At 41.9% G+C, this 72,089-nt stretch overlaps 2 protein-coding genes across 3 annotated transcripts; one reads left to right on the forward strand and one right to left on the reverse strand.

Moving 5' to 3' along the window:
- Positions 1-3,917: 3,917 nt before the first annotated feature.
- LOC137373036 (protein FAM78B) lies at positions 3,918-14,766 on the reverse strand. 2 transcript variants are annotated; one of them, XR_010975564.1, is made up of 3 exons: positions 13,944-14,766; positions 4,183-4,796; positions 3,918-4,018 (listed from the first exon to the last, which is right to left on the reverse strand). XR_010975564.1 is itself a non-coding variant. In XM_068037778.1 (2 exons), exons 1-2 carry the CDS (start codon positions 14,204-14,206, stop codon positions 4,274-4,276), a joined length of 786 nt encoding a protein of 261 aa, XP_067893879.1. In that variant the 5' UTR covers positions 14,207-14,766; the 3' UTR covers positions 4,104-4,273. The 2 variants fall into 2 exon arrangements, 1 of the variants encoding a protein (XP_067893879.1); XM_068037778.1 differs by lacking the exon at positions 3,918-4,018 and having other exon boundaries at positions 4,104-4,796.
- A 5,059-nt stretch (positions 14,767-19,825) lies between these two features.
- plpp6 (phospholipid phosphatase 6) lies at positions 19,826-53,633 on the forward strand. Its single transcript, XM_068037775.1, has 2 exons — positions 19,826-20,388; positions 47,917-53,633. Exons 1-2 carry the CDS (start codon positions 19,914-19,916, stop codon positions 48,288-48,290), a joined length of 849 nt encoding a protein of 282 aa, XP_067893876.1. The 5' UTR covers positions 19,826-19,913; the 3' UTR covers positions 48,291-53,633.
- Positions 53,634-72,089: the final 18,456 nt, after the last annotated feature.

The following is a 72,089-nucleotide window of genomic DNA, read 5'->3' on the forward strand; positions in this document are numbered from 1 at the left end:
GTTGACAACAACAACTCACATATATGTAGCCCCTTTAACATAGTAAAACTTGCCAAGGTGCTTCACATAAGCATAACTAGTTGAAAGTTGACACCAAGCCAAAGAAGGAGATATTCGAAGAGGTGATCAATGGCTTGGTCAGAGTTGGGTTTTAAGGAGCATCTTAAAGGAGAGAGAGATGGAGAGGCATAAGGAAGGAATTCCAGAGTTTACCACCAAGAGGGCTCAAGGCATGGCCAACAATGATAAGGCAAAAGAAGTGGGGGATGCACAAGAGGCCAGAGTTGGAGAAATGCAGAGTTTTCAGAAGGTTGTAGAGCTGGAGGAGGTCAAAGACACAGAGGGCTGAGACCATAGAGGGATTTGAACATGAAAATAAGAATTTTCAAATTCCTCTGTTAAAATGTGAACAAAGTATTCTCATGTCAATGCATTTAATGCTCCTAAGGTAATACCACACAGTGTGATTTCTAGGCTATAGAGTTCATGCAAATGATAGCCACACAAGCAGGTCTCCTTATAGACTGGCACTAATACTGTTATATCTTTCAATCCTGTGCATTTTCACTGTGCATTTTCAAACACTCAATGTACCCCTTTTTTAAAATGTAGGTTCAAACGCACCATTTGCACTTCTGTTGCATATCACATCTAATTGGGACGTGAGGGCAAAAACAGGTTTTTTTTACTGCAGTCCAAATACAGTACAGCAATAACCAACTGAGCAATAAATCTGAACTACTCCCACCAGTCTCCAAAAATTGTGCATTTAGTTTAGACAGTATATGGGGAGCTCTAAACTGCAGCTATTGTAAAACCAAAATGAAACACTGTGGATTCTGGAAATCTGAAATAAAAACAGAAAATGCTAAAAGTTTCAGATTGGTGACCTTTCATCAGAATTCCTGGGGAAAGGTTGTTGACCTGAAATATTAACTCAGTTTCTCCCTCCACAGATACTGTCTGACCTGTTGAATGTCTCCAGCATGTTATTTTCTGTTTCAGCTACTGTAATCTGCATTGTATCTTGTTCTGGAACTGAATGTAAACAAAAAAAATGTCATACCCCAACACTGTTAATCATCATAAAATTAAAAAAAATAGAAAATGCTGGAAATACTCAGCAGGTCTGGCAGGATCTGTGGAGAGAGAAACACAGTTAACCTTTCAGGTTCAAGATTTTTCATCAGAACTCTACCGTTTCACAAAATCATGCTGTCCCCTACCCAAATGATTAAACAAAATATGACCCACACAATACTTTAATTAGGATTTATTTGAGGAGGCCAATATGCCTTTTGTCTGTGTACTTTTTTAATTCTTTTATGGGGTGTGAACATTGCTGGCAAGGCCAACATTTATTGGTCATCCCTAATTGCCCTTGAGAAGGGGTGGTGAGCTGCCTTCTTGAACCGCTGCAGTCCCTCTGGTGTAGGTACACCCACAGTGCTGTTAGGTAGGGAGTTCCAAGATTTTGACCCAGTGACAGTGAAGGAGCAGTGATATAGTTCCAAGTCAGGATGGTGTGTGGCCTGGGGAGGAACTTACAAGTGATGATATTCCCATGTGTCTGCTGCCCTTGTCCTTCTCAGTAGTAGAGTTTGTTGGTATGAAAGGTTTATCGAAGGAGGCTTGGCGAGTTGCTACAGTACATCTTGTAGATAGTACACACTGCTGCCACTGTGCATTGGTGGGGGAGGGAGTGAATGTTTAAGCTGGTGGATGGGGTGCTGATCAAGTAGGCTGCTTTGTCCTGGATGATGTCAAGCTTCTTGAGTGTTGTTGGTGCTGCACTCATCCAGACAAGTGGAGAGTATTCCATCACACTCCTGACTTGTGCCTTGCAGATGTTGGAAAGGATTTGAAGAGTCAGGAGGTGAGTTACTCACCACAGAATTCCCAGCCTTTGACCAGCTCTTGTAGCCACAGTATTTATATGGTTAGCCCAGTTAAGTTTCTGGTAAATGGTAAACCCCAGGATGTTGATGGTGGGGATTTCTGCAGTTGTAATGCCATTGAATGTCAAAAGGAGATGGGTAAATTCTCTCTTGTTGGAGATAGCCATTGCCTGGCACTTGTGTTGCATGAATGTTACTTGCCACTTATCAGCCCAAGCCTGAATGTTGCCCTGGGCTTGTTATATGTGGACATGGACCATGCAAACCTGTCCTACATTTAGATTCACAACACAGACATATGCAGTAGCATTTCTGATCACACAAAACCAGGCCTCTCCAAATGAATAGAGGTGTAAATTAATATATTTCATTGCACTTAGAAAAAAAAATTGCATTTTATTCCATTGTTTTCCAGCAATGAAAGTGACATGTCATATTCCAGTATAAATGAACAAAATCAAAGTGCAAATCTCTCAGTTACAGAAAATGCATGCAATCTACCAACCAACAGCTTGTCACCTTTCAACCCTCAATTCACAGATTAGTGAGCCAAACATCTGCCAAACATCTGTGCACCAGGGAGAGCCAGGTATGCTGCAGATCTCACTAGTTTATAAGGCACGCTGCAAAGCCAAGCTTCTTAGCAACACAACAAATCAATTCCTATTTTTCCAGGTGAATAACTATTATTCAGCCTCCACCCATTTGACTTACAACATCATGGACTCAATTTGCAGTTTAAAAAAAAAAGTGTTTTAAAAATGGTGTGACTTATAAATAACGAAGCACAATTGGCATAATATTTAGATGGTAAATACAATGTTTACAGTGATCGGATGGAAAACTAAAAATGAGTTTTTTTTAATACAATGGTTTTGATTTCTGGATTTCTGCTGTACCAATCACACAGATAGAAGCATAGAATCATATAACACAGAGGAGGCCATTCAGCCCATCATGCCTGTGCCAGCTCCCCGAAAGAGCTACCAATTCGTCCCACTCTTCTGCTCTTACTCCATAGCCCTGCAATTTTTTTTTCTTTTTAATTATATATCCAATTCCCTTGACATCTAACTAAAGCCAGGGCTCACATCGAGGTGACAGATGTTGATTATGTCACATTGCCACTGAGCTCATCTAGGCCCTAACTTTGGGGATGACCGTTTACACATAGGAAATGTCCATTTTTACGCAGGCTCACCAAAACGTCTCATTGCCCAGTCCGAATATAAGCCCTAGCACCTCTTTTTAATACTTTTCCGCATCCACCAATAAACTACATATACTGCAACTGACCTAGCATTGCGATTTAATCAAAGTGCCAAAAGTACAACGTGGAACCATATCAAATAACATTCAAATACAAATATCTAATGGTCAAAGAGCTTATGGCTTTGCCCACTCATGAGCCCAGCAGAGATGCCGAAAATTCTTATTCTGCCCCAAATTAAGTTGGAAAACATCAGAACCATTGTATTACCTGGCAGAAATCCAACCAAACGTCTATCATCTGTATTGTGACAACGTGTACTAACAAAAAATGTTAAATTAATATGAAATTGTTTTTTTTTCTCAAAGAGCATTGTTGTTTGTGCCGAGATAAAAGGCATGGGTATTCTAAAGAAATCTTCGGTTGGTATCTCTGAAACCTATGGCACAATGCGTTCAAGTCCCAGCCACTTTGGCATCTAAAATTTGTAAAACGATCACAGCAAAATAAATGCAGGGCGTCAAAATGGGAGTTTTTCTCCCTCATTCCTTTAAGGTTTCAATGCAGATCCATGAAAAACATTCCAGATAAATGCTGCGATTTTAATATAAAAAGTCATTCAATTGACTGCGACACTTGTGATATAGGTTCGAAATTACTCACAACACACAAAAACTGAATGCACATGGATATTCCGAACCATAAATTTTCTTAATACGAGGTGCATGCAAAAAAAGGTTATCCAACAATCCGTCGCATACTTAGACAAGTTAACAAGAGTAGGAAGCATCGCCTGACTAAAGCCTGCACTGTGGAGCAACACACGCCCCCAGGCAATTAGAAAATAGTGGTACCTTATTCCCGTCACATTTCAGCACCACGGCCAGTTCATCTGGACTGAGAACTTTGCCTTATCAAAAAAAAAACAAAAAGATCAAGTGTTACCAGAGCGGTTATACAGTCGAATGACTTTTGTAAACAGCCACGCGAGATCCCGTGATGTACATTTGAACCAAGGCTTCATTCACCTCCTTCATACAAGTGCATAACCTACATGCCAAAAAAAAATCCAACCTTGTTCGTTCCTTGCTGCTGAATGAAATAAGAGGTGTGTCAAAATTCACGTCCCGTTAAGATTTCCTTAAACGGCTGCAAGCCTCTATTACTATTTGGGAGGTATGACAACTAAAGGTAGACCGCGTTTGGGTCTCCACATTAAAACCTGGGCGTCGTTTGCGTTGGGCTTCACCAAGGCATTTGGAGGTATGGGCTCCATCCTGGTTAATATCCGAGGCTGCTCCTGCTGTGTCCTTCCAACAAGTTTAGCGCGATAGCCCAATGGGTTCAATGGGTCAACTTCTATGTCAACGCGCATTCTCCATTTGATTGTCTGAAGTAAAATCTTCTCTTTGCTGATAGTGTTCATGGCTACGAGCCAGGTGGTGAAACTTTGGTCTCTTTTAATCCTGGTTAGTTGAGGCACGTTGCTCTCACTCACGGGTACCGCCCATGTCACACTTGGGTAAAAATTGTCATTCATGCTGACTGAGAACCGAGATGCCTTGTTTATGGGACCGACTAGGGTCACTGTTTCGGTGGTATTGCCATACCATGGATAGCTCACTCCATCAGAATCACTAATAGCTTTAACCCTGCCTTCTCGCAAATCAGGAAGTTCCCAGCTAGACCTGGATAAAGATAAATATGTGTAAGCATTATCTGTAGGCAACTGTAATCAACACAACGTATTCGTTCAGTGGAAATTTCCCAACCACATAAATAAAGTGTTTACGTTTTAAATAATAGGAGCATTCAAAACGCAGCTCGACACTACACTGGGAGAGTTAGAATGTTGGAGGGATGAGCTGAATGGTCTTTGCTGACCCTTGACATTTTATGTTATTAAATTAATTTTGTTTGCATTAATGAAAAATATTGAGGTGGAATTGAATCGAAGTTTTTCGAGCTATTAAGGAGAACAGGGATACGATATATGTGAAGGAAGTATTTCTGCTAGTTGGGGAGACTAGGACTGGAAGGCTTAGTCTAAAAATTAGAGCCCGACTTTTCAAAAGTGAAATTGGAAAAAACTTGGTCAGAAGAGGTGGTAAAAGTTTGGAACCCTCTTCTACAAATGGTAATGGATTCTAGATCAATTGTTAATTTTAAAACTGAGATTAATAGATTTTTGATAGCCAAAGTTATTCAGGGATATGGGCAAATGCAGCTATCTATATGGAGCTACGTCGCAAATTAGCCATGATCTCATTGAATGGCAGAACAGGCTCCAGGAGATAAATGGTGTGTTCTTATGTTGCTAATGGATAGGTCAATATTCATAGTTAGGAACAGAGGTTTTGTGGAAAGGCGCTTTATCTCAATGAGTGATCAAATTTTGAAATTTTGAATTGAAATGTTAATAGGCATTGTGGCGACGGTAGTTTTGATGTTGCTGCTTGTATAATCCAGATTTATAATTGTTAGCAGGTGATAAGAAGGATCTCCTCTAACGTCGCAGATTTTATCAACACCATCCCTTCTCCGCATTACTTGTTGGTTGCATTTGAGTTCAGAGGAAGTGGGTGGAATGACGTCATCAGCAATATATCTTATGACTGATTTCTGGCAGCGCTGTAGATAAGTTCTTTGATGTTGAGAAAAGGCAGTTGATGAATCAAGCTGATTGTGTTCATCCAAATTCTCTCTACTTTTAAACTTGGTGAGAAGTAAGGGAAAAGATTTACTATAAAATACAATACCGCTTACGGTTGTATGTGTCCACTACTTCTGAGAAATGTATAATTCATTACTAAATCTGTCTGTCAATAGATACAAGCTACTGCACTGTTTGCTCTGCTGCTGGTGAAAGGTAGTTTGAAAGCAGAGATAAATTAATTCTACCGTCACCTGTCTACATAGTAGCTCCTCAAGTTGCCTTCCAAAGGAAAATTCTCACGATTTGCACTATCCCTGTAACCTCCTCCAGCTCTACAACCTTCCTAGAAGTCTTGTGTTCCTCGAACTCTTGTCTCTTGTGCATGCCCCTGTTTCTTTGTTCCACCATTGGCAGCTCTGCGCTCTAAGTCTTCAGCTCTGCAATTTCTTCGCTAAACCTCTTCATCTCTCTCCTTTAAGGTGCTCCTTAAAACCTACCTCTTTGACTAAGTCACCTGTCATAATGTCTCCTTTGGCTCTTTTCAATCCTTATCTGATTGGGCGGCACAGTAGTTAGCACTGCAGCCTCACAGATCCAGCTACCTGGGTTCGATTCTGGGTATTGCCTGTGCGGAGTTTGCAAGTTCTCTCTATGACTGTGTGGGTTTTCGCCGGGTGTTCTGGTTTCCTCCCACAGCCAAAGACTTGCAGGTTGATAGGTAAATTGGCTATTACAAATTGCCCCTAGTATAGGTGGGGATGTGGTAGGAATATGGGATTAATGTAGGATTAGTATAAATGGGTGGTTGATGGTCGGCACAGACTCGGTGGGCTGAAGGGCCTGTTTCAGGGCTACATCTCTAAATAAATATATTGTGAAGTGCCTTGGGAAGTTTTACTACCTTAAAGGCACTTTATAAGTGCAAGTTGTTGTACTGCCGAAGTAACTCCTCCAGGATAGGCTATAGTTTTAAAAGAGCCATGTACTAATCTCTGGAGTGCCACTCATACCTGGAACTCTATAATTACTTGTGCTAGAACAAATGAGTCTGTCATATTGCCACTTCATTAGGATGAACAATCCAATCTAACGTTTTAGAGAAAGGAGGAGGAAACAATGTAAAATGTCGTCAGTGTGTGCAGCGCTTTTCTTCAGATTACAGGAGATAAGTTTTCCCCAATTAATAAAAAGTTTACCCAATGTACCTATGATGGAATGAAACTGCTGTCGTTATGGAAACCAAGCAATATCCCTTGCCTGCTTCTGACAAGAACGTTGTTGTAGCCTGTTGTCCCAGAGATGTCAATTGAAAACTTAAACCATAACAAGGTTTACACAAAGGCGATTTGAAAAGTCAAAATGAAAACCCATTTTAGAATAGTTAAGATTCTAAAGAAGACTTTCTTTCGGAAAATAATTTGAGAAGGAGTCGCTAATTTTAAAAACTAATTTTGGATGGGTTATTTTGTCCAGTAAACTTGCCCTCTGGAGCTTGAGTTTCAAACTTTCTATTGGTTGTAACGATTTTAAGTAAAATAAATCTAGGCAGTTTGAACCGTGCTAAATTTGGATCCACAAAATTGCTCCTGATTAGCACCAGTTGCATTACATTGACAATGGAGACAGCAAGCAGAGCAAACGTGGGAAATGGAATGATCTTCACTGGTGCACGTGGGCTTCTTTTTTGCCGTGGGAGTGTCCTAAAAGTACATTGCTGGGTAGTGTTTGTGTGCTTCTACTTGTACTATATGTGGTGAGTGCGTCTGATACTAATAAAAGATAGTAAAAGTGGAAAGTGTGTTATTCCCCAGCATTAATATCTTTCAAAACACAAATTGCCGAGAAATCTAAAGTTTAAATCTGAACTTGTTGCAAAATGTATAGCGCTATTGTAACCTCTACAAAACTGACGAGCCCTAAAGAGACTAAAGATTTCAAGATAATTTTGCAAGAAGAGTATATAGAGTATCTACGAGTATAGTGTCTCTGTAGTATAAAGGTAAAATGTATGATTTTGCTATCCTGGTGTAGCGTTTCCTGTTAACTGCAGTGCATATGGGAAATCTGATCGCTAAGGTAGGTGTGCTTTATTTGCAACCAGCACCATTTTCCAGTTATGAACTTTAATGGATAGAAAATCATGTGAGCCACGAGAAGGGTCGCTGACCTCTGCGCCCAAATTTCCGCTGCCCTCTCTCATTGCGCGTCCAAGTCATAACAGTGACCCTCTAACCTCATCAAAGAAAGGGCAGCACAGTGGCGCAGTGGTTAGCACCGCAGCCTCACAGCTCCAGCGACCCGGGTTCAATTCTGCGTACTGCCTGTGTCGAGTTTGCAAGTTCTCCCTGTGTCTGCGTGGGATTCCTCTGATGCTCCGGTTTCCTCCCACAGCCAAAAGACTTGCAGGTTGATAGGTGAATTGGCCATTATAAATTGCCACTTGTGTAGGTGGGAGGGGAATATAGGGACAGGTGAGGATGTGGTAGGAATATGGGATTAGTATAAATGGGTGGTTAATGGTCGGCACAGACTCGGTGGGCCGAAGGGCCTGTTTCAGTGCTGTATATCTAAATCTTAAAAAAAAAACTTTACCCGGCATATTAGTTAAATGTTTTAAAAGAGATTATGGAAGACTGAGCCGCAAGTTAGACTTTAGGCCTGCTGTGCCTCGGGGTAGTAGGACGGAAGTTGATGCCTGCTAACTCTTCTCCACCACAGTGAGTTCTAAAATCAGCTGTGTCAGAGCACTGCACAGAGCAGAAGCCAGTTGCCTGCCCACCAAAACGGAGGAATGTTTATTCTGGACGGGAGGTGCGGCATTGGTGGAGATAGGCGAGCAGGTCACCTGCTCATCCCATCAGGCAGGCTAGTAGAAGGCACAGTGATAGATATTAAAAACGAGAGAAATCAAATTAATTCTGAGAAAAGGGTGAGGCTTATAAAATGTGCATTGTAAAGTTCAAAAGCTAGGCTGATATACTGCTTTGCTGGTCTTGAAGCATGAAGAAATGACAAAGTTAGCAACATAGGAACAGGAGGAGGCCATTTAGCCCCACCCGGAGCCTGTTCCATCACTCAATGAGATCATGGGTTGATCTGCCACCTACCTTTGCCCCATATCCCTTAATACCTTTGGTTAACAAAAATCTATCAATCTCAGATTTAACATTGCCAATTGATCTAGCTTCAATTGCCATTTGCAGAAGAGTTCCAAACTTCTACCATCCTTTGCGTGTAGATGTGTTTCCTAATTTTATTCCGACTCTAATATTTAGACTCACCAACGACTGGAAATAGTTTCATTCTATCTATCCTATCTCTTCCCCTTCCTTTTGCCTTTTAGACCTGCGGCGAGAGTCTTTGGCAATACAAAGTGAACATCAATTTTTTGGATACATTAATTGGCTGTGGTCCCTTCATATTTCCTTTTGTTTTTATATAAAGGTTTGATTTTACAGGGGAAATGGCTTAAGTGAAATTGATTCGTGGTATAACTCTGACTGTACTGTCCCATAATGTGAAACAACAGCATCATTACTAAACCATTGTTTAATAACATGATTGAGCCAAAAGCCGGGAATCTAAAGCAGCTGAATACTGTTTTAACTTCTAAGAAGAACATCAAAAAATATGAAAAGTTAGATTACAACAGGGATGCTTCTCTCACTGCATCTACCATGTTAAACATTCACTCCCTCCACCACCTGTGTATTGTGGCTGCCATTTATCCCATCAAAAAGGTGCACTGCAGCAAATCTCTAAGGGGTTCTTCAACAGCCCTTTCCAAACCTGCAACCTCTACTACCTAGAAGTACTAGGGCAGCAGGTGCATGAGACACCATCACATTAAGTTCCCTTCCAAGTCACATACCATTCTGACTTGGAAGAATATCGCTGCTCCTTCATTGCCACTGGTCAAAATACTGGAACTCCCTATGTAACAGCACTGTGGGTATACCTGTACCAGAAAGACTGCAGCGATTCAAGAATGCAGCTCACCATCACCTTCTCAAGGGCAATTAGGGAGGGCAACAAATGCTGGCCTTGCCAGTGATGCTCTCATCCCATGAATGAATAAAAAAAAAACGTAGATGTTTGGGGTTTTTTCAATCTTTTTTCATTCGTGACTTAGATCAATACAAGTAAATGAACAGTTTACAGTGAACGGGGTTACTTTCAAAGTAATTATTATTCTCTGGTATCTGTGCCTTCAATGTGATACTTTTTATTTGATTAAAGCTACCCTTTATTGGCGCTGCTACATTGGGAACCTTTTTTTATAAAGCCTTTCAACTTGCCAACTGTATTCTCCTAGAAAATAACCAAAAGCTCAGCAAAAACAGTAGCAAGGCTTTACTCCAATAAAATGTGCTGTTCTTCATAGAAGTGATTCAAATAAATCATCCTGCAATAAAAACACCATTGTGATATAGTGAGGTTGCTCCTCTGAGCAACTGGCAATAGTCTTGCAGAGATTGTGATTACATTGTCAGTTGAAGGAGTTGCATCTGACTGAAAGCAATGATAATGGTATGGCTGTGTATAAAGATCTAGTGTGAATATGTGAAAAGTGTGATTTTAAAACCTTCCATTGCAGGATAAAACGGATTAGCAATGTATTGAACTGGGGCTTCACTGGTGGTGGTGGAGGGATGGGGGTTGAGGGTTGCAGGAGCGGGTTGAGGATGAGTAGCATGTTGCAAGCCTCCACAATATATTGAAGTAAGATTCATGTTGTAATAGAATGGAGTTAAAGTCTTCATTCAATCATCTGGCAATATTCTCATAATGAGAAAACCATAGTCACCAGCAAAATATTGTAGGTCCCTCAGCATCCCCACACCTATCCAACTCCCAATGGATGCCATTTAAAAAATATAGGAATTGACAGGTGCCCAGTCAACTGTTTAATTTAAGTAAACGATTGCTGGCATTAATTGGGTGTTGTGACATTCTACTAAGGAAAGGATAAATATAATGTGGCTCTGGAAGGTTTTTGATGTACTTAATATCATGGATGTATATTCAGTACAAGACTGCTAACAGTTATCTTTTGTGACTGTAAGTGGACTGATAGGATATAAATAATGAGAGGGGAGTCCTGTCTGAGCAGGCAGGACTGTTCCTTCCTAGATTACAAACAGTATACTAGCTGTACAGGGTTGTAAAAACAGTATGTATTCAACACTTCAAATGCACCTGTCTCTCTGTAAGAAGCATAGTGGTTCAGGAAGGACAACTAGATCTTTAGGACAGATGAGCTCAGCATAATTCCAATTTAAGGATCAAAGTATTTATTACTCTTGCTACCTACTCCCTGTATATGGAATTCTTGAGTCAGCCACCACCCTTAAGGGCATAATCCCCAACTACCAATCCTGAATTAGTCAGATTTCCAATGCTCATAATAATTTTATGAATCTATTATTTAATATTTCCTATGTTTGCATGCTGGAAAGCTTGGTGAATTATTTTATGCTACTATATATGGACAGAGGCAAAGTATTCAGTTCTTTTAAACTGGAAAATACTGTAGAACAAATTAATTAGGCAAATTGAGTCATTTTAATATACAGTACACTGTGTGGAAACATTAACCTAAGTCTAATCCTGGGCAAATATAATTAGGCAAACTTTGTACTTTTAGCTGCAATGACATTGAAAATTATATCCTTCCCCTCAAATAAGTTTTGTATAAAAAAGGAATAATCAGACAAATAAGTTGCCACATAAATTGACGAAAATGCACAGCAGAATTGCACGAAGTTTAAAAAAAAAATCTTACACTGGAAGAGTTTTTAAAAAGTAGAGTTTTAGGGTGGGGGATAGAGCAGACAAAAAAAAGGGGGAGAGGGTCGGCTACAATAGACTTATCTATGAAGAACAAAGTTCAGGCTACACAGGAAGAGGTTACAATTTAGTTCTTAAAATTAACTAAATATATACAGCAAATTAATTGCTACTTGTTCTGATGTTCAAATCCCACCATGGCCTTGCCCCTCCCTATCTGTGTAACTTCCCCCAGGCCTACAACCCTCCCAGATCTCTGCTTTTTGGCCTTTTGGGCGTTTATGGTTTGCCCCATCCATCTCCGTCCAAAGCTCTGGAATTCCCTCCCTAAACCTATCTAATGCCTCTTTCCGCCTCTAAATCGATCCTTCAAACCTACCTCTGACTAAGCTTTTGGTTATCTGTCCAAATTACCATTTAAGTGACTCAGTCTCATTTTTTTTTGACAATGGTTCTTGTGAAGCACCTCGGGACGTTTTTACTAACTTAAAGACGCTATATCAATACAAGTTGTGGTTGACAGATAATCGTTATTTATTAACTTTTGTGTTGTTGAAGTAGTTTGATATAATTGGATCTCGGCAACAATACAACGAAGCACTTTCCTTTTGATGCTTTAAAGATTTGTCAAAATGATTCAGTTTGTTGGTGAGGAATGTGACAAGATATCTGCATGGTGAGCATGAAGATCTAGTATGGTGATGTGAAGGACAACATTTTAAGGCATCTTCGTCGCAAGGACAATGAGATGACATGTAAGGCAACAACAATCTATCCATATCACATTACTGGTCTCAGCTATGTAAAGAACTTGGAGATGTTCTATATTTGGCGCCTGCCAGAGCTCTTGCTTGTCCATTATTGATTGAGAATTTCAACACAAAGGAAAAGATTCAGCCTACAGTGGCCCTTTTCTACAGTTTATTGCAGGTGTCCATCTCAGGTCAATTTCACATTCTGAAATTAACATTTCAGTGAGTTGTGCTCAGTAGCAAGTCTGTCAATAAGGCAGAGACGGTTTTGAATTGGCTATCGCTACATTTTAAACATAGGTTCATGGAAAGTGACAGAACTTTCAATTTAACGGGGGAAAGAGAAACCAGAACAAAATGATGGAAAAGTGTTTTACTGGTTTCAAATTACGTAAATGTTTCTTTAGGCTTTCTGCTGCGCGATTTTGACATTAAACATAAATCGATCGTTTGTAAGCTTGAAAGAGCAATGTGAGAGGTTCCCTGGAGTTGTTTTTGTGCTGTTTGGAAAAGAGTTTTAAAAAAAATTCCCAGACTCTTTCAGAAAGATGTAATTGTCCCCGCAAAGTTTCAAGACAGTATTTTGGAACTTGCAATGTTACTGTCAGCCGTGAACCGTTCACTGTGAGCCGTTACACCCCGTGTTTCCAGCGTCTAACAAGCGAGCTCCAGTCAAAGTCCAGCAGATTTCACTTTACTTTCTGTTGCAGAATAAATTCTGGCTTCTCGTGATCGAAAAGTGAAAGCGGAAGTTTGAGTTGCAAACTCTCACTTTGTCTGCAGTTTTAATACAAAAATGCATTTCGCTGTTAACATTATTGAAAGTTCGGTAGCAGCAGCCAATGATTAAGCAACTTCAGATATTAGCCCCACTGCATGTTGAGCACGGCTGGCTTGTTAAGTTTCATTTTCATTCGTGGAATATGATATGAATCATAGATAAGCCTGACATTGTATCTTTAAATACGCACCTTAAAACTATTTCTAATAGTTTGCGTGGTAGACAGTCTGTCACAAGACACCGCAGTTGCATTAATATTTAGCCATCTTTAACCATCTCACTGAGGCATGATTCCCATTCCATAGAAAGAAACGTGGGCGGGTGAGCATGTTTAGTCTGAAAGTGTTGGCCTACACAGAAATTAACTGTTTAACTAATAAATAAGCACACGATTAATGACGCTCCCATCAGGAAATTTAAACATAAATGTTTTGGGTATATACCGTGCCGCAAAGACAGAAGAGGGACGCGGCGTTGAGTGATAAATTAATGAAAATCCCGCATATAAAAACCAAATATCCGCTTTATTTGCACTTTATGCTATTGAATGAATTACACACAATCCTCACTAATGCACAGTAATACTAATCAAGGTCCTTGCAGCTACAACACCAATTCACCACAGCGAAATTGTACAATTAGTATTATTATTACCACCGAGACGCAAGCATATTTAAATAATATGAGATGTTATGTAAGTTTATTGGATTGCAATCCATTTAACCAGTGATGAAACTGTTTTTGGGGATTGGTCATGTTGCAATACCCACTGTTGTCTGTTAATTATCATAGCAAGGTGATTACAGAATTAAATGTCAGTGCATTTCATATACTATACCGTGTTAAATTCCCTTACATTCCGAGGTCGCTGTAAGTGTTGAAAAATTCCATTTGGTTGCAAGCTTGAATCCATCCAACTACCCACGTTTCGTTTCTGGGGACGGGAGGCATCACGACCCGGGCGGATGCCTTGAAGTATGGTGTCTTATACCGTAAAACAATAGGAGAATTTTCTTCTATTAGAGTTGGGCATTGATCAATCGTAGCAGAAACGTCATACACCACTATATTCTCTCGCCGTATCCTTGATTTACAAGTTATACTCTGAATGCAACCCATCCTTCCAGGGTTAAAATATATATAATTTAAAAATGCAAAAAGATTGAAAATAGAGGCTGTGCAAAATTCAGCACTCGCATTCGTCGATCTTGCTAAGCGCGTCAATTTTGATACAGTCTTTCGTCTTCAGGGTTGATTTTCTATTCGGGTCCAGGCTAGTCCCTTCTTTTCTGTGTGTTTTTTTCCTCCTTATTGTCATGTCACAAACGGCAGGAAGCAGGAGGAAGACGAGGCAGCATATTGGCAAAATGATAAGAGGAGCAAGAGGATATGCGGGTTTCCCGTTGTAATATAGTGGCAGTGGAAGCAGAGGAAGCGCACTGTAACCACTGATTCCAGCATAGTCTGCATTTGTTTTGGAGCCACATAGAACAACACAGCCTTTCTTCCGTCTTCATAGGCAATGGTTACTGAACTCCTGGGTCCATTCCCTCGTTGGAACAGGAATGAATCGACCGTGAGACGTTAAAAATAAATCCACTCCTTTAAAAAAAAATTACCGTTACACGGTGAGTAGAGAGTGCCTTCATTGTCTGTTGTACAGCACGCTGTCCATTTCTGTGATGCTGAAGATGAATGCAGTCGGTTGCGAGAGAGAGAAAAAATCGTTTTTTGTGCCTCCCGGGACCCCATAGGCTGGAGGTCCCCAGTAAAACAGGATCAAGAGAATGCTCTCCCACTGCTTTAGGATTCCCAGCGATAAGGCTATCGAGCGGCGCCCCCTTATGCACGAGTAATTCCTCGTTCGTCTGAGATAAGTGGCTTGAAGAATCGCATCGTTCCTGTATTAAATCATATGTTGGCCAGAAATACATAGACTACCCTAAACAGTTCAAACCATTGGAATGAAGTAAGAATGGTTAATACTTTCGAACACGGAATCTAATGTATAGGCATAAGTTGTGTGCGCGAACCGCAGGACTTTATTGAAATGCAATCCCACACATCTGTGCGCTAGAAATAACTATAAATCCCAAATTTAAAAAAAACATAACACACAGTATGTGAAAAGTGAATAGATAAAGTTAAACCTTTCTCTGATGTTCAGATCTGATGAAAGATGTGCCTGAACCGTTACCCTTTCCTCTGTGGATGTTTCTCCTATGTATCTCCGGCATTAATTTTTCAGCCGCACAACACACAATTTGCCGAATTGAATTGAAAATTATTCTTATGAACTCAGTCATAAACTAACAATGAATCAATATTGATATGTTAAACGTGATTGCGTGTAAATTCAAACAGGTACTGCGCTTATTAAAAAGTGTTCTGCAAACTACTAGGGGAGAAAGAAAATTAAAAGTGCTACCGATTAGTTTGGCAATCGTGACGTTCTGCTTAAGTGTTTTCAAATCACCGTGTACTTATAAACAGGGTTAATAGCTACTCGTTCTACAGAGTGAGAGGATTTGCCAACCAAATAAAGGCTTTCTATAATAAAAGCAAAATACTGCGGATGCTGGAAATCTGAAATAAAAACAAGAAATGCTTTCTAGAGCTGTTAGCTGTGGCTCAGTGGTAGTAGTCGTGTCTCTGAGTCAGACAGTTGTGTGTTCAAATCCTTCTCTGGAGATTTAAGTATAAAATCTGGGCTGATGATGCAGTACTGAGAGAGGTGAGAACATTAAACAGAGGCCCTCAAAGATCCCATTACGCTATTTGAAGAAGAGCAGCATGTCCCTGGGTAATGTTTATCACTCAACCAACATCCCTAAAATAGATTGTATCATTGCTGTGAGCGAATTCTATATGCTGTGTTTCCTATGTTATAACAGTGACACTTCAAAACTGCTTGTTAGGAACAGAAGATCATGACTGATCTGTATCCTCGCTCCATATCTCTCTATACCTTTGGCTAGTAAAAATCTATTCATCTCAGATTTCAAGTTGTTGATTAACCAACATCCACTACTTTTTATGGGAGATTTTTCCACAATTCTGCCACCCTTTGTGTGAAGAAATATTTGCTAACTGTTCTCCTAATGGCCTGGCTCTGATTTTCAAGTTATGTCCCCTTGTCCTAGATTTCCCCAACCAGCAGAAAAAGTTTCTCTCTACCTACCCTATCAATTCCTTTCAAAAGTAAAAAAAAAACGTATAACACACCTTAACCTATATTCTAGTGAATACACGTCTAGTTTATGTAATCTCTCATCATAATCTAACCCCTGGAGCCCTGATAACATTCTGCTGAATCTGCACTGCACTTCCAAAGCCAATATATAATTTTTACAGTGTGGTATCCAGAATGGTACACAAGATATGGTCTAACCAGGGCCTTGTATAGCTTTAACTAAACTTTCTCCCTTTTATATTCTAGTTATAAAGGCTAACATTCCGTTAACCTTTCTGATTACTTTTTGTACCTAGCTACTACATTTTAGTGGTCTGTGCACATGGACCCCTAAATATGTTTGGACCGACACTGTTGCTAACTTTTCACCATTTAAAAAATACTCAGATCTACCCTTTTTCATCCAAATTGAATGACATCACACTTGCCTGCACTGAAATCCACCTGCCACAGTTCTGCCCACTCACTTAATCTGTCAACATATCTTTGTAGTTTTAAATTCCCGCCTACACCACTTACAATGCCTTTGGGTCTCAGAAAACTTAGATATATGCTCAATATTTCATTATCTAAGTCATTAATAAATATAGAGAAAAGCTGAGGCCCCAGCACATATCTTTGTATGACACCACTAGCCACTTCCTTCCAATCTGAGTACTTGACCATTACCCTGACTCTGTCTGCTACTGTCTAACCAATCTCCTAACCAGGTCAATAATTTTCCTTCAATTCAATGAGCTTTAATTTTAGCTCAAAGTCTTTTATGCAGAACCTTATCAAATGCCTTTTGGAAGTCTGTGTAAACTACATCCATACACATACATTTCCTTGTCTACAACTTTACCTACTTCCTCAAAAATGTTCAATTACGTTTGTTAGACATGACCTCTCCTTTACCCATCCATGATGGCTGTCTCTAATCGGTTCACATTTCTCTAAGTACAGTCACTCTGTCTTGAGTATAGATTCCAATAAATTCCCCACAACAGTGGACAAATCTCCAGGTCTGGACGATTTGTGTCCCAGGATGCTGTGGGAGGCGAGGGTGGAGATTGCAGGGGCTCTGACCCAAATTTGTAATTCCTCTCTGGCCACCGGGGAGGTGCCAGAGGACTGGAGAACAGCTAATGTGGTCCCACTGTTTAAGAAAGGTTGTAGAGATAAGCCAGGGAACTACAGACCAGTGAGTCTCACGTCAGTGGTAGGGAAACTATTGGAGAACATTCTGAAGGAGAGAATCTATCTCCACTTGGAGAGGCAAAATTTGATTAGGAATAGCATGGCTTTATCAGAGGGAGGTCATGCCTAACAAATTTGATTGAATTTTTTGAGCATGTGACCAGGTGTGTAGATGAGGGTAGTGCAGTTGATGTAGTTTACATGGATTTCAGCAAAGCCTTTGACAAGGTCCCACATGGGAGACTTATCGAGAAAGCAAATGCACATGGGATACAGGATAACTTGATAAGGTGGATTCAAAATTGGCTTAGCTGTAGGAGACAGACAGTGATGACAGACGGCTGTTTTAGTGACTGGAAGCCAGTGTCCAGTGGTTCACTGTTGCTGCGTCCCCTATTGTTTGTCATTTATATGAACGGCATAGATGACTATGTGGGGTGTAGGATCAGTAAGTTCGCGGATGACACAAAGATTGGCTGAGTGGCTAACAGTGAGGTTGAGTGTCTTGGTTACAGGAAGATATAGACGGGATGGTCAAATGGGCAGAAAAGTGGCAGATGGAATTTAACGCTGAAAAGTGTGAGGTGATACACTTTGGAAGGAGTAATGTGACACGGAAGTATTCAATGAATGGCCTGACACTGGGAAGTTCCGAGGAACAAAGGGACCTTGGCGTGTTTGTCCCTAGATCTCTGAAAGCAGAAGGGCAGGTTAATAGGGTGGTGAAAAAGGCATATGGGACACTTGCCTTTATCAATCGAGGCATAGATTACAAAAGCAGGGAGGTCATGTTGGAGTTGTATAGAACTTTGGTAAGGCCACAGCTGGAGTACTGTGTGCAATTCTGGTCGCCACATTATAGGAAGGATGTGATTGCACTGGAGGGGGTGCAGAGGCGATTGACCAGGATGTTGCCTGGGATGGAACATTTAAGCTATGAAGAGAGGTTGGATAGGCTTAGGTTGTTTTCACTGGAGCAGAGAAGACTGAGGGGTGACCTGATCGAGGTGTACAAGATTATGAGGGGCATGGACAGGGTGGATAGGGAGCAGCTGTTCCCCTTAGTTGAAAGGTCAGTTACGAAGGGCCACAAGTTTAAGGTGAGGGGCGGGAGGTTTAAGGGGGATTTGAGGAAGAACTTTTTTACCCAGAGGGTGGTGACGGTCTGGAATGCACTGCCTGGGAGGATGGTAGAGGCGGGTTGCCTCACTTCCTTTAAAAAGTACCTGGATGAGCACTTGGCACATCATAATGGCACAGTGGCACAGTGGTTAGCAACGCAGCCTCACAGCTCCAGTGACCCGGGTTCAATTCTGGGTACTGCCTGTGCGGAGTTTGCAAGTTCTCCCTGTGTCTGTGTGGGTTTTCGTTGGGTGCTCTGGTTTCCTCCCACAGCCAAAGACTTGCAGGTTGATAGGTAAATTGGCCATTATAAATTGTCCCTAGTATAGGTAGGGAAACATAGGGACAGGTGGGGATGTGGTAGGAATATGGGATTAGTATAAATGGGTGGTTGATGGTCGGCAAAGACTCGGTGGGCCAAAGGGCCTGTTTCAGTGCTGTATCTCTAAATAAAATAAAACATTCAAGGCTATGGGCCAAGTGCTGGCAAATGCGATTAGGTGGACAAGTCACGTGTCTTTAATGCATCGGTACAGACTCGAAGGGCCTCTTTTGTGTGAACAGATGTTAGACAAATAGATCTATAATTTCCTGGTTTCTCTCTCTAATCGTTCTTAAATAGTGGAGTTCCATTTGCAATTTTTCAATCCAAAGGGACAATTCTTGAATGGAGAGTTTTGGAAGATTATGGCGAAGCATCGACAATTTGCTCACCTACTTCCGTTAAAACCCTATAACTTAAATGACTAACGCATTTTGAATGTCCTCAGATCGTGAAAGGCGCTACTGAAATGCAAGCTCTTTTTTTCTTTTCCTCAATGTAGGGTATTGTGGCAGTAACGCATGCATCGTCCATACAGTGTTGCAAGAAAAGTTGGAGAGTGCAAGCTTGATGCAGCAGTGCAATGAAACCCAAACTCATGCAGCAGTGTAATCAATGCAATACATGCCGGTTTGTTTAAAGTGGTACAATTATCTACAAGTCTGGTGCTTTGTGCATTCATTGCGAATACTTATTGTGGTGTTTTCAATATTAATATATGCATGTCTGCTGCTGCTGCAGTTCATTCAATGCTAATTGATGCACGTCTGCTGCTGCAGTTCATTCAATATTAATCCATGCACATCCGATGCTGCAGTTCATTCAATGTTACCTCACTGTATCGGTGCGGCTTTGCTGTGCAGAGTGGCTGGGTGCTTTGATTGACAGGCGCCTGCTCGGCGCCGCCCCGCCCCCCCCCCCCCCCCGGAGCTGGAAGATGGCGCCGTGGTGATGGTGCCAGCTACTGTCAAGGAGGCTCCACTTCTCCCGCTGAATCCAGCTGGGGAAAGATGCCGGCTCATTCCCCCAAATCCCGGAACCGAGAGCGGGAGCCGAAAAGCGGTGGCGGGGGGAGGCTGGAGTTCCTGGTGCTGAGCAGGCCGCCTGCCCTCCTGCAGAGAGCGGCCTCCGAGCCACCCTCACCCCGGCACCGGGCGGCGCAGCAGCTGGAGGGCCCGGGCCTGGGCCTGGGCCTCCGCCGGGACTCCGGCTCCGCCACCTGCCCGCAGCCCGAGGACGACTGCATGAAGCTGAACCCGTCGCTGCTCGGCATCGCCCTGCGCTCGCTGCTGGCCATCGATTTGTGGCTGTCCAAGCGGCTGGGGGTGTGCGCCACTGAGGACTCGGCCTGGGGCAGTGCCCGGCCCATCATGAAGCTGATCGAGGTGTCGGGCCACGGCATCCCCTGGATAGGAGGCACCGTATACTGTCTTTGTAAGAGCGACAGCACCGCCGGCCAGGAGGTACTGCTCAACCTGCTGCTGGGTGAGTCCGGGAGACGTGGAATCTTTAACCTCCAGACCCCATTCTACCCTTTTTACTCCCTCCCCCGCAGCCCCCGAACCCCTCTGTTCCCCCCCCCCACCCGAAACCCTCTGTTCTCCCCCCCCCCCACCCGAACCCCTCTGTTCTCCACCCCCCCACCCGAACCCCTCTGTTCTCCCCCCCCCACCCGAACCCCTCTGTTCTCCACCCCCCCCCACCCGAACCCCTCTGTTCTCCACCCCCCCCCACCCGAACCCCTCTGTTCTCCACCCCCCCCCACCCGAACCCCTCTGTTCTCCACCCCCCCCCACCCGAACCCCTCTGTTCTCCACCCCCCCCCACCCGAACCCCTCTGTTCTCCACCCCCCCCCACCCGAACCCCTCTGTTCTCCACCCCCCCCCACCCGAACCCCTCTGTTCTCCACCCCCCCCCACCCGAACCCCTCTGTTCTCCACCCCCCCCCACCCGAACCCCTCTGTTCTCCACCCCCCCCCACCCGAACCCCTCTGTTCTCCACCCCCCCCCACCCGAACCCCTCTGTTCTCCACCCCCCCCCACCCGAACCCCTCTGTTCTCCACCCCCCCCCACCCGAACCCCTCTGTTCTCCACCCCCCCCCACCCGAACCCCTCTGTTCTCCACCCCCCCCCACCCGAACCCCTCTGTTCTCCACCCCCCCCCACCCGAACCCCTCTGTTCTCCACCCCCCCCACCCGAACCCCTCTGTTCTCCACCCCCCCCACCCGAACCCCTCTGTTCTCCACCCCCCCCACCCGAACCCCTCTGTTCTCCACCCCCCCCACCCGAACCCCTCTGTTCTCCCCCCCCCTCCCCCACCCGAACCCCTCTGTTCTCCCCCCCCTCCCCCACCCGAACCCCTCTGTTCTCCCCCCCCTCCCCCACCCGAACCCCTCTGTTCTCCCCCCCCTCCCCCACCCGAACCCCTCTGTTCTCCCCCCCTCCCCCACCCGAACCCCTCTGTTCTCCCCCCCCCCTCCCCCACCCGAACCCCTCTGTTCTCCCCCCCCCTCCCCCACCCGAGCCCCTCCGCCCCCCACCCGAGCCCCTCCGCCCCCCACCCGAGCCCCCCCGAACCCACAAATCCTCTGTTTCCTCTTCCCCCCCCCCCCCCCCCCACCCCACCCCACCAACCCCCTACTCCTGGCCTTCCAGGGTCGGTAACCAGAGGGCACACACTTAATAGCATTGCCGGGGAGGTGAGATTTTTTTATACAGCAAGTTTTTAGATGTGGAATGTAGTGCCTGAAACAATGCGAGAGGCATGTTCAATAGTAACTTTCAAAAGGGATTGGATCACTACTTGAAAAGGAAAAATGACAGGGCTGTGGGGAAAGTGTGGGGTCTGGGGCTAATTGGATACCTTTTATGAAGACCTAGCATGAGCACAATGGGCCGAATGGCCTTTTTCATTGTTGCATGTTTCTACAGCGGACTCACCACTTTCCCTTAACCTCTCTTCCACCTGACTTGTTAAATCTTAACCTCTTCATTGTCAAACTTTACCTTGATTCAGTGCCTTCAAGTATCTTGTTTCATTGTCTGCAGGTGATTTTTGTTCCAGCGTACACAGTGCATTTCACTATGCAGTGTCTCAATAGATTCCTGTTCCTTATAGTAAAATAACTTTTAATTTCATGTCATTAGTGTGTATTTTAAAGTCATCATTCTCCAAGTTGCAGAGCTCACGCATTTGGAACCTGATGCTTGTGGTCCCTGCTTTGTAGAGTTTAACTTGGTGCTGATGATTCTGGACAAGTGTCGATTTAGTTATTACAAGCTTTTACATTTTAAAAGTATATGTTATTTCATTCTGGTTTCCAATAAAGTGAATTTGAGACCGAGACAGTGTGATAATCTTATGACAGCGCTACTATTCTTTGTCTCCCAACCAGAATAAATTACGGAAATCTAATGATGTCTATGCTGATCTTTGACCTGTCCCATGGAACGTTGCCAAACTCCTCAACTTCAGAACTAGCTTCTGTGACTTATTTAAGCCTCAAGGATGAGTACTAAACTCCCCTACTGCAGGTGGAAAGACATCTCTGTGTCTTTTTGAAAAGATCACTCAGATACAGGGTACCTGTTAGCAAAACCCATAACCTGGGAAAAGGAAATGTAGACATTATTCTCATTCTGTTAAAATTTCTTGTTCTGGCAGCTGATCCTGCAGCAAAACCCATTACCTTGACTGCCCCATTGGATTACTAGTCCAGTGACATAACCACTATGCTACCATGCAGTAGATGAGTAGAAATAATAGCCCTCAAGGCATTTGAGAACTACCTGTAAGTTTACTGGTTCAATGTCAGCACCCACCGTAATAAAATGACTCAAAATAAATTCTTCAATGTGACTGAACTCTTAAACTGATCTTTGTAGTATTCTCCAAAATCTATCTCTGCATTTGTACTCAATATCTCTATGCAGCCCAAGATCTCATATGCTTTGCTAACTTCTCTCTCAATATGTCCTGCTACCTTCAAAGATCTATGCACATGAATCCCCAGATTCTTCTGTCCCTGTACACTCTTCAGAACTGTGCCATTAAGTATATACTGCCTCTCCCTATCCCATCTGCCAAAATGCTTGTCTGTATTAAATTCCATCTGCCACTTGTCTGCCCATTCTGTTAGCCTATCTGTGACCTGTTGCAGTCATCCTCACTGCCTGTCACACCTCCAACTTCGGTATCACCAGCAAATTTTGAAATTTTACTCTGTATTCCAATATCCAAGTCACATATATATCAAAAAAAGCAGTGGTCCTAGCACTGAGCCTTGGGGAAACACCACTGTCTACCATCCACCAGTCTGAAAAACCACTATCTACTACAACTCGTTTCTTAAGCTAATTTCTTATCCAAACTGACACTGGCCCTCCTATTCCATGAGCCTCAATTTTGTTCACCAGTCTTTTATGTGGTACTTTGTCAAACGCTTTCTTTAAAATTCATATGGACAACATTGCTTTCCCTTCATCAGCCTCCTCTTTTTTTATTTGTTTGTTGGATGTGGGCATCGCTGCCCATCCCTAAATGCCCTTGAACTGAATGGCTTGCTAGGCCATTTCAGAGGGTATTTAAGACTCCAGAAGCAGCAGCAGCGAGAGGAGCCGGGGTATAAAAGGAGCGGAGAGTGAGGCCTGACATCAGAAGCAGCGGTGGAGAGAGGAGCCGGGGTATAAAAGGAGCGGAGAGTGAGGCCTGACATCAGAAGCAGCGGCAGCGAGAGGAGCCGGGGTATAAAAGGAGCGGAGGGTGAGGCCTGACATCAGAAGCAGCGGTAGAGAGAGGAGCCGGGGTATAAAAGGAGTGGAGAGCGAGGCCTGAGACCAGAAGTGGCGGTGCAAAGAGCGCTTTGCTCTGTTCTGTTCAGTGGAACTACTTAACCAGCAAAACATCGAAGTGTGATGTCACAGGAGGGCTGGTAAGTGGTTGGTGGGTATTTCTTTCCTTCCGTGTCTCGTGTTGTTTTTTCTTGGTTTTTTTTCGACTTTGGCCAAGTAATTTAAATCAGGCGACGCCATTACAGGTTAAGAGTACACTTAAATAGTTTTTTTTCTTAAATACTGTGATCCAAATTAATTAATTAAATTGAATAGAGATGGCTGGGCAGGTGATGTGTTGCAGCTGTAGTATGTGGGAGCTGGTGGACGCCGGTGCGATCCACGGTGACCACATCTGCAGCAAGTGTCGGCTGCTCGAGGAACTTCGGCTCAGAGTTGATGAGCTGGAGTCTGAGCTGCAGACACTGCGACACATCAGGGAGATGGGGGGGGAAGAGTTACCTGGACACTGTTTCGGGGGACAGTCACACCCCTTATATTAATTACATCCAATCTGGACCGTAGTCAGGGACAAGAGGGTGTGACTGCGAGTGAGGCAGGTATGGGGATCCAGAATTTAGCTTTGGAGGAGCCTCAGCCAGTGCCCTTATCCAATTGGTATGAGGTTCTTGCTCCCAGTGTGGACGAGGGCTCAGGCTGCAGGGAGGATGAGCAAACTGACCACAGCACCCTGGTTCAGAGTGCCATTCAAGCGGGGGGAAGAAAGAGAAATGTAGTTCTAATAGGGGAGAGCATAGTTAGGGGAATAGATACTGTTCTCTGCAGCAAAGATAGAGAGTCTCGACGGCTGTGTTGCCTACCTGGTGCCAAGGTTAAGGACTTCTCTTCTGGGCTGGAGAGGAACTTGGAGTGGGAGGAAAAAGATCCAGTTGTCGTGGTCCAAGTAGTTACCAAAGACATAGGTAGGACTAGGAAAGAGGTTCTGCCGGGGAGGTGAGATTTTTTTATACAGCAAGTTTTTAGATGTGGAATGTAGTGCCTGAAACAATGCGAGAGGCATGTTCAATAGTAACTTTCAAAAGGGATTGGATCACTACTTGAAAAGGAAAAATGACAGGGCTGTGGGGAAAGTGTGGGGTCTGGGGCTAATTGGATACCTTTTATGAAGACCTAGCATGAGCACAATGGGCCGAATGGCCTTTTTCATTGTTGCATGTTTCTACAGCGGACTCACCACTTTCCCTTAACCTCTCTTCCACCTGACTTGTTAAATCTTAACCTCTTCATTGTCAAACTTTACCTTGATTCAGTGCCTTCAAGTATCTTGTTTCATTGTCTGCAGGTGATTTTTGTTCCAGCGTACACAGTGCATTTCACTATGCAGTGTCTCAATAGATTCCTGTTCCTTATAGTAAAATAACTTTTAATTTCATGTCATTAGTGTGTATTTTAAAGTCATCATTCTCCAAGTTGCAGAGCTCACGCATTTGGAACCTGATGCTTGTGGTCCCTGCTTTGTAGAGTTTAACTTGGTGCTGATGATTCTGGACAAGTGTCGATTTAGTTATTACAAGCTTTTACATTTTAAAAGTATATGTTATTTCATTCTGGTTTCCAATAAAGTGAATTTGAGACCGAGACAGTGTGATAATCTTATGACAGCGCTACTATTCTTTGTCTCCCAACCAGAATAAATTACGGAAATCTAATGATGTCTATGCTGATCTTTGACCTGTCCCATGGAACGTTGCCAAACTCCTCAACTTCAGAACTAGCTTCTGTGACTTATTTAAGCCTCAAGGATGAGTACTAAACTCCCCTACTGCAGGTGGAAAGACATCTCTGTGTCTTTTTGAAAAGATCACTCAGATACAGGGTACCTGTTAGCAAAACCCATAACCTGGGAAAAGGAAATGTAGACATTATTCTCATTCTGTTAAAATTTCTTGTTCTGGCAGCTGATCCTGCAGCAAAACCCATTACCTTGACTGCCCCATTGGATTACTAGTCCAGTGACATAACCACTATGCTACCATGCAGTAGATGAGTAGAAATAATAGCCCTCAAGGCATTTGAGAACTACCTGTAAGTTTACTGGTTCAATGTCAGCACCCACCGTAATAAAATGACTCAAAATAAATTCTTCAATGTGACTGAACTCTTAAACTGATCTTTGTAGTATTCTCCAAAATCTATCTCTGCATTTGTACTCAATATCTCTATGCAGCCCAAGATCTCATATGCTTTGCTAACTTCTCTCTCAATATGTCCTGCTACCTTCAAAGATCTATGCACATGAATCCCCAGATTCTTCTGTCCCTGTACACTCTTCAGAACTGTGCCATTAAGTATATACTGCCTCTCCCTATCCCATCTGCCAAAATGCTTGTCTGTATTAAATTCCATCTGCCACTTGTCTGCCCATTCTGTTAGCCTATCTGTGACCTGTTGCAGTCATCCTCACTGCCTGTCACACCTCCAACTTCGGTATCACCAGCAAATTTTGAAATTTTACTCTGTATTCCAATATCCAAGTCACATATATATCAAAAAAAGCAGTGGTCCTAGCACTGAGCCTTGGGGAAACACCACTGTCTACCATCCACCAGTCTGAAAAACCACTATCTACTACAACTCGTTTCTTAAGCTAATTTCTTATCCAAACTGACACTGGCCCTCCTATTCCATGAGCCTCAATTTTGTTCACCAGTCTTTTATGTGGTACTTTGTCAAACGCTTTCTTTAAAATTCATATGGACAACATTGCTTTCCCTTCATCAGCCTCCTCTTTTTTTATTTGTTTGTTGGATGTGGGCATCGCTGCCCATCCCTAAATGCCCTTGAACTGAATGGCTTGCTAGGCCATTTCAGAGGGTATTTAAGACTCCAGAAGCAGCAGCAGCGAGAGGAGCCGGGGTATAAAAGGAGCGGAGAGTGAGGCCTGACATCAGAAGCAGCGGTGGAGAGAGGAGCCGGGGTATAAAAGGAGCGGAGAGTGAGGCCTGACATCAGAAGCAGCGGCAGCGAGAGGAGCCGGGGTATAAAAGGAGCGGAGGGTGAGGCCTGACATCAGAAGCAGCGGTAGAGAGAGGAGCCGGGGTATAAAAGGAGTGGAGAGCGAGGCCTGAGACCAGAAGTGGCGGTGCAAAGAGCGCTTTGCTCTGTTCTGTTCAGTGGAACTACTTAACCAGCAAAACATCGAAGTGTGATGTCACAGGAGGGCTGGTAAGTGGTTGGTGGGTATTTCTTTCCTTCCGTGTCTCGTGTTGTTTTTTCTTGGTTTTTTTTCGACTTTGGCCAAGTAATTTAAATCAGGCGACGCCATTACAGGTTAAGAGTACACTTAAATAGTTTTTTTTCTTAAATACTGTGATCCAAATTAATTAATTAAATTGAATAGAGATGGCTGGGCAGGTGATGTGTTGCAGCTGTAGTATGTGGGAGCTGGTGGACGCCGGTGCGATCCACGGTGACCACATCTGCAGCAAGTGTCGGCTGCTCGAGGAACTTCGGCTCAGAGTTGATGAGCTGGAGTCTGAGCTGCAGACACTGCGACACATCAGGGAGATGGGGGGGGAAGAGTTACCTGGACACTGTTTCGGGGGACAGTCACACCCCTTATATTAATTACATCCAATCTGGACCGTAGTCAGGGACAAGAGGGTGTGACTGCGAGTGAGGCAGGTATGGGGATCCAGAATTTAGCTTTGGAGGAGCCTCAGCCAGTGCCCTTATCCAATTGGTATGAGGTTCTTGCTCCCAGTGTGGACGAGGGCTCAGGCTGCAGGGAGGATGAGCAAACTGACCACAGCACCCTGGTTCAGAGTGCCATTCAAGCGGGGGGAAGAAAGAGAAATGTAGTTCTAATAGGGGAGAGCATAGTTAGGGGAATAGATACTGTTCTCTGCAGCAAAGATAGAGAGTCTCGACGGCTGTGTTGCCTACCTGGTGCCAAGGTTAAGGACTTCTCTTCTGGGCTGGAGAGGAACTTGGAGTGGGAGGAAAAAGATCCAGTTGTCGTGGTCCAAGTAGTTACCAAAGACATAGGTAGGACTAGGAAAGAGGTTCTGCTGAGGGACTATGAGCAGCTTGGGGCCAAATTAAAAAGCAGAACCACAAAGGTAATAATCCCCGGATTACTACCTGAGCCACGTGCTAATTGGCATAGGGTAAATAAGATTAGTGAGGTAAATGTGTGGCTCAAAGATTGGTGTGGGAGAAATGGGTTCCAATTCATGAGACACTGGCACCTGTACTGGGGAAAGAGAGCGCTGTTCCATTGGGATGGGCTTCGCGTGTACCATGCTGGGACCAGTGTCCTGGCGAATCGTATAACTAGGGTTGTAGATAAGGCTTTAAACTAAATAGTGGGGGGGGGGGGGGAGGGTTCAATTGAAGGGATGTTTAAAAAGTCGAATAGTAACGAGAGAGCAGAGGTGCAGGGTAGTGAAGGAACACATTAATCAGAGAGTGACAGGAAGGGACAGAGAATACAAGCACAAGAGTACAGCAGAAATTAGAACCAGAGTAGGTAAAAATGGTAAAAAGTCAAAGCTTAAGGCTCTTCATCTGAATGCACATAGCATTTTTGACAAGATAGATGAGCTGACGGCACAGATAGAAATAAATGAGTATGTTTTGATAGGTATCACTGAGACGTGGTTGCAGGATGACCAGGACTGGAATCTAAATGTTCAAGGATATTCAACATTCCGGAAGAATAGGCAGAAAGGAAAAGGAGGTGGGGTAGCTTTGCTATTAAAGGAAGGGATCAATGCAGTTCTGAGTAATGATATAGGTGTAATAGATTGTGATGTAGAATCAGTTTGGGTGGAAATAAGGAATAGCAAGGGAAAGAAATCATGGGTGGGAGTGGTCTGTAGGCCCCTGAAGAGTTGCCTCTCTGTAGGACAAGATATTAATCAGGAAATAATGGAGGCGTGTAAGAAGGGCACTGCAATTATCATGGGTGATTTTAATCTGCATATAGACTGGACAAATCAAATTGGCAAGGGTAGCATGGAAGACAAATTTGTAGAGTGCGTCAGGGATTGGTACTTGGAGCAATATGTTGCAGAACCTACCAGGGAACAGGCTGTTTTAGATTTGGTAATGTGTAATGAGGCAGGATTAATAAGAGATCTCATAGTTAAGGATCCTTTAGGGGGAAGCGATCATAACATGGTAGAATTTCAAATTCAGCTTGAGGGTGAGCAACTCGGATCTCAAACCAATGTCTTCAACTTAAACAAGGGCAATTACAGAGGTATGAAGAAAAAGCTGTCTAAAGCGGGCTGGGAAGATAGACTACAGGGGAAGTCAGTAGATGAGCAGTGGCAGACTTTTAAGCAGATATTTCATAACACTCAGAAAACATTTATTCCAGTCAGAAGGAAGGACTCGAAGAGAACGATGAACCACCCGTGGAAAGCAAAGGAAGTTAAGGAGAGTATCAAATCTAAAACAATGGTGTACAATGCGGCGAAAATGAGTGGTAGGCCAGAGGATTGGGAAGTTTTTAGAAACCAGCAGCAGATGACTAAAAAACTAATAAAGAGGGAGAAAATGAGAGTAAATAGGCAAGAAATATAAAAACAAACAGTAAGAGCTTCTATGGGTATATTAAAAGGAAGAGAGTAGCTAAAGTAAGTGTGGGGCCCTTAGAGGATGAGAATGGGGAATTAATAACAGGAAACAGGGAAATGGCAGATAATTTAAACCAATATTTTGCATCAGTCTTCACGGTGGAGGACACTAAACATCCCAACAATAATGAACAAGGTATAAATGGGAAGAAGGAACTTGTAACAATCTATATCACGAGGGAAAAGGTACAGGACAAACTGATGGGACTAAAGGCAGACAAGTCGCCAGGACCCAAGGGTTTTAAAAGAAGTGGCTGCAGAGATAGTGGAGGCATTGGTCATAATATACCAAAACTCACTGGATTCCGGTAGGGTACCAGCGGATTGGAAAACCGCTAATGTGACACCCCTATTCAAGAAAGGAGGGAGACAGAAAGCAGGAAACACTAGACCAGTTAGCTTAACGTCAGTTATTGGGAAAATGCTTGAGTCCATTATTAAGGAAGAAATAGCAGGACATTTAGAAAAACATAATGCAATCAAACACAGTCAACATGGTTTTATGAAAGGGAAATCATGTTTGACAAATTTGTTAGAGTTCTTTTGAGGATATAACAAGCAGAGTGCATAAAGGTGAACCAGTAGATGATGTGTATTTGGATTTTCAGAAGGCGTTTGATAAGGTGCCACATAAAAGGTTATTACACAAAATAGGAGCTGAGGGTATTGGGGGTAATGTGTTGGCATGGATTGAGGATTGGCTAACACACAAGGCAGAGAGTCGGGATCAATGGGTCGTTTTCAGGTTGGAAAACTGTAACTAGTGGGGTGCCACAAGGATCGGTCCTAGGGCCTCATTTATTTACTATCTACATTAATGACTTAGAGGAAGGGACAGAGTGTAGTGTATCCAAATTTGATGACGATACAAAAATAAGTGGGAAGGCATGTTGTGAGGAGGACACAAAGAATCTGCAAAAGGATATAGATAGGTTAAGTGAGTGGGCAAACATTTGGCAGATGGTGTTCAATGTGGGAAAGTGTGAGGTAATCCACTTTGGTAGGAAGAATAAAAAGGCAGATTATTATTTAGATGGAGAAAGACTACAAAATACTGCAGTACAGAGGGATCTGGGTGTTCTTGTGCATGAAACAAAAGGTTAGCATGCAGATGCAGCAAGTAATTAAGAAGGCAAATGGAATTTTGGCCTTTATTGCTAGGGGGTTAGAGTTTAAAAATAGGGAAGTCCTGTTAGAACTGTACAGGGTGTTGGTGAGGCCACACCTGGAGTACTGTGTACAGTTTTGGTCCCCGTATTTAAAGAAGGATATACTAGCATTGGAGGCAGTTCAGAAAAGGTTCACTCGGCTGATTCCTGGGATGAAGGGGTTGTCTTATCAAGAACGGCTAAACAAGTGAGGCCTTTATTCATTGGAGTTTAGAAGAATGAGAGGTGATCTTATAGAAACATAAAAGATTTTAAGGGGGGTGCTCGACAGTTTCGATGTGGAAAAGATGTTTCCACTAGTGGGGGAATCTCGAACTAGGAGACATAATTACAGAATAAGGGGGCACATTTAAAACTGAGATACGAAGGAATTTCTTCTGTCAGAGGGTGGTGAATCTCTGGAATTCTCTACCTCAGAGAGTTGTGTAGGCTAGGTCATTAAATGTATTTAAGGAGGAGGTAGATAGATTTTTGAAATCTTGTGAAGTCGAGGGTTAGGCAGAGCAGGCCCGAAAGAGAAGTTGAGGACTGGGACAGATCGGTCATGGTCTTATTGAATGGCCTACTCCTGCTCCTATTTCTTATGTTCAACCACATTGTGGGCCAGACCAGGTAAGGACATCAGATTTCCTTCCCTAAAGGACATTAGTGAATCAGACGGGTTTTTACAACAATCGACAATGGTTTCATGGTCACCATTAGACTAGCTTTTTTAATTCCAGATTTATTCATTGAATTAAAATTTCACCATCTGCCATGGTGGGATTCGAACCCATGTCCCCAGAGCATTAGCCTGGGCTCTGGATTACTTGTCTAGTGACATTGTCACTACACCACCACCTCCCAGTTGGTTCACTTGGCTCATCTGATTCCCCAGCACCAGATCCAGCTATGCCTCCTTCCGCGTTGGACCGAGAATGTACAGATCAAGGAAGTTCTCCTGAGTGCATTTCAGAAATTTCTCCCCCTCCTTATCCTTTTACTCTTAACATTATCCCAATCAATATTTGGGTAATTAAAGTCCCCCAATATCACCACTCTATAGTTCTTGCACATCTCTGTGGTTTCCCTGCATATTTGCTCCTCTGTCTCTCTCTCTCTCTCTCACTATTTGGAGGCCTACAGAATACCCAGATAGCGAGATCATATCCTTTTCACTTCCCAACTCTAAACAAATGGATTCTGTCTTTGCCCCCTCAAGGACATCCTCTCTTTCCAATAATAGTGTCTTCCCTAATCAGTACTGCTGTCCCACCTCCCTTTTTTCCTTCCCTTTCTTTTTGGAATACTTTGTAACCATGAATATTAAGTGCCTAGTCCTCACCATTTTTAATCCACTTTTCCATTATTACCACTACATCATATTCCCACACAGCTATTTGTGCTTATAGCTCACCAAGCTTATTCACAAAACTTTGTGCAGATCCATACGTGCATTGTAAACTTGTCTTTGTATTCCTCGTAGTCCTCCTTCATCTTCTATCTGATATGGTACTACTTTCTTCTGCAGTACTGTCCAACACTCTCACTCCTTTATGCACGTTATTCCCCATTTCTGCTTCTATATGCTGGTGCCCACCCCACCCCCGCCCCCCCTGCCAGTATAGTTTAAACCCTTCCCAACCACATTGGTCCCAGTCCTGTTGCGGTACAACCCGTCCCTTTTGAATAGGTGCCTCCTGCCCCAGAGTTGGTCTCAATGGCCCAAGAACCTGAAGCCCTCCCTTCTGCCGCATGTGATCCTCCCTATCTTCCTATTTTTACTCTTGCTAGCACATGGCACTGGGAGTAATCCAGAGATGACTACTTTCGAGGTCCTACTTCTTAACTTCCTCCCTAACTTTCCTCCCAAGCCAACCCACCGAGCATTGGGGTGCTGATCACCCAAAACCAGCTCTGCTGGGCAGGACATGTCGTTCACATGTCTGATACTAGGTTCCCAAAGCAGCTGTTCTACTCAGAACTTGGTCGTGGCTGGAGACTCCCAGGAGGACAGCGGAAACGCTTTAGAGATGTCCTCAAAGCATCCCTGAAGAGATCAAACATCCCCGTCAACTCGTGGGACTCCCTGGCTTGTGACCATCCTAGATGGAGAAAGCTCATTCAGCAAGGCATCACATACCTCAAGGGACTTTATCAGGAACATGCGGAGGTGAAGTCAAGGCGTCAGAGGGAGCGCACAAACCTCCAAACTATTCATCTGTCTGACCCTTCAATCATCACCTGCCCCTCGTGGCAGAGTCTGCAGATCACGCATTAGAATTATCAGCCATATCAGAACCCATTGAACTGGAATGGAAGCAAGTCATCCTCGATTCAGAGAGACTGCCTAAGAAGCTCCTGAAAATCCGACCATAGGATCTCAATACCTGCGCATTCGCTCTCGTTGCTACCGACTTGTACTACAACTTCTGGCTCACTCCTTTCCCCCTGAAGAATATTATGCACTCTCTCTATGATGTCCTTTACCCTGGCACCAGCAAGGTAACACACCATACGCGACTCACAATGACAGTTACAGAAATGCCTGTCTGTCCCCATAGCAATGGAATCTTTTATGCGACTGCATTTCTACTCTTTGCAGTTCTCTCCTGCACAGTCCCTTGCTCATTGGCACCATGGTCTGGATTGCACTCCTTCTGGTTCCCGTCACTCCCAGCAGACTCCAATTCTGATTACTGGTTTGAGAGTAGCGTCTATCCCAAAGACTCTTGCACCTTTTGCCTCTTCCTACTCTTCTGGATGGCCATCCATCAATTATCCTGAATACTCATCTTCCCTGATGCTCGGGCGTGACTGCAATTGCCTCTCAAGCTTGGAAATCCAAAACTGAAGCTGAAGCATTGGAGACACTTTCTACACGTGATCCCCCCCCCCCCCCCCCCCCCCCAAGACACGTGAAGTGTCCTGATGTTCCCACATGGCACAGGAGTTGCAAGCAACAGGTCTCAGCTCCCTATCTGCAATCTAAGGAAAAAATCTCTCTTCCTTGTTTTAGAATCTAGTTAATACCTTGTATAAATTATGAATTTTAATTGATACCTCTAGACGTGTTCTATGCTACTACTGTTAGTACTAAAATAAAAACCAAGTGCTGGAAATACACAGCAGGTGTGGCAGCATCTGTGGAGAGAGAAACAGAGTTAACGTTTCCCTCTCCGTAGATGCTGCCAAGCCTGCTGTGTATTTCCAGCACTTTGTTATTTCAGATTTCATGCATCCGCATGCTTTTATTTTACTAAGTACTCGTTCCCTTACTGTTATACTTACCCCGATTGAAATTTAATTAATTAGTTTACCGAGTTAAGCTATAAATTTAATACAATACTTTATAGTTTCCCAGTCCTAGTTTAAACCACAGCCCTAGTTTAAAAAAAAAAGCCTAATACTCGCCAATCAATCACCTACCTGCTCTCTGGTGTTACTCCTTGCTATTTTTGGAAATCCACCGATCAGGTCTGCCCTGTTACTCCACGTACGTACTGCCTTTTATCCTCTGCCGCCGCTGCTGCTATCTCTGATCAGGTCCCTTCAGGGAAGGAAATCTGTCGTCCTTACCCAATCAGGCCTGTGTGTGACTCAAAATCCACAGCAGTGTGCTTGACCTAGGCTCTGGACATGACAAATGTACATCCAGTCCAGTCAGTCCTGCAAAGTCCTCCACACTAACATCTGTTTTGTTTTATCCTCTGTCTCGTAAAGTAATCTGAGACATCTTTGTGTGAATGAGGAGTGCCATTGACATGTGAATTGTTGATCTGTGCTCTGATTTGGAATCTAGGTAGGATAACAATTCTAATCTCAGGTATTTCAGTCTGTCCCACAGATTAAGCAAGCAACAGCCTGACATAGTCATACTCACAGTCATCTTTCAGCCAAAGTCTATCACCATCCCTGGGTATGTCCTGTCCAATTGGTAGGACAGACCTACCAGAGATGGTGGTACAGTGGTATACAGTTGTGGGAGAAGTGGCCTTGGGGTCCTCAACATTGACTCTGGACCCCTTGAAGTCTCATGGCATCAGGTCAAACATGGGAAAGGAAGCCACCTACTCATTACCACCTATGATCCTCCCTCCGCTGATGACTGATTCTTCCACTTTGAACACCGCTTGGAAGAAGCACTGAGTTAGCAAGGGTACAGACTGTACTCTAGGTGGAAGACTTCAAAGTTCATCACCAAGAGTGGCTCATTAGCACCTCTACTGACCAAACTGGCCAAGTCCTGAAGGACATATCTGCCAGACTGGGCCTGTGGTAGGCAGTGACAGAACCAGTATGAGGGGAACACCTACTTCACCTCGTCCTCATCAGTCTACCTGTCACAGATGCAGCTGTCAATGACACATAGGAGTGAACACCGCACAGTTCCTGCAGACACAAAGTCCCATCTTCATGTTGAGGACACACTCGATTGTGTTGTGTGACTACTGCCATGCTAAATTGGATAGATTCAGAACAGACCTAGCAGCTCAAAACTGGATATCAATGAGGCGCTGTGGGCCATCAGCAGCAGAATTGCATTCCCACAATCTGCAAACTCATGGCCTGGCATATCCCTCACTTGGCCATTACTATTAAGCCAGGGGACCAACCCTGGTTGAATGAGGACTGTAGAAGAACATGCCTGGAGCAGCACTAGGCTTACCTAAAAATGAGATGCCAACCTGGTGAAGCTACAACACAGGATAATGTGCTTACTAACTGCAGAAGCAGCATACTATAGACAGAGCTAAGTGATCCCACAACCAACAGAACGCATCAAAACTCTGTAGTCCTGCCAGATCCAGCGATGAATGGTGCTGGACAGTTAACAACTAAAGGGTGAAGGTGGGTCCAGGAACATCCCCAGCCTGAATGATGGCAGAGCTCAGATTGTCAATGCAAAAGACAAGGCTGAAGCATTTGCAACTAATTTCAGCCATAAATGCCAAGTGGATGGTCCATCGACGCCTTCTCCTGAGGTCCCCACTGTCATAGAAGCCAGTCTTCAGCCAATTTGATTCAGTCCATGGCTGATTGCACTGGATACTGCAAAGGCTACGGGCCCTGATAACATCCCGGTTGTTGCACTGAAGACCTGTGCTCCAGAAATAGCTGTGCCTCTAACCAAGCTGTTCCAGTACAGCTACAACACAGGCATCCACCCAACAAAGAGGAAGTTTGACCAGGTATGTGTGTTGTCCACAAAAAGCTGGACAAATCTAATCGGGCCAATTACTGCCCAGCAGTCTAATCTCAGTCATCAGAAATGTGATGGATGGTGTCGTCAATAGTGCTATCAAGCAGCGCTTATCACCAATAACTTGTTCACCAACTCTCAGTTTGGTTTGTGCCAGGACCACTCAACTGTAGACTTCATTACAGTCTTGGTCCAAACATGGACAAAAGAGCTGAATTCCAGAGGTGAGCTGAGAGTGATAGCCCTTGACATCAAGGCAGCTTTTGACCAAATGTGGCACCAAGGAGCCCTAGCAAAATTTAAATCAATGGGGATCAGAAGGAAACATCTTTACTGGTGGGTGTCATACCTAGCACAAAGGAAGATGGTTCTGGTTGTTGGAGGCCAATCATCTCAGCTCCAGGACATCAATGCAGGAGTTCCTCATGACAGTGTCCTAGGTTCAAATATCTTCAGTTTCTTCAACAATGACCTTCCCTCCATCATAAGGTCAGAAGTGAGAATGTTTTCTGATGATTGCAGCTCCACAGATAATGAAGCAGTCCATGCTGTCATGTAGCAAGACCTGGACAACATTTTGGGTTTGGGCTGAGAAGTGGTAAGTAATATTTGCGCCAGGCAATGGCCATCTTCAACAAGAGAGAATCTGATCATCTGCCCTTGACATTCAATGGCATTACCATTGCTCAATCCCTTACCATCAAGATCCTGGGATTTATTATTGACCAGAAACTTAACAGGAGCAGCCACATTAATACTGTGGCCACGAGTAGGTTAAAGGCTGGGCATTTTGCAGTGAGTAACTCACCACCTGACTCCCCAAAGCCTTTCCACCATCTGCAAGGCACAAATCAGAAATGTGATGGAATGCTCTCCACTTGCCTGCATGAGTGCAGTTCCAGCAAAACTCAAGAAGCTGGACACTAGGACAAAGCAACCTGCTTGATTGGCATCCATTCACTTCCTCCATCACTAGTGCACCATAGCTAGAGTGTGCACTATCGACAGCAACTCAACCAAGGCTGCCTCAACAGCACCTTTCAAACCTGCGATGTCTACCGCGTAGGACAAGCAGAACAGTCCCATGGGAACACCACCACTTCCAGGTTCATCGCCAAGTCTCACACCGTCCTTACGTGGCTGTTCCTCCTCCATCACTGGGTCAAAATCCTGGAACTCCCTCCCTAACAGCACTGTGGGTGTATACACCCACACTGCAGGGATTTGCAAAGGCTCAGCACCACCTTCTCTAGGGCAGTTAGGGATGGACAACAAATGCTGGACTTGCCAGCAACGGCCACATCCCATGAATGACTAAAAAGAATCCTGGTCAAAATATTGGGAGTTTGATTAAAGGCAAAGAAGGGATAAACATTACATTTTCCAGGTGTTAGTTCAGTACTATGAACAGAATCATAGAAGATGGCCATTTGTCCCATTATGCGTGTGCTAGCTCTTTGAAAGAGCTATTCAATTCCCATTTCCCTGCCCTATCCCCATAGATCTTTTCTCCCCTTCAAATATTTATCCAGTTCTCTTGAAAGTTACTGTTGTATCTGCTTCCACCACCCTTTCAGGCAATGCAATCCAGATATTAACCTCTTGCTATGTTCAAAAAAAAATCTCCCCATCTCACCTTTGGTTCTTTTGACAATTACCTTAAATCTGTGTCCTCTGCTTACTGACCTTTCTGCCACTGGAAGCAGTTTCTACTTATTTCCTCTATCAAAGCCCTTCATGAATTTGAACGCCTTTATTAAATTGTCCCTTAACTACCTCTGCTCTAAGGAGAACAACCCCAGCTTCTCTAGTGTATCCACATAACTGAAATCCTCATCCCTGGTACTATTCTCGTAAATCTCCTCCAAACTTTTTCTAAGATAATTCAAACTTCCACCTTGGAATACAGGATTGAACTCGGGGCGTCACACTTCAAGAAGTTATTGGTGACAATACTCCAGCTGGGGCCTCAGCAGTTATTTTAAAAGGTTTAGCATAACTTCCTTGCTTTTGTACTCTCTGCCTCTGTTTATAAAGCCAAGGATCCTGTATGCTTTTTAAACAGCCTCCTCAACTTGTCCTGCGCCTTCAAAGACTTGTGCATGATTCCCAGGTCTCTGTTCGTGCACTCCTTTTAAACTTGTACTATCTAGTTTTCTCTCGTTGGAGGATATTAAGCTGATGAAATTTTAATTGTGAGTATTAAGGAGCCTTCCAAACTCAACCTAGCAGTTGCCAAAAGTTGAAGTTTTGATTTTTTAACACATTCTGCCTTTCACATTTTATAGCTAACCTCTTGCATCTCTATATAAGTCAGCTACAATACATTTGCACTGCTTCAGACAGAAGGTTCAAACATAATGGGTGCTATGTAAATAGGAAAGGAAAGCAAATCACATCTAGCACTAGTATTTTCCAAAGTGGAAGTTTAAATTATCTTTAAAGGGCTACAGTGATCGAGCCGGGGAGCAGGACTGACTAAATGACTCTTTGGAGAGCCAGCATGAACTCCTTGGACCAAATGGTGGCCTCTTGTGCCGTAAATGACTCTAAAATACTGATGTATGCTAACTCCAGTAAGTAGGTTTCTTTACTTAATTAATAGCCACTTCTGTAGAAACTCAACATTTTCTTGTTCCTCCAAAATGTGAAGGGTTGGGCACTGGAGGTTTTGCTATGCTTCTCATTAAATTTAGATTTCCTAACTTTTAAGTTCCATACTATAAAGTGCTGGAACCACTAGCTAATACTTCAGCATTTTCATAAAGGACATTCTAAATTAGTTGTTTAAAAACCAAAACATTTGCAAAATATCACTTTTAAAGAGTTCAATTAAGTAATGAGTGTTTCGACATACCTCCGTAATTGTGAAGTGAAACTGCTTCAGATGCAGAAACAACTGGCACGATAACCTTTTAATTAGCTGTTGGCGCACTGACAGAGAGCTAACCATTCAACGCAGCAGTTTCATTTAGAAAAGCATGCTAGATCAGATCAGTTCTACTTGATCTAAACTAGTTAAAGTGCTCTTACTTTGCAAAGCATATGCTTGACAGCTACTTATATGCATCCTGTTTTTAAAATGAACATGCACATCAGTGATTGGAGGTTTAATTCCACCTGCAACTCTTGACACATGACAAGATTACTTCAGTAGTGTGAACTCTTTTTACTATGTATCACAGTTTTTGTATTTGCTCTATTAAACAGTTGCTAGCGAGCATATTTGAACTTGTTCACTTACAAACTGTCTCTCCTGAAGGTGCTGACTTTGTTTCTGGGGTACAGTTTCATGGGTACCAGCAGTTCTGTGGTATCCTAAATATTTTTCATGAATATCGTCAGTCTGTTTTGACTGTGATGTACTTCTCAATAAAAGCCTGATCATGTCCTTGCCTAAGGTCCACACATTCAGCATAGGTCACTAAGAACATAAACAGGCACTTCGATCCTCCTCCACCTACCCACCCTATGCCCATAATCCCTTGATCCCCTCAATATCCAAAAATCTATCGATCTCTGTCTTGGAATATATTCGACTGAGCACGCACAGCCCTCTGGGATGGAGAATTCCAAAGATTCCCAAACCTTTGAGTGAAGCGATCTCTCCTCATTTCAGTCCTAAATGGCTGACCTCTTCTGAAGCTGTGTTCCCTTGTTCTAGACTACCCAGCAAGGGGAAACATCTTCCCAGCATCTACCCTATAAAGTCTCTTAAGAATTTTGTATCTTTCAATCGTTCTTCTAAATTCCAGGAAATATAGGCCCAAATCTGCTTCATCTCTCCTCATAGGACAATCCCCTCCTCCCAGGAATCAATCTAGTGAACCTTTGTTGCACTCCCCTCAAGGCAAGTATATCCTTCCTTGGGTAAGGAGACCAAAACTACACTGTACACCAGGTGTGGTCTCACCAAAGCTCTGTACCATTGTAGCAAGACTTCCTTACTCTTGTACTTCAACCTCCTTGCAATAAAGGCCAACATGCCATTTACCTTCCTAATTGCGTGCTGTACCTGCATGATAGCTTTGTGTTTCTTGTACAAGGACACCCAAATCCCTCTGAAAGCCAACATTTATTAGTTTCTCATTGTTTAAAAAAAAATCTGCTTTTCTGTTTTTCCTACCAATGTGGATAACTTCACATTATATTCCATCAGCCACAGTCTCGCCTGCTCACTTAACCTGCCTGTCCCTTTGCAGCCACTTTACACCCTCCTCACAACCTACATTCCCACCTATTTGTATCGTCCACAAACTTGAATACATTACACTCGTTCCCCTCATTAAGTCATTAATATAGATTATAAATAGCTGAGACCCAAGTAATGATCCTAGCGATATTATACTAGTTACAGCCTGTCAGCCCAAAAATTTCCTGTTTATTCCTACTCTCTGTTTTCTGTTCGTTAACCAGTCCTCAGTCCAAGGTAATATATTATCCCCAGTCTCATGAGCCCTAGTTTTGTCTAATAACCTCTTGTTTGGCACCTTTTGATGGATAAGTGAGAGAATACTGGATGATTGATTTTTATTTCTCTGTCTCCTTCCCTAACTCGAGGTGCTGTGGCCAATTGTAGCACCCCAGTTGCTAACCTGGGTGAAGTTAACTAACTCAGCACAGCACAGGACAGGAATTGAACTTGGGGCCTTCTGCTGTGTATGGTTTACACTGGGCGGGTCTTTACTAGGCTATCGAGGGAACATTTGAAAGTTTCTATATTAACTGAGTTACATTGGGCCATTTATAGTGCTAGGTGTGGGCAGGGAAAATGGGTTGTTGTAGTTCTGATACTGGGCAGAAATAATAGACTTATTTGCTGAACTTACATGCTTAATAATGCATTTAATTTGATAGAAGTCATATACTGTCTGGCGGTCTTTCAGTATTCAGATGAGTGTCGAATGGCATAAGAATAAGAAAATGATTCTGTGGTTTTCGGCTCCAGTTTAAACAAGTACTTCTGCAGAACTCGAATGTGGAATCTTCCACCTCTTGCCCTCTCTTCCCCAGAAGTCTAACAAAGTAATATACTTTAATAGGAAGTATAAGGAGGCCACATAGCCCTTGGAAAATAAATGTCTAAATGGGGTAGAGGAATAAAGGGATCTAGGGCACAAATCACAAAAAGTAACACAGGTTAATAAGGCCATTAAAATAAAAACGAGCACCATGGTTCATCTCTAAAGTGATAGAATAGAAAAGCAGAGAAGTTATGTTAAATTTATATAGAATCTACGTTAAACCAAACTTGGAGTATTGTGTGCAGTTTTGGTCTCGATATAATAATGGTATAGATTTACTACAATGGTACCAGAACTGATGGGTATAATTTATCAGGAAAGATTGAACATGCTGGGGCTTTTTTTTTTCTAGAAAAGGGAAGACTGAGGAGTAACCTGATGGAGGTATTTAAGATTATGAGAGGGTTTGAGAGTGTAAACATAGCGAAGATGTTTCCAGTTGTTGTGGGGACCAGATCTAAGGGTCATAAATATAAGATAATCATTAATAAATCCAATGGGGAATTCAGGAAAAACTTTACCCAGGGACTGGTTAGAGTGTGAAACTTTCTACCAGAAGGAGTAGTTCACATGACAAACATAGAAACATTTAAGGAGAAGCTAAATAAACATGAGGGAGAATCGCATAGAAGGATATGTTGATGGGGTTAGATGAAGGGTGGGAGGAGGCTCATGTGGAGCATAAACACTGATATAGACCCATTGGGCCAAATGGCCTGTTTCTGTGCTGTAAATACTGTATGTTTGCTGTTTAATTTATAATCATTTGATTATTCACCATTTGTACAGCTCTGCCAACATCATAAATGCAACATGTGGGATTGAAATTCATCTTTTCCATTGTCATGTTTTTGGATTTTTGATCTCACGGTTTTCATTTATGGAAAGGATTTTGGCATTGGGTTGTGCTTTAAAACAGTGAATTTTTTAAAGTTTAAAACAAGATGCTGCAGGCATAGTGAATGTGTAGTGCTTATGTTACTGGAACAGTGATCCAGAGGCCTCGACTAATAATGAGTTCAAATGTGGAAATAAGCTGGTATCTCTTTTAAAAACAAAAGTAAGTATGAAGTTATTGGATCATCATAAATAGGACAACTGGTTCACTAATGTTCGTTAGGGAGGGAAACCCACTGTCCTTACCTGCTCTGGCCTATGTATGACTCTAAACCCACATCAGCGTGGTGCCCTCTGAACTATCCGAACAAGCCACTCAGTTTAGGACAGCTAGAATAAGTAATAAATTCCAGCCTTGGCAGTGATGTTCACATCCCACAAATGATTTTTTTTTAAAAAAGCCAGATGAACTAGTTGTGCAATATAATTTGCTTACTTGATTGATTATGCCAGTTGCATGTGCCTGTCTCCACGATTAAGCCATCCATGTCTTAAGTACACATGGCTTGTACAGTGAAACTGCAAGTGGCCCAGTAAATCAGTTATAATTCCTTTGTCACTCCTTGTCTGATAATTCTAATAAATGCTAATGAACACTGACCTTCGAAGATGTGTATTTATGAGACCATAACCCAGTCTATTCCTAGCTTATTCAATAATGGTCAATTATCTCATTCTAGGCCCATTAGCCAGATGATCCCTATTCAATTTGAGAACGGCAGATGTTTTCTCATAAACCTATGTCCCACGTGGGAAGGAAAGGTAGCCAACTTTATTGATTGGTCTACTGACAGATGACTAACAGACCGGAAGTTAGCATCACAGCCCTTCGCAGCCCCCAGACTGGAAACACAGAATAATGGACAAAATAAACCTGGTCAGTCAGATTCTCAACAAGAAACAGTGAGGCATAGGTTTGAGTCATGGGCCGAATGCTAAAGATGTCAGTTAGTTTTTGTAATTATTATTCTGAAAGAAATATAATGCCAATAACCAGTGACTCAGCCCACAAAAGGGACAGAGCATGTGGTTTCTTGTTTTCCTCCAGGTTTTGGAGGAGAGGAATGAGATCGAACTATATAAATAGAATATATTTTGATTGCTACTTTGTGAAATAAAGCAGCTTAATGATTCGTTATCTGGCCTTGTCTTACTAAATGTTTCACAGTCTGTTTTCAAAATGATTCGAGAAGTGCACAGGAGGGCATGTGCAAAAGGATCAATCCAGATTAAAGGGTCCTGTTGTTAAATTCAGGGTTACGTTATTGTATAAGCTGGATATTAGTACGGGCATACTCTGGAATGTAATATGCTGTGGCTTGTAGGACTGACCAGCACTCCTGTGCTTGAGAAAATATTTGCGGTGAGCAACATCCAATTCCTTTTGCTACTGAAGTGATTTTTCTCTTAGTTTATTTCTCAGACACGTGTTGAAAAATCATTGGAAACAACAATTCAGGTCCGAGTTTGTTAACAAAATGATGAATTTTGATGCCGTGGATCTGAAAGAGCATTTCAACCTTCCACAAGTTCTTATTTGAACTTGTGGTTATCCAGATGAAAGGATTGTGCAATCCCTTCTATATGGAAGACACTTCTCTTGGTAACTCTTTGTACTCAATGAGACTTTGCAAAGTATTTTTTTTAAATGTGCTTAAAACAAAAATAAAATTCCTTGAGGTAGTGGGGTTAATTGGAAAGGCAGGTTAGTCACATCTTCGAAGGTCAGTGTTCATTAGCATTTATTAGAATTATCAGACAAGGAGTGACAAAGGAATTATAACTGATTTACTGGGCCACTTACAGTTTCACTGTACAAGCCATGTGTACTTAAGACATTGATGACTTAATCATGGAGACAGGTTTACAGTTCAGGTTCTAGAGCTGTCTTTTGTTCAAATTTGCATGTTGTGTCTTTGCTTATATCTACTTGACCGAGGTCAGACAAAACCAATGCATTCACCATTGGTGGAGGCGGTTATTTTGTTTTCTCTCTTGCACTCTTTCTTCCTCTTTCCTTATATATTGCCTCGGTTGGGGGAGGGGGGTGGGGGGTGGGAAAGAGGCATCGGGGTGGTAGTTGGAGTGCAGCAAAGGTTCACTAGACTGATTCCTGGGATGAGGGGCTGTCCTCTGAGTACTCTAGGCCTACATTTCCTAGAATTTAGAAGAATGAGAGATGATCTCATTGAAACATAAAATTGTTAAGGGGTTTGTTAGGGTAGATGCTGAGAGGATGATTCTCGTGGCTGGAGTGTCTGGAACTAGGAGTTACAGTCTCAGAGTAAGGGATCAGCCATTTAGGACTAAGATGAGAAATTTTTTCACTCATAGGGTTGTCGATCTTTGGAATTCTGCACCCCAGGGAGCTCTAGATGCTCAGTCGTTGAGTATGTTCAAGACAGAGATTGATAGATTTTTAGATACCAAGTCAATTAAGGGACATGGGGATAGTGTGGGAAGCTGGAGTTGAGGTAGAAGATCAGCCATTGTATTACTGAATGGCAGAGCAGGTTCAAACTGCTGAATGGCCAAATCCAGCTCCCATGTTCTTGTGTTTCTCTACCCAAAGACAGCTTCTGTGGTATCAACTATGCTGTTGTGTAAAAATTGAGCTGAACTTCTCTGCCTGACCCCTTGCCTGAAGAAGGCCGAACAGAGGTAACCAACCCCTTTATACATGGATACAGGAATTTAAAAAAAAACTGGAGTGGAAGAAAAATAACCCTCAAGTCAGGTCAACATCACTTTGGTGAACCTCAGCATGCAGGCTCTTCGTGCTTTATTGCAGAACAATAAAAATCTGGAATTAAAAAGCTCGTCTAATGGTGACCATGAAATCATTGTCGATTGTTGTAAAAACCCATCTAGTTCACTAATGTCCTTTAGGGAAGGAAATCTGCTGTCGTTACCTGGTCTGGCCTACCTGTGATTCCTGACCCACAGCAATGTGGTTGACTCTTAAATGCCCTCTGAAATGGCCTAGCAAGCCATTCAGTTTCTCGAGGGTAATTAGGGATGGACAATAAATGCTGGCCTTGCTAGCGACGCCCACATCCCTTGAACAAATATTTTTAAAAAGTTTCTGGTAAATGGAAGTTAATTTTGCAATTGAGCTCCCTCCATTAGGCAGATTCCCAAATGTATTAATAGTCGTTTGGTAGTACAGCACTTGAGTATTGCTGAAAACAGAGACATATTGTCGGTGCTTTTTGTCTTGCACTCATCAGGACAATTCGCAAGAATACCAATGTAAGGGAAAACAACAAATTTATACTATGAGAAGAGAGTGCTGATTGTTTGGCAAGTGGACTCTGATTGGTAGAGGCGTTGCCATGAAGAATGCACCAGTTCATGGTGACTGACAGTTAACTGCCAAGCTTTGTTTGAAATTTAAACCAGGCAGCTTGACTCTGGTCAAGGCGTTGCCCTGAGGAATGAAACAGCGAATGGCTGTCGCTTATTTTATTTAGCTGAAACAGGCGCAATGTGTGTACATATTCTTTCTGTCTGCAAAGAGCAGGGCCCTGTATATTAATATATGTAGCTTCCAGTACGCGCAAATGTGCCACACTGCGAGCCGGACTGACAATCTGAAATTGGTTGTCAGTGTAATTCTTAGCACACTGAGGATTATTTAGCAAATATTGTCCAATTGCAGAATCGCATCTAAACAAAATAAATGACAGCCGTTCGCTGGTTCATTCCTCAGACCAATGTCTTGACCAGAATCAAGCTGCCTCGTTTAAATTTCAAACAAAGCTTGGCAGTTAACTGTCAGTCACCATAAACTGGTGCGTTCTCCATTGCAATGCCTCTACCAATCAGAGTAAAGGCCTGCTCGGGTCTGCAAAAAAAAAAAAAAGCCCGACCTGGCCCAAGTCCTTCCATTTTTTCCCACGCCCGACCTGACCTGACCATCAGTTAACTTGCCTTCCATTTTTCACTTTGTTGTTGATCTGCCCAAGCTTAAAATAACTGTAACAAAACCACCTTTCTAGTCCAAAAATTAAATTAACAGTGGAGCCACTTACCTGTGATAGAGTGTGGCCGACCTGGCCCGACCCGAGCCCGAATGTCAGACCCGGATGTGCAACCCGACCCAAACCCGACACATGTCGTCGGGTTCAGGTTGGGTAGCAGGCCTTTAAATCAGAGTCCACTTGCCAACCAATCAGCGCTCTCTTCTCATATAGTATAAATTTGTTGCTTTCCCTTACACTGGTATTCTTACGAATTGTCCTGATGAGTGCAAGATAAAAAGCTTCAACAAAATGTCTGTTTTCAGCAATACTCAAATGTATTAATGTTAATTAAACCACTTTTTATTGTTACCTGACCATGACTATTTGTCAGAAGAATATATGATCAGATTAATTAGAGATTTAAATGTTGTTGGAGAGCGACGTTTACATAGTGGCAGGTCCTTGTAAGTTGTAAATTTCTGGCTCTGGATGTGAAGAGACCAACATTAAATGACTGCCTTTCTTTCCCCTTTTGTTTATATACCTTTTGACACTTTGAAGTGTGATAAACACATAGCATGTATCATTAATATATTACCATTATATGTAAGATTAGTAATGTGGGTATGTTGAGAAGTGGAAATATAGTTCAACTCAGCATCGAGATGTATATCTAAATTGTGTTCTAATTCCTCATGTATTCTGTTTCTAGTGAAGGAATTCTAAATTTTGGAAGCAGATGTGATGACAACTTGGGCAGCAACTTCATGATTTCTGTGTTTAACTGCTCATGTGCGGATGCCAGAAGTTGCTGCTGGATTTACTCAATAATAATGAGCCTCACTGTTATTCCTACTACAAAATCATTGGCGTGATCTTGTAGTAGGTGTAACGGTGAGGCTGTCAGCGCTTATGGTTACTGAGGAGTAAATCAGAAAACTTCTGGAGGTTGTCCTGCTCTTCCACAAGCTGCACAATCTTGGTGACTTGCCATTCAAATACAAGAAGGGCATAAATTTGCAATATTTACCCACTAGATATCCACTAAACTAAAATGTTAGGGCTTGTCCATTCAAGTGTAAGTGAATTTGTAGCAGTGTGATTAGTCTTAAATATGACCAGACAAGTTCTCTGTTACTGAAAATTTACTTTTACAAGTGTGAAGTCTCATTCATTTTGATTTTAATTGTTGGAGATATTTTAAATTACTTTTTCTTTGTCTCTTATCTCTCTCTCTATCCCATCTCTCTTCCCCCTCTTTATTTCACTTACTGTGAATGATTTTACATTAAAATTAAATATTTTAACTTGCACTTCCTGGTTTAGACTCTGCATGTCTTAGTAGGATTCTTCAATCTGATTGGTTGAGGCGACATACCATTGCTTGTCCTATTCACACAGTTCCCACATCCCATGTAGAAGGCGTTGATCACAAAATTTGGGTCATACAAGTTCCTTCAGCTACTGACGAGCAAGGCCATGAGAGATCAGCTGGTGTGTATATAAAGAAGACACAAATTTCTTTCTTGTCAGTTTTGGCAGGGTCGTTGTATGTTTGAGCACCTCTTTAGGTAATACCTCAAACTGCACATTTTGTCGTCCTAATGTGTAAAATGGGTTTAATAAGTTATTTTCTTACATCTATAACACCTGTGCTTACAAATTGTTACCGCACGTATAAATGATTTGGCCCAAGCAGCTCTTTTATATTTTCAGAATCATGTGAGATGCGTATTTCTGTACATTTGTGTGACAGACCTATTTCTATCCTAAATGTTTCAAAAAAATCTTGTGCATTTTTTGTAATAATATGGTGATTTTAATTTTTGCCCCACTCTGACTGGAACCTTCATTCTGACATAATACTGAAGTTCTTTAGATACCCAGATATCATTACATCACCATGGCTTCTTTGCAGAAGACAATTCCACAATGAATGGGGTCTAAAATGAATGTTTTCAATCAATATTTCTGCTCCTATATCTTTGTTTACAAATGTATGGGAATAATATTCAGTCCTCTGTATTGTCATGGAATAGGCGTTTGCACTGTGATTGAGGAATGCTTTAACACGTGCATCTCCTCAGGAAGCTCAGCCCCCACTGTGCTGAAGACGAACACCATCTGTACAGTGAAGTTCTGGTTTAATTACAAAGGTCTGTCTCACAAATGGAATTAAAACTCCTATTCAAAATTGCACATAAAATTGTCTCTGCTTCCTGTCTGTAGCCCGAGTGTTCGGTAGTTCATGCCTATCAAACAGTTAGATGTGATGGGGAGCCATGTTGCTGTACATTGGTTTACAAAGTATAATAATCCGTTTGTTTCCTTGTTTAGCTTTGATCTTAGATCTGGTCCTGGTAGGTATTGTCAAGTCGCTGGTCCGCAGACGTCGTCCCACACATAACAAGATGGACATGTTTGCTACGTTCTCCGTGGACAGATACTCATTCCCATCGGGCCATGCAACCAGAGCAGCATTGGGAGGCCGATTCTTCCTCAATCACTTGGTTTTAGCTGTTCCGCTGCGTATTCTGGTTGTGTTATGGGTGTGTATTGTGGGATTGTCACGAGTGATGCTGGGAAGGCATAACGTGACTGATGTTGTTTGTGGATTTATTATGGGGTATCTGCAATATAGCCTAGTGGAGTCTATGTGGTTGTCATCCAGTACCATGCTGATGTTTCTGAGATTGTGGGGACTTAAATAATTATATATTAGTTTTATAAAATATGTGTTCCAACTTATAAATGTACTGTATACCTGAAACAATATGTAGTTTAGTTGGGTTGAAGTGCGCACTTACTTGATTTTATCTATGTTATGACCTTTCACTTTTAAGTCTGTATCTTATTTTAGCCAACGTAGGTTAGTGTTCAAAACTGCCCAAACAACCTCTACTAAAACATTGTTTCTGATTATTTCCCTTTCTTGCACATTTGTCTGTTTCGATGAAAGGAAACAGGTTGAGATGAGTGTTTTCTATTCCTTGTCCAGAGTCTATGAAGTACCAGCACGCTGTATATGGTATAGATCAGAGACACTGTTCAAGTTTCTGTTTTGTGAGCCTCAAAAGTTAAAAGCCCCCTTACTACTAGCCCAGTGTGACATTACATTACAGTGTCCCAGGTTATAATTCATGATCAGCAAATAGGAAAAGTTCAATAAATTGCAATCCTTAACTGACTTTGTAGTTTTCATATATTTTTAAATAGATCTTGGTCATTCCATTACAGAATTCATTAAATATGTGAGAAATTTTAATTTTCCCTTTTTAAGGGAAGTTCAGATAGAGCTGCAAAACAATGTGTTTCTTTGTTTTGGACAGGTGCACATTTGGATCAGTCAGAAATGTGACCAACATTAAGATTTCCCCACAGGATACTTGTCATATCTTCATATTTTTACTGTGGGTAACATTTTTTCCCCATAAGTTCTACCTGTTCCTATGTATACATGAATGCCAACCCACCAAAGAGAAGAAAGTCTGTACTTATGATGTGCATGCAGTTTTTATCTGCTACTTATATTTCTCTTTCCATCTGTTTGCTTCTTTGTTTCTTTTTGACCATTGCTGTTTCTCAGCTCTTATTTGTGTTCTCTCATCCCCTTTCTCTTCCACTACGTGCCTATGCGTTTGCCCCTCAATAATGCTCATTTTATCTATCTGGGTATGTCTCTATCTCTTCTCTTTTCCATGTCTATCACTCTCTCTCCTCTCAGTTTTACTCCCGCTCCACTGTCACCAATACCGTAACTCGCGCCCCCCTCTCTGATAGAACAGAGAGTCATAGAGAATAACTAACCAGAAGGTTATGGAGCAAAGGCAAACGGTATGTTAATGGTGCGCTGAAAGACAAAGCGTTAGTGCAGAGAGGGTGTTAATTGACAGCAAAATGAACAGCCCTGGCCCAAAGCACAAACATTAAAAAAAAAGCGGGTAGGCACATATTAAAAAAATGAACAAACTAAAATAAAATTAACAAATAAAAAAGAAAAATTAACTAAAAATAAAAAGGGGGGCCTGTCATGCTCTGAAATTATTGAACTCATGTTCAGTCTGGCAGGCTGTAGCGTGCCTAATTGGTAAATGAGATGCTGTTCTGCGAGCTTGCATTGATGTTCACTGGAACGCTGCAGCAAGCCAGGACAGATATGTGTGCATGAGAGTGGGGGGGGGGGGGGGGGTGCATGTTGAAATGGCAAGCAACCAGAAGCTCGAGGTCATGCTTTCGGACTGAGTGGAGGTGTTCCGCAAAATGGTCACCCAATCTGCATTTGGTCTCCCCAATGTGAGCAGCGAATACAGTATACTAAGTTGGAAGAAGTACAAATAAATCCCTGCTTCACCTGAAAGGAGTGTTTGGGGCCTTGGATAGTGAGGAAAGAGGAGGTAAAGGGGAAGGTATTATACCTCCTGCGATTGCATGGGTGCCGTGGAAAGGAGTTGAGGTGAATGGAGAAGTGGACCAGGGTGTCACGGAGGGAACGATCCCTTTAGTTTGAGACCCTCATTACCAGACAAGCGGATCACTAGATCCACTCGGGCCCCCGTGCAATTACGCGGTCCTTAAGATGTTTCTCTCTTGCTGTCGCCGCTCTCTAACTTTCACACCCATGCTCATCCTTTTCAGTTCCGCATGTACTCTGTTTGGATCATGTTCTCTCAGCAACTATCGGAGCGCTACTGGCGAGTGAGGTTGTTGCATTGTCCCCTGAAATCTTTAAGCAGACTATTTAAGGGAATGGGTTGTGCTTACATCAGGGAGTCTGGGATAGTGCTACTTATTGTGAAAACAGAAACCCCAGCAGAGAATTGCTTTGAGTCCACCACTGGGGTTTTTCTCATCTGTTGTAGACTAATTGATTGCTATGATTAACAGCCCCATTATTGTATCATGACTATGAGGATGGTAGAAGGCGATCTAGATGGACTTTGACTTTTTTTTCTTATGTTCTCTTTTACAGGAGCAGGTGAGGTAGGAGGGGGGATGCATATTGGCTCAGGATCACTTTTTTAATCTTCCCCTCCCTTTTTTCTCATGCACCACATTTCCATCACAGTAAAGCTCACTCCCTGCAGAATGGCTTAATGAAATAGTTTATCCAGTTATCTATGTTGGAAAAAACAGCAACATAAAATGTAAAAATTAATTGCATTGTTTGCATTTCCCTTTTTGTTCCTGTTTCTTCCTACTGTTTGACCCCACCACCAAGAACAAAGTCATTCCTTTCTGTGCATATGACCAACCAGCAGTTTGTGTGTGTATTTGATTTAATATTTTACTGTAAGTTTCTTCTCTTTCACCATCCAATAAAGGCATTAAGCCTTCATCCAGTGCCTTTTCCCCTGGCAGCTGTTGACATGCTATGAATGGGGAATGCTGAACACAACCTAATGTTTCTATCAAAAGTAGAGAGTGCTATAAAAAGATCTGCTTCTCTGACCAGCAGTTTCAAAGCATGTGGCACAACTGCATCGATGAGTACAATATTTAGATTTCACAAAATCCACTTCTCCTTCCAGAAACTTTTTTTTTTTTACTATCAACTGGGAAAAATTCATACACTTTGTGACTTTCTGTGACATTCCAAAACTCATATTCCCCATGCAAGTAGATACTTGAGATCCAGTCCTCTCCTGTCTGTATATGTGTGTGTGTGTAAAATAGATGTTTTAGGTGTGACAGTATTGCTTGAGTATTTGTACAGTTGATGTGTCTATGTTGTTCATCCTGTGATGTGTTACAACGTAAGTTTGTATTATATGGGAGTTGTACAATGCTTCTGCTTGGCTTGTACAAAAGTCCCATATCACTTACATGACTCCCAACTGAGGCAACAGGCTAATTGATCCCCCTCCAAATCACCAACACTGCTTGCTATGATCTTAGATATTAGTTTCTATTGTGGGTTTACAAATTCCTAGTTTACACCATGCATGCACTATGTAGAATTACTAGATATTAATGAAGTTGTTGCCTTTTAATCAGCATGCGGTGTGTGTCATCAAAATAAACGAATTGAGTTAATTTTTTTAAGATACACCAATTTAGACCAGTTTTGCTGTTCTGACCAACTGGATTTTACATCCATATTTAATTAAAAATATGGATTGTACCAGCTGTATACAAATTGCAAAAGTGTTCAACATCCTTCACACTTGAAATACCCATTATTCTGTCATGTTCAAGACAAGATTTTGCATCTTTTAAAATACATTTATTTACAAAAGTGTAAATAAAACTAAGAATATGCTGGCATCTTTTTGTAATTATGATCTTCAGAATGGCAGCTAAGGTGTCAAGTTATTTGTTTGAATAATATAATCTGTGATATTAGAAGTGGGCAACTGAGAAAGAAGTTGTGCCATATAACTTGAATAAATCCTTCACTTTCCATAACATAGAGCCTCTATATTATAAACCTGATTATTTGTGGTGTTTAATAATACTTCAATGTGTTTGTGCACAAAAATAATCCAATAATCATTAAATGTATTTGTGACTAATGTGTATAATTTGAGAATTATCAATTTTTTGGGAATACTGATTACCATAATAAATGTTTGTAATGGAGAATAATGTTCTGTCAAAGTTACACCTGTGTTGTAATGCAAGTTATTTCAGGCTTTCTCAACAAACTTCCTTTGTATAACAATTGCAATTCTCAGGATTGGAATGTTATTAAAGAGTGATCTATCCTAACCCAATTAGCAGAATTGTTAATCAGCAATTTTATTGCTAGCTATAAATAACACCTGATTGTATAATTGTGTTTGCTAGTTTTGCAAAACCAATTAACACGAGAAGCAGCAATTCCTCTCCCTTACTGGGCCTGCCATATTTAATCAGTGCCTGAAAGAGTAGAACACGACTATTGCACTTTCCAATCTCCACCAGAGGCTGTCCATAACTCTGAAACAGCCATGTTTTAATGCTTAGGTTAATAGTAGGCTCTGGAGTATTTTAGGCCCCCTGGGCTGGCCAGTCAATTTTCTTACTGGAACAATTACAAATACTATGATGCTATAGCAACCCTGCGGTCAAGAAAATGTCAGTATAGAATGTTGTAATAACTCTAATTATCGAATACTTCATTTACAATTTTTAAATAAAGTTTAATGCTTCAGCTCACCTTATTTTCTCCTCCCTATTTGTGTTTTCAAGTTTTTTTTTTTAAACATTTAATCCTATTCTGGACCACTCATGTTTCTTTTAATATACTTTCATGTTCTCTTTGCCTCCTACATCCCATGATTCATTTTGGAGGTGGGGGCCAAATCAAATGTGTCCTTGATTGCCCAAAAACAGCTTCATGAGGTAGCTTTTCAACACAGGGTTACTTTGGATCACCTCCACTGTGGGATTTGTAAGTTTGAGTGCAACACACTTAATTTTACACTCAGGGAAACCTGTGCATTGCCAACTGACTTGTTTCAGATGAGATTCAGGCAGGTTTTTTGGGGAGTTGGGAAAGGAGACCAATTTCCTGTTTGGCATTAATTGAAACAGTTTTCTCTAGTACTCCTTGATTAGAAAGGACATTTGAAGATCAATGTAATTTAATAAGTGCGAAGTGTTGCAAAATGATGCATGGCACTGAAGAATTAATTTAAAATGAAATAGCAAAGATCTATCTATAGATCTTTTGTACAGTTCTGGAAATGTCTGTTCATCACTTCTAATTAATATGCAGTATCTCAGCTATTCAAGAGATGTATCTAATTTGAAAAGGTGCGATAGATTACTGTTTCTTTGATAAATTTAAAAGGATATTGGAAAGAATACAATTAAGGATACATTTTTTGTTTGCTTTTAAACAGATGTTTAAAAGTAACTTGTTTGTTCCAGTTCTCCTAATTAAAGATAATTAATGCGTCTGATATTGATGTGTCTATATGCTATCTTCAAATATAATGGCATAGTATGTTATAATTTGCTGTGTATAAAAATGAGATTTGAATAAGGTAATACACCTGGTTACAAATGTGCAATTGTGTTTAAAGATTTTGTGACTCAAATTATTTTCTACAATAAAAATCATGAGTGAACTTTGTTTATTTTGTTCTTCCACAAATTCCATGTTCAGTATGTAGACTGAACTTTGGTGTTTAAGCAAAGCATTCTCAAATTAATGATCCCAGTGCATGTCTATTGTATCAGCTTATTTCTATGACTCATATGTTTCTCATCTTGTTTCCAACCATAACTCACAGGACCTACGCTGTTTAGTTCCACATGTATGCCTTGCTCACAATGGTGTCTAGTTTAGCAACCCACCATCAACAGCATTAAAAGCCTTGATGTAAAGTATCCAATTAATCTAAGCATAGCTAGCCATGTATCTGAAACATAAAGATAGTGTCTGTATAAGGTTTCATATATTAAAATCATTTCAATATTTTTATGTACATTAAAAGATTAACACATTGATTCAATTGAAAAATGCACTGATCTAGGGTAATGTGGAGGCTTACAGATCAGAAAGGTCTCTAGTTTGATCCCATGACACATGTTGGGTTATCCACTGTCATCTAGGGCAAGAGTGAGGAGGTTGAAAATTGTCTTCTGTGGCTCTGGGCTTGGAAAATGAAATAAACAAGGCTTGCAATTTCGGATCACTATCTCATGCCTCGTAGACTGTATCTCCCTGGTGAAGATAGAGCAAAGCTTTGCTGTAAATGCATATAGTGACACAAGTCCTGGCCAGAATGGAGATGAATGGGTAATTCCCCCGTCAATCATGCTCGGAAACTATACCACTCTAAGTGACTGGAATTGGTTTGATGCACATAATTTGTATTATGTAACTATACTTCATTCTGCTTTTATTGGGAGAACTTTCTGTAGTTTCGATCACATAGAGACTCTGTTTAAATAGACAATATTTGCTGAGTAAATAGACTTCTGTAAAAGAGACACTATTAGCTGTATATCCCACCCCAGCTCCAACTCATTGGCTGTCATAGTGGCATCAATGCTCTGTTACTCTAATTTCTTCCCTCTCTCCAAAAGGTGAATAGCAAGTTGACACTTGCTTCCAGGCTTGCACATGAAGAATGATATTTGAAGTAGGAGAGGATTATTGGTAAATAAGAAGCCATACTTTAGCGTAACTCACCAGCTTTGCTTATGTGACTGATTCTATGACTTACATGATTATACATGTAAAAGCAACTTATTGTGGGTATAATGCTCTTGGATTTTGAGAGATGTAATATGGGGTTATATAAATGTAAGTTCTTCCAGGAGAGGAGGGATAAGACAGTTTTTTTAGTTTAGTTTAGAGATACAGCACTGAAACAGGCCCTTCGGCCCACCAAGTCTGTGCCGACCATCAACCACCCATTTATACTAATCCTACACTAATCCCATATTCCTACCACATCCCCACCTGTCCGTATATTTCCCTACCACCTACCTATACTAGGGGCAATTTATAATGGCTGATTTACCTACCAACCTGCAAGTCTTGGCTTGTGGGAGGAAACCGGAGCACCCGGAGAAAACGCACGCAGACACAGGGAGAACTTGCAAACTCCACACAGGCAGTACCCAGAATTGAACCCGGGTCGCTGGAGCTGTGAAGCTGCGGTGCTAACCACTGTGCCGCCCTTTGTTCAGGATTATCTTTTGGTGGGTGGGGGGGACATATTGGGTTTTACCAAAATCAGGAATCTGCCTTTGGTAGCACAGTAGTGACCACTATTGCTATTGCAATATCCTTTTGGTTTCCAAGTGCCATGAAAGCTGGACCTTGTAACATGATTGTTTTAAAAATTGTGAATTTTTTAAATTTCAAAATGGAATCTGTAAGGTCAGGTGACCTCATCTCCACTCTGCACCAGGGCAAGACAGAAGTCTTGGCTACCAGGACAACAGAGAATATAGATCAAAGACTTTCTTTTGAAAAAGAGACTGCAGGGTTAACACCTGAAAAACAATGGGTTTTGCCTTCCTAGACTTTCAGGTTGTAAAACAAGGAGTCAGCTATTCAGAAGATGTCAATGTACCAGACAGGCTGTTAGCACCTGGGAACAGTGGAAAGGCCCAAGTGGCTTTGTGAAACCAGACTTCTAGTCTTTACATATTGGATCAGTGCAATAAGCTATTGACTTTGAAGTCAGATAAATTTAACACACTTTCTGGAGGCAAACTGGCTGTAAGAGACAAAACCAGCAGTTGCGGCCTCGAGAGAGAAAGGGAACAGCCGCTCTTGGAAGCCTGATAAAGTGAAAAGTTGCAAAAACTTGAACCTGTTTTGAAAGCCAAAGCTTGCGGAGAAGTAGAAGACCAGCAGGGTCACCAGGAAATGCTTTATTCACGGACATCCAGGTCAGAAGTGCTCGGAGAAGTGAGCAAAGAGGACATTGATATTTGAAAAGATGCGGGAGATCCAAACCATTGCAACTGGGAGGAGATTGGGACTTCCAACTGCAAAGGATTTCACCACCAAAAAGGAATGTGTAATGTATAAATGTGTGAGGATTACAAGTAATTTCAATAAGTAAAGAAAATACCTTCCTTTGTAATTTGGGGTATCAGCTGCTTACAAGTAGTATTCAGTTAATTGGGAATTTATTTTAGTTTAATTGTAATAAAAGTCTTAAAATGTGATATGTCGTGTAATTCATGAAATTGATCTGGGGGTTCATCTTATTTTTCACGTTAACGATCTCACTGAGGACATACACAAGTAAGGCTTTTCTTGTGCTGGCCTTGATATTCTCATTTACAGTTGACTTTGTAACCTTAAGAGCTAATTCCCTTGGTGATACTTTGGCATCCACTCTTAGTTTTGAGAGCTCCAGTGCCAACTTTCACAATGTCTCCATCTGCACCCCCAGCTTAAGCCTGGTCTGCAACTTCCCTCTTTGGTCTGCTGGCAACTGCCTAAGCCCTGGAGTCTCGTGCACCCTGTCCATGTGCATTAATGTCAAACCTCCCACACACACACATCATTGAACATCATTTTCCATAAAAAAGCACTCTGAATTTACAAAAACTGAGACTTCAACCACTATCTACCTTCAAAGGAAACGAAAGGTTACCTTCTTTATATATTTGAATGAACATGTGCTTAGTTCTCCAATATAGTGTTTTTAAAGTTTATGAAGCCAATGAATAACCCAGTTGGACTACTAATGATGTATTTTCTGTACAGGATTGACAACTGTATAAATGCTAGTTTAAAAATAAAAAGAAAATATGTGTAACAAAACTGAATAATACAGATAATGGATTAACAGCTGGAATGGCAAATTCCTGCTCATGCATGTAAATGTGCTTTGTTAACTTTATTTTAGCATCCAATGCAGATTTTGACAAGAAAGGGGTGAATTTCAGCTGTAATCATGTGGCGTTTAAATTAGTTGAAATAATAAGCCTCAAACTGCTCTCAAATTCCACTTGCATTTCTTATTCATTGAAGTGAAAAGCTGTGTTTTCATTGCTGTATTACCTTGCCCGTCTAAGAGCGAAGTTCAAAGTACGGAAAGTCCTCATCAGGGAACTCCTCTTTGCTGACGATGCTGCTTTAACATCTCACACTGAAGAGTGCCTGCAGAGTCTCATCGACAGGTTTGCGGCTGCCTGCAATGAATTTGGCCTAACCATCAGCCTCAAGAAAACGAACATCATGGGGCAGGACGTCAGAAATGCTCCATCCATCAATATTGGCGACCACGCTCTGGAAGTGGTTCAAGAGTTCACCTACCTAGGCTCAACTATCACCAGTAACCTGTCTCTAGATGCAGAAATCAACAAGCGCATGGGTAAGGCTTCCACTGCTATGTCCAGACTGGCCAAGAGAGTGTGGGAAAATGGCGCACTGACACGGAACACAAAAGTCCGAGTGTATCAGGCCTGTGTCCTCAGTACCTTGCTCTATGGCAGCGAGGCCTGGACAACATATGTCAGCCAAGAGCGACGTCTCAATTCATTCCATCTTCGCTGCCTCCGAAGAATACTTGGCATCAGGTGGCAGGACCGTATCTCCAACACAGAAGTCCTCGAGGCGGCCAACATCCCCAGCTTGTACACACTACTGAGTCAGCGGCGCTTGAGATGGCTTGGCCATGTGAGCCGCATGGAAGATGGCAGGATCTCTAAAGACACATTGTACAGCGAGCTCGCCACTGGTATCAGACCCACCGGCCGTCCATGTCTCCGCTTTAAAGACGTCTGCAAACGCAACATGAAATCCTGTGACATTGATCACAAGTCGTGGGAGTCAGTTGCCAGCGTTCGCCAGAGCTGGCGGGCAGCCATAAAGACAGGACTAAAATGTGGCGAGTCGAAGAGACTTAGTAGTTGGCAGGAAAAAAGACAGAGGCGCAAGGGGAGAGCCAACTGTGTAACAGCCCCGACAAACAAATTTCTCTGCAGCACCTGTGGAAGAGCCTGTCACTCCAGAATTGGCCTTTATAGTCACTCCAGGCGCTGCTTCACAAACCACTGACCACCTCCAGGCGCTTATCTATTGTCTCTCGAGATAAGGAGGCCCAAAGATTATGCAGGAATGTAACACCTGTTAGAATGCCAGCAATGATCAGATGTAAAAATTATATTTGAGCTAACCAATTTGCAATGATGTATTGTCAGCAATGTGTCGCTTGCAATTTTTTTTACTTACAAAATCATTTCAGTAATTTTTATTTTAACAAAACACAAGTTGTCAGGTTTTGAGATTTTTATCTAAGTTATCCAGAAGAGAATTGAGGATTGAATTAATTTATACTATGATACTATGAAAATAAATTTGGGTTCATTAGGGGTTATCTCTCAAACATGTGTTCCACCACATTGATTAAGTCCATTAGATGGGCCTCTGGATGAAGTGGTTAACAAAATTCTTTATACTCACCACATTATTATCAGTTTGAGATAATATGGGGGAGGGCGTGGAGGAGAGGTCATTACTAAATGTTAGAGAGATTTATGGCTATAATAAACTTGCAACACAAACTCTGTACTCTTACAACTGATTCCGTTCTCCATCTCAGGCTGAACCAATCTGTTTGTATCCTGGAAATCCTAAAAGCTTCTGCCCTCATAGCCTAACAGTGTTGGCTGTGGCTCTGTTGGTAACACTGTCACCTCAGAGTCAGACGATTGTAGGTTCAAGTCCTGCTCTAGGACTTGTGTACAAATTCAAAGTTGACATTCCAGTGCTGTACTAAGGAAGTGCTGCATTATCAGAGGTGCTGTCTTTCAGATGCGATCTTAAACCAAGGCCCAATCTGTCTGAATATAAAAGCAAAATACTGCAGATGCTGGAAATCTGAAATAAAAACAAGAAATGCTGGAACCACTCAGCAGGTCTGGCAGCATCTGTAGAAAGAGAAGCAGAGTTAACGTTCTGAACTTCGGAGTTCCGAAGAAGGGTCACTGACCCGAAACGTTAGCCCAATCTGTCCTGTTGGGTGGACGTAAAAGATCCCATGACACTATTTCAAAGAAGAGCAGGGGAGTTATCCCTGGTGTCCTGGCCAATATCTATCCCTCAATCAACATCACAAAAACAGATTATCTGATCATTAACACATTGGTGCTTGTGGGAGCTTGTTGTGCATTAATTTGCTGCCACTTTTCCCACATTACAACAGTGACTACACTTCAAAAGTACTTCATTGACTGTAAAGTGCTTTAGAACATCTTGTGGTCGTGAAAGGCAGTATATGAATGAAAGCCTTTTTTCTTTCTTCATCTCTGTCACAAAGAGCAGCTGCTGCCACCTCTATATTTACCTCAGTTAATCTGCTGCTGCAACCTCAACTATTCAAATGCTCCTCTGACTGGCCTCCAATTCTTCACCCTCCATAAACTGCAACTCATTCAAAATGCTGCTGCTTGTGTCTTGCACCAAGTGTCACTCACCCATCATCTTATCCTTGCTGACGTACATGGACTGCATTCCTTCATACAGAATAGGAATTTAAAGAGCAAGAACTGATAGATAGAGAAATTACTCACAAAGTGCCAATGGATGGGTAACGTACACTAAAGGAAAGCAAAGCATCCAGTCCTGATGGACTCCAAAATAAAAGATTAAGGAAGGTCGCAAATGGATTTGGGCATATCTTGACAAATATCGCTACATCAATAAATATGGGAGTTGTATCAGGTGACTGGAGAGAAGGAAATGTGATGGTAAATAGGATTGGGCACCTGAACTATGAAGAAAAAAACTAAGGATTGTAAGATTTTTGTGTGTTTAGGTAGGATGTAGACTAGCTTTTGACCCACAAGGTACAAACTCTGGTTTCTTAATCAAGGTAGTGAGCTTATTATGTACAGCAAGAATATACAAGCAATACTTGGCCAACGGCTGTAGTTATACAACAGAGTGCAGGGTGAGCTCAGTCCTTGCTTTCCGATCTGTCTTCTTTCTTGAGATGTTCTGTTCACTGTAGGTTGGTTTCTGCTTGAATCGGTGTGCCCCGAGTTATCCCAGCACCTGTCATTTATGGCCCACTCCGCGGGTTTCTTTCATATTCGTCCACATTAACCCTTTTGATTGGTCAGCTATGACCTCACCTATATATTGTCTCTTCTTGATTAGTTTATAATAGTCAGTTTACAGCAGATATGACCCTTCCCTCTGTATATTATCTGTGGAGACAGCTTGATGGCCCAAGTCATTGTCACACAATGGGGAATGTTTGCTGTCCCCATCAACATTCCAGTCTTGAATGGTCTCTGAATATCTTTATTTGCATTACCATCTCATGGGGCCTACAAGTCTGTCCCTTATTCTGACTGAGCCTGTCTTAATTGAAATGCAGAATGGGCAGTTATTAAGACATCCAGTCTCATAGCAAAGCTATTTCTGCTGTTGTTGTGACAGTAAACACTGTCTCCCACCATCTCCCCACTACAGTATACAAATATATGTTTCACATTTAACAACATGATTCTGAACACAAAGTACATAATTTAGTTCTGATGTAATACATTGATACGTATACATGTATAACTATTCCCGAGCATAACCACAACATCACGTAAAATTATTCTACTTGAAAACATAGCATCTCATGTGAGTTTGTATCAGGCCATAACTTACATAGATTCATCCAACAGATAAAACATGGCAGAGGTTAACCCTTTAGTTCCTACAGGATATTTGTATGGGGGTGGGGTGGTGCTGATAATGGTCTCAACCTTATTGAGATTTTAAGACCTTTAAAAGGAGTAGATGAACTGAATCTCAAAATGGTCAGCATCTCCAGGACAAGAAGACATTGGTACAAATTTAGAGAACAAAAGATGAACGCAGTTTTGATATATCTTCACACAGTGCATAGTAAAACTATAGGATCAGAAATTGCTGACAAAATAACGGCGTGAATGAAGTTATTGATATGCAAATCGGCCAGCAGCTTGTGGCAAGGTAAAGATTGCCCATGAATAGTGAATTGCCACAAGTTGCTGGACAATTGGCACTGCTCTGCCATCAGCTTCACAAAAATAGCATTCTGCCTTAACCTCCCTGTGAGTTTCATTCATGAGTTTCTGCAATACACATTAGTTGCCCACAAATCTCGGCACAGAAAATTAAATAGTGTTACGATCAGGTGAGAAAAAGGTCTAGGGTTCCCTTTCAGCCTTCACCTGGTCTTACTGTAACAGGGTTTAATTTTAAACACACTGTGTGTTTAGCTCTCCCTTGGTGAATCCTTGTTCACTGCTTTCCAATTATAAGGCAAAGAAACCAGCACAAACAAGCTTTCACAGGTTTAGAGAAGAAAAGTTGAAATTTATTAAACTTAAACTTTAATTCAGTTAACGCCTACAGATACACGACATGCCCATGCTGGCGTGCATACGTGATACACACACGCAAATAGAGACAGAAAAGAGCAAAAGAAAACTAAAGTGGAAAAGTTTGAGGCAATATCTGAAGAGTTGTTGTTACTGTTCTTCGAGCTCACTGTAGAGTCCTTGATTGTAGATAGATCTTGCTTTTTGTTGGAGCCCAGTATTCTTCTTAAACCTTGTTCGCTGTAGGAGACTTTTCTCTTTTGGGGTTTATGTGTCTTCAGTGGATTCAGAGGCTTGTGAGAAAGAGATGGGAGCAGACAGGAGAGAGATCTTCTCAGTACAGGAGCAAACAGACTTTCTGCCCAAACTGTTTGTACAAATTCAAAAAACTCAAGTTGCCCAACAGATTAGTCATGTGACTAGCTGGTTTGACCATGTCCATTTCTGTATTTGGCCATCTTAGCAGTCAACCTGGAATGCAAGCTCCCCCACCTTCAATATCTGGTGATCAAAAGTCCATTGTGGGTTGAATGTAAGGGAATGGCTGTTTTGTCCTTTCAAACACTGTCTGTTAATATGCAAATTTATTTTCCAGCTGCGGCTGATGTATTCAACAAGTCCTCCCCTCACTCCAGTAACAGTTTAAAATCAATGTTCATGACAAAATTAATGTGCCTCATTCTTGGCAGGTGGGGACCTAGCATGACAATAGTAATTAATAATGTAAGTGCCCTTTTAATGGTGATCATTTTTAATGACTGATAATCAATCTCTCACCCAGAAAGTGTACAATTGAGTGTGGGGTCTCATTCTTTCAGGTTATCAATTGTTGTTGGAAATTTTAAAAATGCCTTTTTAAGTTCTTTTCCTTTCTCTTTTTGTCTCTCTCTCAATCCAATCGTTCCCCATCTTTATTTCTCTTTCTGTTTCTGATTTGACTCAAATTCACCTACCTTCTCAATTCTTATGCTTTTTATATCTTAATCCTTAAATCTCATTGGTTAAGGAGACAGACTGTTGGTCTCACCATTCACCAAGGTCCCAGATACCCCATTGTCCTCATCATGCTGTTATCAGCTCATACTTCTGCAAGTTACAAGGCAAAAATATTTGCGTTGAAGGGTGCAACAAAAAGTCTAACTAACCAGGAATGCCATGAGATGCCCTGCTGCAGCAAGATTTGGCCCAATAGAATAGCCTACCTGTGGAGTATGTTTTAAATGTTAAGAATGCTATAGCTTAATTTTTATCAGATAGGGTTACTGAAGAGTATCTGAGGTTAGAAACCTGTGATCTTTGGATGGAGATGTTAGTTTTTGTTCTCTGTGGAAATTGGGATATGATGAATGGGGAAAGGGACAATTTAAGTATGCCTAGTGATAGGTCATGATTAACCATGGCCTTCTGGAGCTTGGATGGTTTTCCTGAAATTGGCCCCAGGGGTGTTTAACTTTCTCTTTCTTGCTCCCCACTAACTACCGCCCCCCCACCCCCCACTTTCACACCCACAAAGATAAGTAAGTATTACAAACCATTCGAGAGGGTGATGCATTAACTTGCATTGTTTAATGCATCAGGTGAACATTGATGGACTTAATAGTGTATTTTCTCTTTGTATATTTGGATTAGAAGCTGAAAGCATTGTGAGGTTGTCATACATATCCTGAAGCATTCTGGGAATGAGCAATTTTGACCATTTAATTATTGCTATCTACAGTGCAACGTTACAAGCTATGTATAAGTGAAAGGAAAGCAAAAACTTTACTCATATGGGATTAAACAAAATCTTACCCTATTTTTACATAGATATATGTATCTTACAGTACGTATTGAGTCAATCATGAACTGTAATGTCGTAATCAGTGGTTTTTATAATGTGCTTATAAATACTTTACTATCAAGAGTCCTCTGTTTTGACAGCTTTATGATGAAATTGAATAAGTCAAAGGTCCAAAACTGATCACGAACATCACTAGAATATGGCAGTATCTTCTTTTTTGGCCTCCTTGTCTCAAGAGACAATGGGTAAGCGCCTGGAGGTTTGTGAAGCAATGCCTGGAGTGGCTAGTACAGTATCTATGCATATTATAAAGCACATCATAGCCACCAGACAATCAGAGCATCATAGTAGTGTTGTGAGGAGATATATAATTTGGCACAGAGATGAACATCAGGTGTACATTTTGCACTGAACTTCCAAGAAAGTAAACCCAGCTATTTAACTAGCTGGTAGCTCAGCAGTTCTTATTATTGCAGCATTGAATTTAAACAGAGTTATTATTACATTGTTGCAACATTAATATTCCTGTCTATGTGTACGTAAGTGTAGGCCACAAAAAACAATTAAGAGTGTGTGTCTTATACTTATAAGTGCTGCTACTTATTTAAATAAAAGGGTTTGATCTTGCACTGATGTGTGTGAACAATATAGGCTTACTTATTGTTTTTTGTTCATCAAATCTGGGCTCTATCTGTCCACACTGTAAGCCACAGAGCCATGAACATTGGGCAAATCCAATGATGAGATTTTCAACAATGAATCATCCACATACCTGAGGCATTGACTTGCACCCAAACCAATACGAAGACTGAAAATGACAAGCTGCATATGTTACATAGATGATTGGAGACACTCTGTCCATTCTTTAATCCCAACTTTGTTGTTCCATCTCTGTTAATGAAGCTGCTCTATCTCAGTGATACTCTTCAATCCTCATTTGAGTGATTGAGTTATGTTTCCTGGAAGCTTCAGGATCATCTCAATGAAGTGGTCTTGCAACAGGAAGAATTGGCAATGGCCGGAGTTTAAAAGTGACAGGTGTAAAGCCTTGTCAAAAAAGGTAAGCTTTTTGGATTAAAGCAAGTCTGTTCTGATAAAACACCTGAAACTTTGACCATTTTACCTTCCTACACTGATGCTGTCTGACCTGCTGAATGTTTCCAGAATTTTTTGTTTTTCTTTCAGATTTCAAACATCTGCAGCATTTTGCTTTTTGAAAACCCTGGTGTGCCAACTCTTAGATATTAGCTGTTGATTAGAGCCAACTCTCGTCCATTATTTTCAATCACTAAAAATTGTACTGTACTGTCTGACTTTCCTAAGTGTAGCGCTGCCTTTGCCAACTACACAGTCATGCAAGCAGACAGTGAAACTGTGCTACTGGCTACACTGCTGTGAAAAGAGAAGCAATATGACATCCAAGATACAATACAAATATGCCATTCATATATTTTCTCTCTTGACTAGAGAAGCTGGAATTTTTCTTCTTAGAGAAGATTAAGGGGAGACCTAATAGAGGTGTTCAAAATTATGAGGAGTTTTGATACATTAAATAAGGAGAAACTGTTTCAACTGACAGGAAGGTCAGTAACCAGACATCAAAGATGAAGATTTAATTGCCAAAAGAAGCAGTGGGGAGAGTGGAAGAAGTTTTTTTACACAGTGAGTTGTTATGATGTCAGTAATGCCAAATAAAGCATGGCTACCCGAACTGAACCCAAGCAGACCCGATGACCTGTGTCGGGTTCGGGTCGGGTCGGGTCTCTCTTCCAGGTCCGACATTCGGGCTTGGGTCGGGTCGGGCTGGACGTGGACACTGTGCTGCCTTGCTCAGAGAGGGAAGTAATCTTCAAAATTTGAACCTTCAACCGGGACGTCAAGGCGGGAAACGTGCTGCCGGAACAGAAGATCACAACATTTGGACAAGGTAGAGCACGATAACCCGTTTGATAAAATTAACTTTATTACGGTAGTCAGGTTGGGTCAGGCCCAGGAAAAAAATCAAAGGACTCGGGCCTGGGTTGGGTTCAGGTTGGATGTGGTCGGGTCGGGCCCAGGTCGGGTTTCAATTTCATACCCAATGCCAAGCCCACCATTTCATAAATCTTATCAATCTTAAAAAAGCAAGAGATTTGACATAAAAATCATGAGTTGCTGTTTTTTTCAAACATAAACAACATAGATTGACAGTTGGTGTACAAACCTCATTAGTGGCTTATTTAACCTCGAACAGGTCAGAGTTTTTTTACAAAAACTATATCTATAATTGCATCTAAAAATGCTTTACAAAAAGCTTTAAAAAATTCTACCTGTTATCCTTACATGTGTTAAAGAAAGATCTGCCCTCCTACCACAGTAGAATGATACAGCACAGTGTTGTATCTCTAAATAAAATAAAATGGGGCCATTTGGCCCATCGTACCTGTGCCAGCTCATTATCCAATTAATCGCATTCTCTAGCTCGTTCCCCATTGCCCTGTAGATTTTTTCCCTTTGAGCATTTATCTAATTCCCTCCAATTTTAGGCACTGCCTCTTGCTGTGATAACAGCTCAGCTGGTATTTGAACCCAAGTAGCCCTTCAGTCAGCTATTCACACATCAGAGACAAGCACAATCTTGTTTTCACCCAATATCCACCGCAAACACATGTACACACACACAAGCCCATAGCTGGAAGCACTTCCCAGTATAGAGATCACCAGACAGCAATTCAGGAGCTGAAACTCTGTCTGACTATTCCTCTCAATAGCTCATTGGATAATGTGATCAAATGGGGCCTAGCTGCCCGGTTAGGCTAGACCCAGCAAACTGAGCACAGAGACAGGGACAGATTCAGGGGTCTTTCTGGCCTGGACAACTAGATAATCTGATAACAGCTCACTACTTCAGGCCAAGACACAGAGACTGGATTGTGAGAGAGCAGTTATGCTTAGTCCCATGTCCCCTTTTTGGCCATATCCCTATAAATTCCTCATCCCGAAGTACCTGTCCAACTGCCTTTTAACATTATTTATGGAATCAGCTTCTGCCACCTTTTCAGGTGAGCGTTCCAGATCCTGACAACTCACCGAGTGAAGGAATTTCTCCTCATTTTCCCACTAGATCTAATATTTTGTACACGTTTTACAGGCACCACTTTTTTCAATGCTACAGAACCTTCTCCATCAAATACAACAGGTACTGGAAATGTGCTTTCTGAAAATGTGGTGGTTTAAGTTAGTTGTTTAAAACCAGACAGAATTGCTGGAACGATAGTTCAGTGATGCTAATCTCAGCTACACAAATTGTGAAAGTGCCATGTTGAGCTTGGACATATCACATAAAAGTAGACCTGTCATTGCAGCTTTTAATGCCTCTGATCTTCTACAATGTTCAAGCACTTACAGTCAAGCTTGGTGTCACTTAATGACTACGTGTTACAACCTTGATGGTATCATGAATCATGGGCCAGTGCTGTCTTTGTGTTGGATTTCTGAAATCTTTGAAAATCTCTTTCCTATCTTTGTTTTACCTTTTTTGTAAAACAACTCACTAATGTTCGACAATAAAAAAAATTGTTACTTAAAAAAAAAGGGCTGGGCCCTTAGCCACATAATACAATAAGGGATAATTTGCAACTTCAGCAGAGGCGGAGAGCTTGCAGTAGCAGACTTGACACCTGTTTCTCAGCTCAGCCGATTTTCTTATCCACTGATTTTGGGCTGGTTCTATAAAAGGCTACTCCACCAGCTTCGCCCCACAACGGTGCGGATGGAAATCTACCACATCCAACCTAAGCGCTTGTAATCTTTTTACAGGGAATTCCACCACCACACCTGTGACAGGGGTAATTGGAAATTGGTGTCTTAGAATTTTAAGTTTTGAAAATGACAGTCATACATTAATGGACAAAGTTTGATTTTTGTTTAGATGCCTGTACAAATGTACTTGTGCTCCTTCTCACCAATGCACGCTGATTGACAAATTCTGCCTCCTCTGTTCATTTGCCATCAGCATCGCTTTTAAGGTGCACAATGATACACAGGGAAGAACTGGACAGAGAGAGTAATAGTAATATCCAATTGTCTTGTTACATGTCCCTTATTGACAATATTGAAAATGCTGGTCCCTTTAATTAAACAGGACTCATTTCAGTGTTAATTGAGAGCAGGTGATGCTCATTATAGTTATGCATTTAAGGGCTGGGTTTTTATTCAGTTAGAGAGTTGCCTCTGGACAGAGAGTTAGTTCAGAAGGGAAGAGTGGGAGCTGATATTTGGACTGAAGTGAATTGACAATAAAACAGTTGTGGATCAGAGACTGTCATCAGCTTCCTCATTTTGGTGAATGGATAGCTACCTGTTTAACACTTATCACTGATGCTGGAAACTCAGAAAAACACCAATATATTTTTGAATAATGCAAAAAAAAAAAAGTCAATTGCTTGCAAATGGCATGTATTGACATCAGAGGGAGAAAGATGCATCAAGGCAATGGATAGTTTGTAGATGTGTGGACGAAACTCAGTAGACAGCCATTCCTCTGAACGTTATCAGTGGCACAATTTTAATGCTGGGTTTCAACGAGTTAGAATTAATAGTAAAAGTTGTGGACAACAAAAAGTCTAAGTTTGACTGGGAATAGATGTTGCTTCTATTCAGTGCAGACAAGGCTGTAACTTCATTGCAGAAATCGTTGGAGGGAATAGTCTGGATCTGTTAAACTTATGAAAAGTTTAACATTTTATAATATCCTTAAGTAGATATTTTTGTGAACGTACTGTGCCATAAACTGTGACCATTTTACAAAGTAATGTCACAAGCAGGGTATGGCTGTTGATTGTCTAATCTGAAATCTTGTACTTTCCTTACTGTGAACACCACTATGGTTAATGTGACATCTTTCCCACAGAACACAACAGGTACTGAAGATGTGCTCTTTAGAGCACGCCTACCTCATCCACCTGATTTGAAGAGCAGCCGCCACCACCGAGGTCTCCTCACACCACTGGCAGCGACTTCTGGCCCACACTCCCTCTCTCTTCCTTTGCCTCCATGTTACTCACAGTTTCAGGCTCTCATACACGGCCACTGCCAACTTCCATCTCCACTGCCAGCCTCACCTGACCTTTCAGCAGCAAAATTTTGAGATTTTGGAGCCCTCTCACGAGATCGCAAGAAAGGCATAATTTTATCCAGATATGGCATTTCTCAGAATCAATTCACAAGAGTTGGCATATCTGTGATCTGGAATGTGCTGCCTGAAAGTCTATTAGAAGCAGATTCAATAGTAGCTTTCAAAAGAGAATTGGATACACACTTGAAAAGGAAACATTTGCTGGGCTATGGGGAAAAAAGCAGGAACTGGGTCTAATTGGATAGCTCTTTCAAAGAGCTGGCACAGGCATGATGGGCCAAATGGTCTCCTCCTGCCTTCACTTGCCTTTTTTTGGCATTGTTTCCTGAAATAGAAGTGCTACCATCTTTATCTTATGCCTTCTCCCCCAGCTTGATACAAGAAAGCAAAAGAACCCTATGGAGATGAACTATTCCAGCATTCACAGTGATAGTGAAAATGCTTCATTAAGAATTTAGCCCCCACCTCCAAAGCATTTTCTTGCTACTTTACATGACGGGAGTACTGAGAATTATTAACAGTGTCCAAACAGGAATGAGATCGTAAACCTAAACTAGGAAGATGGAAGACAGAAGATCATCATTTCACATACAAGACTCCTGCTGACTATGGGAGGGTTTGTAGGATGCTGCTACTGGAGGTCCAACTGAAGCATTTGTAACGGGAGCAATGCTACTATCTGATAGTAACTCCCCAGCATCTGATTGGAATAGAACAGCAGATTGTTGATGCCCAGTGTCACATATTTAGAGGGAACTCCACACAAAACAGCGATGTATTGCATTTTGGTCAGCACAAATGTGACCAACTGCAATCAGAAACAGCCAATGACCCACAACTGAAGGCGCTGTGGAGAGTCATCAGAGAAGGATGGCCTGATACAATAAAAGAGGTGCCAGAATCCCTCAGATGCTTCTGGCCTTATAGAGATGAACTCGGTATCTCGAGAGGCGTAACCTTCAAGGGAAAACAAGTGATTGTGCCCAAATCTCTCTGACAGGATATCTTGTCACAACTTAACCAAGGCGATACGGGCATAGAGTGAACAAGACAACTGGCACAAGACACTGTTAATTGGCCAGGGATCAACGGTGACATTGAAAAGTTAGTGAGGATGTGTGGAGCATGCCAGAGCCACCAGCCGCAACAACGCAAAGAACCTCTACACCCTCGAGATTCGGTTAGTCCCTTGTTACTGTGAATGGAGACGACCTTACCTTAGTCATGAATTATTTCTCCAATTTCCAATTGTCACAGGTAAAAGGCACTTCAAGCGCGGTCGCCGCAGACCATCGAGTGGCTTATTTTGTCTATTCAGTGCACCTGAAGAAATTATTTCTGACAATGGGTCACAGTATATGGGCAGACCTTTCAGGGATTTGTGTCCCAAATGGGGCGTAAACCATGTGATATCCTCACCACATTACCCTAGATCTAACAGTCACGCCGAGCGAATGGTTCACACAGTTAAATCACTTATCCTGAAGTGTAGGACAACGAAACAAGATTTTCGTGTTGCCATGTTACACTTCAGAGCTATACCTATGGATGTGGGCTTACCGTCACCAGCAGAGATCATGTTTGGCAGACAAGTGAGAATGATTCTGCCAAGCTATCATCTGTCCAAATTCTGAGATGCAGGAGACACTGCTCGAAAAACAAGAGAGACTGAAGATGGTGCATGACCGACATGCAGGGGTGAAACTACCTCAACTACACGTAGGACAAAAGGTCAGGGTCATAAACCCCACAGTGAGAACATGGTTACCCGTAGAGATATCCAAAGTATGCAATGAGCCTAGGCCTTACGAGGTTACAATCTCTAATGGAGAAGTGTTGAGGAGGAACCGAAGCCAATTAAGAGAAGTGTGCAATACGCCAACTGCGCACAGCGGACTTGAAAGAACACACTCTGACAATGAGAGTGTGATGGAACAGGACATCAACCAACACATTGACAACACGTATGTGAGCCAAAAACAGCCAAGGGTGAAATCTACAACCTAGAAGGTTATACCATAACCATAACCAGAGTGCTTCTGCACTCGTAAATTTCACAATCCCTATCTTTATATTTGTAAAGTTTATAATCCCTGTAAAGCTAAATTTGATATCCAATTTTATGTGCTTTTACTTGTAGTGTATGAGACTTATCTTTGGAAAGAAAAGGGATGTTGTATAATCGCTTTAAGAGTGATGTCCCTTTAAGAACTCAGTATGCTAATGAGCTAAGTACCAGGATGTATTCATGTGACTAGAAGCCATAGTCACTCTGCAAAGCAACACCCTGGATAAAGCTTTAGTTTGTTCTGTATTGTATGTACTAGTTTAGCTGTTAATAAAACTTCAAGAAACTAGAATCCATGTACCTCGTTGTGTTGCTTATGATAACACAAAGAAACTCACGACAGGAAGATCACACAGCTTGGAAGCACATGATAAGTGATAGGATTGAGTACCAGGTTTGTATTGTGATGGGGGAGATGGGGTGCATGAGACAGGGGAGGCCCAAGATTTCCTGATAGGCCCAGAGGAGCAATCTACTCTAAGACTTTAAAAAAAAATTACATCTTTAAAGTAGGGGTTGATCTCAGATCACCTGGTCATCTAAAATCAGCCTTGCTACCTGATTCTTGCTTCTGTGAATGAATGAACGAGAGATTACAAGATTGAAGTTGACAAGGCTCTAGGCAGTTTGTAAACAAAGATGCTTATAAGAATTAGCAATTCTTGCTAGATACATTTTAAATACCCCAAGTTATTACAGTTGTCAGATGTGCTGTACTTCAATTTAAGATCCTTGTTTATGTGGCAAAGAAGCTGTATTGTTAGCATCAGGAGGAATGATGTAGTTGCTTATGTGCAGGGTAAAAGATTCTAAAGCTAAGTTAGGGTTAAAGGAAATGTACTCTTCCCATTAAATTTGTTGTACTTTGTATATGGCTATCGACGATTTGAAAGTAAATTGCGTTTATCGGGATAAATATCATACACAAGTGCTGAATTCACATAAATAAACCCCGACAATGAGGCCGAATTCAAATGAGACTTCACCACAGTAATGACTTCAGCCCAAGGCCCTGACAACCTCGCTTAAATCTAAGTATGCAAGTTATGAAAATATGCCTTTTCCGATGCTGATCTGTATTCCCCAGTCATGTGTACAGGTCAATCATGGTAAAAAAGACAGAATAGCATGGGAGAAATACAAATATAAATACCAAAACTATAACTGAGTGCAGTAGATATAAAACATTTAGAGACCTGACTTGAGATGCATTTGTGGAGATGGTCAGTATAGTTTGCATAAATTTACACATACTGGCACTTTTGCATCTGAGTTGTTAATATGGTGCTAACTACAAAGCTAATCACCCTCACGTTAACCCCAATGGTAAAATGTGCATGGAGAATCTCACTGAGTTTTGAGGAGTCTCACTTTTATTGCACCCTTTTACCAATCTTTGAAATTTTATCATTTTTACTTTCATTTTAATTGGAAAATTATGCCATATTTTTCTAAGAGTGGATGTGATCACGCATGACTGCAAGGATCAGTGCTTGGGCCCCAGCTATTCATAATCTATATCAGGGATTTTGATGTGGGGACCAAATGTAATATTTCCAATTTTTCTGATGACACCAAACTAGGTGGGAGTGTGAGTTGTGAGGAGGCTTCAAGAGGATTTAGACAGACTAAGTGAGTGGGCAAGAACATGGTAGATGGAATATAATGTGGAAAAATGTGAAGTTATCCACTTTGGTAGGAAAAACAGAAATGCAGAGTATTTCTTAAATGGTGAGAGATTGGGAAGTGCTGATGTCCAAAGGGATCTGGGTGTCCTT

The sequence above is a fragment of the Heterodontus francisci genome, chromosome 8 (genome assembly GCF_036365525.1).
Source record: "Heterodontus francisci isolate sHetFra1 chromosome 8, sHetFra1.hap1, whole genome shotgun sequence".
NCBI classification, from domain to species: domain Eukaryota; kingdom Metazoa; phylum Chordata; class Chondrichthyes; order Heterodontiformes; family Heterodontidae; genus Heterodontus; species Heterodontus francisci.

Excerpts from the sequence above, each read along its gene's own strand:
- LOC137373036 (XM_068037778.1), bottom strand. The coding sequence starts at position 14,206 with ATGGGTTGCATTCAGAGTATAACTTGTAAATCAAGGATACGGCGAGAG. Across the intron at positions 4,797-13,943 it reads ACTTACAGCGACCTCGGAAT|GTCTAGCTGGGAACTTCCTG; the intron begins GTAAGGGAATTT and ends ATCTTTATCCAG.
- plpp6 (XM_068037775.1), top strand. The coding sequence starts at position 19,914 with ATGCCGGCTCATTCCCCCAAATCCCGGAACCGAGAGCGGGAGCCGAAA. Across the intron at positions 20,389-47,916 it reads ACTGCTCAACCTGCTGCTGG|CTTTGATCTTAGATCTGGTC; the intron begins GTGAGTCCGGGA and ends TTCCTTGTTTAG.